The sequence below is a fragment of the Dama dama genome, chromosome 12 (assembly GCF_033118175.1).
Source record: "Dama dama isolate Ldn47 chromosome 12, ASM3311817v1, whole genome shotgun sequence".
Classification (NCBI taxonomy): Eukaryota; Metazoa; Chordata; class Mammalia; order Artiodactyla; family Cervidae; genus Dama; species Dama dama.
In genome coordinates, this window is record NC_083692.1 from 84,268,754 (window position 1) to 84,340,842 (window position 72,089).

At 45.7% G+C, this 72,089-nt stretch overlaps 1 protein-coding gene across 1 annotated transcript; it reads left to right on the top strand.

Moving 5' to 3' along the window:
• The first annotated feature begins 43,064 nt into the window (after window positions 1-43,064).
• Window positions 43,065-44,818, top strand: LOC133066660 (elongation factor 1-alpha 1-like). The gene has a single exon (XM_061157960.1). The coding sequence runs from the start codon at window positions 43,131-43,133 to the stop codon at window positions 44,517-44,519; it is 1,389 nt and encodes a 462-aa protein (XP_061013943.1). The 5' UTR covers window positions 43,065-43,130; the 3' UTR covers window positions 44,520-44,818.
• Window positions 44,819-72,089: the final 27,271 nt, after the last annotated feature.

Below are 72,089 nucleotides of genomic sequence, written 5' to 3' on the forward strand. Positions count from 1 at the left end.
TTGCTAACTTCTCTGCTGGTTCAAAAATAGAAGAGAATAAATGAGAGGGGTTCTAAACTGTCAGTGGGGAGACCTGTGGACCTGAGTCAGTTGCATTATGGTCCTGGCCTTGCCCCTTGAACCCTGCCTCAGTTTCCCATCTGTAAAAGGAAGGACACATCATTGGCTGGGGTGGGGAGAGGGGAAACTAGCATCTGATAGATGCAAGCAGCTAGATGCATTGGGTAGCTCTTAGTTTGGTCCTGATTAGAACAAATCAATTGTAAAAAAGCTCATTTGGGGGATTTCCCTGGCAGTCCAGTGGTTAAGACTTCACGTTCCAATGCAAGGGGTGCAGGTATAACCCCTGGTCGGGGAGCTAAGATCGGGACTAAAAATGCCAAAAATGTTAAAAAAAAAAAAAAAACAAAAAAAAACAGGAGCAATATTGTAATAAATTCAATAAAGACTTTCAAAAAGGTCCACATCCAAAACATATGTTTAAAAAAAAGGCATCTTTGAGCTAATTGGAGAAGGTTGCAATAGATGACCTCCAGAGGTCAATGTTGACTTTCATAGGTGAAACAATGGCATAATGGTTATGTGAAAGAAAAATAGTCTTGTCCGTTAGATAAGCATACTGAAGTGTTTAGTGCTGAAACACGATGTCCGTAATATGCTTTAAAATATTCCAGCCCCCTCCTGAATATAATAGGTCTATAGACTAAATAAGATTACAAAATGTGGATCCACACTAAAACTGGATGGTGGGTACACTTGGGATCAATATAATTGCTCTCTCTACTTTTGTACATGTTTGAAAATGTGCGTACTAGACAAGTTAAAACATAGGGAGGGGGTGGGGATGCTATTCAGACATGGGCTTTAGAATCCAACTACCTCTGTTCAAGTCCAGCTCGACCAGGTGCTAGGTGTGTGGCCTTGGACCAGAACCTATGCTTCCTGTGCCTCAGTTTCCTCATCTGTGATATGGGGATATACTTGTTGCTAGTATTTACCCAGACAATGCATGCCAGGTACCTGGGAAGCTTCTTTTTGTCATTCTTCTTATGATGCTGCAGCCCCACCTGAGTCACTCAGGACCAAGCCTAGCACCTCAGTCTCTCCAAGGCTGGAAATCACAATGCTGGGGCTTAGCCCTCTTTACCTCAGTTCTGCTTCTAGCCAGACTCCTGGGCGCCTCTGTCCTGGGGTGGTGGGATGCTGAACTTGCCCTGTGGCTAATTGTCTGAATTTCAGCTGGTGCTGATATTTTCATCCCCTCCCAGCCCCAGAAGCTGCACCTTACCTGTAGTACCTGCCCCTGCATCCCTGTCCTACATGTTGAGGCTCAAGTGCTTTAAGGCTCCAGCGTCCCAGAGTCATTCCCATTTTCCTGGTGGGGACCTGCCTACTGCTGATATGTCTTGGGCAGGCCATTGACCCCCTGTGTGCCTTGGGTCTGGCCTCAGTTTTCCCATTTGTAAAATGAGGTGTTGGAGACATTCTCTAAATACCCAGCAATGACTGCAGAACATATGGAGTCTCTGCCATCCCAGTGCCCTGAATAGTCCTTGACCCAGAGCAGGAGCTCAGTAAAGGTTTGGATATTGATTGGATGAATGAACAAATTGATGAGAGATGCCAGCCTCCCTCCCTGTCCCTGCACTGGACTACGGTGTACTCCGTAGCCCCCCACTCAACAGCCCAGATCCACACCCCAAACGCCTCTTAAATACCACCCGAGGGGCGACTGCCCAGAGTCTGAGCCTCAGCAAGTTTGGTCCAGCCTTGAAGGTGAATTTAATCACAGCATCACACTCACTGCCCTCTGCCCCTATCCAGTCCCCGTGCCCACCCAGATTTGAGTGCACCCTCTAACAAAGTATCTGCAGCTCTCTGAGGCTAAAGAAGCAAGATTTTGCATGATGTGGGGGAAGAAGCCAGGGAGACCCAGGGAGCCTCAACACTGTTACCCAGCACATGAGTTAAGTTCAGCCCCTCCTCCAGGAAGCCCCCAGTGGTTTCCCGGGGCTTACCCGGGCTCTGGTGTCTGTGTCCTGCACTTGGATGAGGAAATGTGAGCAGCTTGGCTTGTTTTGTTTTTTCATCACCTGAATGATGTGTAACTGGATTATAAATCAGTGTGAGCAGAAACCACCCTTTCTTTTTTCTGTACTGACCCAGCCCCATCTCAGAGTCGAGCAGAGAGGTCCGCACACCCAAACATTTCAGAGAAGCAAGGATTCCAGAGTCCAGACTCCTTAGAGTCTCATTGAGAAAGAAAGAAAGGCCCAGGAAGGTCCAATGAGTTGGGCAAGGCCTGCACAGGTTCTGGCTCTGACCACCCCTGGATCATCTTTCCTTACCCTCCGGCCTGCTGCCCATGTGACTGTGAACTGGGTGGAGTGAGGGTGGCGCTGATCACAGGAGCTGAGGCAGGGAGGCCTTGGCCCATGTGGCCTCCATCCCAAGGGGCCTCAGGGGCTTAAGTAGAGCCAAATTGAGCCAGACAATGAGGGGTTTCTGGACAAGAGACTTGCAATGCTAAAACTGAAAAAGTCTCATGAAAATCAGAATGAGCTAACCACTTTGCAATGCTGGCTTTCGAGGGTGCCTCGGGACCCTTGTCTGGGGTGTTCTCCTGCCTACCTAGCTATTGGCTGAGTAAGTCCCGGGCATGGGGCAACTGGCTATGTTGGGCCAAGCAGTTTCTTCCTCTCTAGAATTTGATGCTTGAGTGGAGAGAAAACAACACTGACAGTGAGTTCTTTTAAAGGCAGAGCCCAGAACAAGGAGTCCACCAGCCCTGACTGCTGTGGTCTTCGGGGCAGCCCTGGGTATGGTCTTCCTGAGGCCAGGAGCTCAGGTCTCCTTTGATTCTTTGATTCCAGAGTTTCCCAGCAAATCCGGTTTCTGCCTTTCTCACCTCCTTGCCTTGATCGGATTCCCCTCCCCTGATACACCCTGGTATTCTATCAGCACCTCTCATTTTGGGCACTTCCCAGAGTACCCCGTTTTCATTCATTCATCTGACTTTTTCGTGATTGCTAGCCTGTGGCTGCAGAGGACAGAGACCTGGTCTGTGTTTTGTTACCACCCATGGCTGGAACATAACACAGTGCTTGGCACATAGGAATCAAAACAGCTGTTTTGTGTTTTTTTCTCAAGCACTTACCATGTGCCAATAGAATAGGGGAAGGAGACTAAATGTATGCCTAAATTGGCCAGAGTTCTGTGCAGGCACCCAAGTGAACCTTGAGTAATTAATGCCTTTCTTCAAAGGAACAGCTCAGGGCCTCCCTCTATGTGTTCATTTATTTATTTTACTTCACATAGTGAATATTAAATGCCAACGATAAGGGAATGTGAAATACAGCCCTTGACCTACAGCAGTAGTCCTCAAACTTTAGAGCATCAGAGGTGCCTGGAGCCCTTGTTAGAGCACAGATTCCTGGCCCCTGACCTATTGTTTCTGATTCATCAGGATGGGGCGGACTCAGAACAAGTGATTCCTAGTGAGTTGCCAGGTGATGCTCATGCCTTGTAGGGATTGGGGATCACTCAGGACCACTGCCCTTTTGGAATTAAAAACCCCTCTGGAGATAGAGTTTTCAAGGAGTTGACATTTACATGCATGACAGAGAACAGAAGTATGTTAGGTTTTGGTCTTCTTGGTATCTATTCCCCATTTTGATAACAACAGCCGGATTTCCTTTTGAGCATCTTTACCTTCTGGATCCAACCATCCCTGAAGCCAGTCATCTTTAGGCCTGTCAAAAAGGCCCAAAAGTTACATGAGTCAATAAATTCCTGTTTGAGCATAGCCCATATTTTGGGGTGGGGGTTTTGACATATAACAGAAAATTTCCCATTCGATACCAAGTGTGCTAGGAATTTTGAAGTGTGTCATCCTTTTCTGGGTCAGGAAGCTTCACGGATAGTAAGAAAAGTGGGAGGAATCAGCCTTCTAGGTATATAGTTGGGACACTGAACGATATGGCAAAAATGTGTGATGGGGAAGAGTAAGGTACAGAGGTCATGGTAGAGACCAGTAGGCTGGCCCTCAGGACCCAGTGAGAAGCCTCTAGAAGAGTTGAGCCCGGGAGGAAGGGGGGCATGTCGCCACCCGGATGGGTAAGCGCCTTGCCTTCTGCAATCCCCTTTTCCAGAAGAGGTCACCCTTGATGCCAAAGGTTCCCAGAGCCTGCTGCTTCCTTGGATTCAGACTTCCTGCCCAGACGGGGCAGCTGGGATGAGGTCATGGCTGGGGAAAGTCTTTTATCCTCTTGCTAAGCTTTTTCTTTCAGTAGCAATTGCTGTCTTGCTTAATCTCAAAATTATCTGATTGTCACAGTCGAGTTTTTCACATTAGGCAGGGAGCCAACAAGTTACTTAACCTATAATTGCCCTTTAATGAAGCCCATCTTCAAAACTGAATTGTCAAAGAGAAACTTGTAAACACACAGCGAGGTCCAAGACCGAGCTGGCCCCAGACGTCGCAGCCAGGCCCTTGACTCCTCTCTGGCGTCAGCCACATTTGTCTGAGTTCTAGGGGCTTTATCGCCTGCTGCCACCCAGAGTAGAGAGGAATCTGGTGCTTGCAACAGTTGGCAGAGCAGGTCAAGGTTTTTAAAAGCAAGCTTAGGGGGTTTGGTTTGAGTGCACACATTCACCTTGGCCGAATGCCCCCTTCTCCCCAAAGTTAAGAGAGGTAGAAGTTATGGCTGACTTCTTGACTTGAACTTCACAAAACCTATGCAATGTCTGTCTTGGGTGGAACCACACAGTGGTAGAAGTGCAGCTGGTGGAAGGTCCTTGTGATGGAAAGAGTCGGTGAGGGAGGTTGACATCAGAGAGAAGTGCTTTTCATAGCAGCTGTCTGGGCTGGACCTGCACCATGTATGGTCAGGTGTCCGCCCTCTGGCAGCTTCCAGTGCATCTTAGAACATCAGAAGTGAAGTGCCATTGTCAAGCTTACTCAGTCACTTTATTTTACTTTCATTTTCATCCAGGGCAAACCTAGACAAGGAGAGAAATATTTACAGAACACCTACTGTGTGTCTGGTATCATGTTAGGCACTTTACGTCTCATTTAATTTTCAGAACAACACTAGAAGCTAGGTCATATCATCCTTATTTTGTAGATGAAGAATGTGAGACCCAGAGAGTTTAGGTAACTTGACTGATATCACACAGTGTGTGCATATGGGAGGTAGGTTTTGAACTCAGGTTTATTTAATGCCAAGACCAGTTAATAGTCTTTCAACACCTCAATGGCTCCCTACTCATGATGCTTATAATACTAACCTAAAGCCAATGAGGTGTGCAGATAAGAAGGGCTGTGGATTCATGAATAAAATACAGTGCTGCCTGGGATTTGCATAAGAACAGCACAAGATTTCGTTGAGGGAGATAGATAGGAATATAGGTGAAAAGATTGGCTGTGAGATGATAGGTGTTAGAACAGGGTCCATAGGGGTCCATTATACAATTTTGTCTGAATTTGAAATTTGCTATTACAAAAAAGTTTTAAAATCGCAGCACTTTCTCCAGAAGTCAGTGCCCCTTCCCGGTACCCAAAGCCCACACAGATGTCTGTTACTGCCCTGCACCTACCGTGTCACACCATGTCACACCCTTGAAATTTTCTGTGTTCTTCCAAGTCTGTGACTCCATGAGGATAAGAGCAGCATTTATCTTACTCACCTAAGAAATGTTTTTAGAATGAATATATGAAAATGAATTGAAAGATTTGGACTGACATGCATGTATACACTATTAGACGTAAAGTCGGTAACTAATGAGAACCTACTGTGTTCCACAGGGAACTCTACTTAATGCTCCGTGGTGACCCTAATGGGAAGGAAATCCAAAAAAGGGGATATGTGTATGTGTATGGTTGATTCACTTTGCTATACAGCAGAAATTAATACAACATCACAAAACAACTATACTCCAATAAAAATTTTATTAAAAAACGAATCTGGAACACAGTAGGCATACAGCAAACATCAGTCGGTTGAATGAAAAATCCAAGAAACTGGGCCCTGAAGGCTGGCTGAGTTGTGATGAGCCAAAAGTTCACAGAGAGGGCATGCTAGGTGGGGGACAGGCTTGAGCAAAGGCGCAGGCAGCCGGCAAGCCAAGTTCAGAGGTGAGGGAAGGAGGAAGTCCAGCCACAGCCAAAGTAATAGTCGTCCATGAGGATACATCGCCCATGCAAGCTGGCGTGTCCACTTCTTATTAACTTATATTCCACAGATGTAGCACTGACAGTGTATTTTTTATCTTAGCACCACAGCAGGGTCAGTCCCTGCTGCGGCTGTGAAAAGTGAGGCTCTCAATTCCAGTCTCAGCTCATTAATTGAAGAAAGTTGGCCAGCGTGTGCCGGGCGGAAGGCAGCTCCAAACGGATGTCGACACATTTTTGAGGACTCAAAGCAAACAAAGGAAATCAATTAAGGGGACAGCCTGGGGTTCCAGCTGGGAATCTGAATCCTACTGCCTTTCCTAAGAGTCCCCAGCTAAAGAAAGAAAGATGGTACTGATGAACCCATTTGCAGGGCTGCAGTGGAGACACGGACATAGAGAACAGATTTGTGGACACAGTTGGGGAAGGAGAGGGTGGGATGAATGGAGAGAGCAGCATTGAAACATCTACATTACCATATGTAAAATAGATAGCCAGTGGGGACTGGCTGGATGATGCAGAGAGCTCAAGTTCGGTGCTCTGTGACAACCTCGAGGGGTAGGATGTGGTGGGAGGTGACAGGGAGGTTCAAGCGGGAAGGGACATATATGTACCCATGGCTGATTCATGTTGGTGTATGGCAGAAACCAACACAATATTGTAAAGCAATTATCCTCCAATTAAAAATAAATTTTAAAAAAGCAAGAAGAAAGCATTCATCCACAGGCCACCCTAAAAGTAAGTGCCATGTGGAAACGGAGGCCTGAAAAGGCCAGGATAGGAGGCTGGATGGTTTGGTATAGGGTTGTCCGGCAGGGGCAGAGTTTGCATCCTAAGGCTTCACAGGCTATGTGGTGTTTGGTCTCCCGCCAGCCTTCCTGATGAAAACCACATTCCATAACTGGCTTAGGTTGAAGCCTGCCAGACTTAGGATACCTTCAAAGGCCTTGCTTGCACAGATGGACTTATTCCACCAAATGCCGGCTGCATGCATGACGATGACAGCAGCAGTGGAAATGTATGCAGTTCATGTGGTTTACCAGGAGGCTTTTGCATCCCTGAGCTCATCTCACCCTCCCTGCAACTCCAGCACAGAGGGTGGAGTGGAGAGCAGGGTCAGAAACTGAACTCAGAGGAGAGGTGTGAAGTTCCCAACGTGGCGCGGTGGGGAGGTAGTGGAGCCAAGACGCTTCCCTCTGATTTGCACCTAGGGTCCTTGCTGTGGGCTCTATACTGGGGCTAGGTGAGGGCCCAGGGTCAGCCCTCCCCCCAGTGCTCATGGTCTGCCTGGCACTTGCCATCATGGGTGGTCAAATGAGGCTAGGAGGATCCCTGTGTGGTCCTGTTGCCCGCTAGAAATAGTGATGACTCCCATTGTCTCCTGGGAATTTCAAAGATTTCCTCCTTCTGGGCCTGTCCCTACCTATAATTCTTCAAGTTATTCTGTGCCTCTGGAATATTAATTGGCCTGGGAGCACTGAAGCAAGGAAGGCAAAATGAACATAAATGTGTCTGGGATAGTAATTCCTTGTGTCATAGCACTCTGAATTTCTCAAAGGGCCTTCGCATTTGTTGTCTAATATGCAACAAGCAGCAACCCTGTGAGCTGTCTAGGATGATAATGATCATTTTCTTCCTTAAAGAGGAGCGATGGAGGGTGCAGAGAAGTTCTATTTTGGGCAACGTCTCATTGTCTGCCCTTTTTACTTTCTGAAGTTTGAAAATATTAAGCCCATCTTTACCTTTAGTTTTGCTTCCCTGATAGCTCAGTCGGTAAAGAATCTGCCTGCAATGCTGGAGACCCCAGTTTGATTCCTGGGTCGGGAAGATCCGCTGGAGAAGGGATAGGCTATCCACTTCAGTATTCTTGGGCTTCCCAGGTGGCTCAGCTGGTAAAGAATCCACCTGCAACGTGGGAGACCTGGGTTCAATCCCTAGGTTGGGAAGATCCCCTGGACAAGGGAAAGGCTACCCACTCCAGTATTCTGGCCTGGAGAATTCCAAGGACTGTATAGTCCATCGGGTCTCAAAGACTGAGCGACTTCCACATCTTTAGTTTTAAAATGGGAATCTTGGAGCCGGTGATTGGGAGGAATTCCTCCCCCAATTTTTGAGAAATTGATTGTATTTTAAAGTAGAAGTTATTGCAAAAGTTTAAACACCTTATTTAACATTTTTTTTTGTTTTGTTTTGCTCCTTTTGTTCTTCAGTCTCATTTCTGAAAACGCGAGCTTGGGGAACTTTTTTCCCCTCCTTTGAAGGTTGGTGCAAACATAATTGAGGTTTTGTGTTGTTAAACTTTGCTGTTTGATATTGGAATATATTCTCAAATAAATATGGCTATGTTATACATAATTTTAGTGTCCATTTCTCAATTTATATATTTTTTTCCTAATGACATTACTTGCTGTTTATTTTGTTTATTTTAGACTATAGGTGAAAAGCAAATTCAAGCAATTTTCTTGTTCAGATTCAAAATGGGTCATAAAGCCACAGAGACAACTCACAACATCAACAAAGCATCTGGCCCAGGAACTAATAATGAACGTACAGTAAAGCAGTGGTTCAAGAAGTTTTGCAATGGAGATGGGAGCCTTGAAGATGAGGAGCAGAGTGGCTAGCCGTTGCAAATTGATAACGACCGACTGAGAGCCATCCTCAGCCGTTGAAGCTGATCCTCTTACAACTACAGAAGAAACTGTCAAAGAACTCAACATCACCCATTCTATGGTCATGCAGCATTTGAAGCAAATTGGAAAAGTGAAAAAGCTTGATAAGTAGGTGCCTCATGAGCTGACCAAAAATCAAAAAAGTTGTTTTGAAGTGTCGTCTTACTCTATGCAACAAAAATGAACCATTTCTTTATCAGATTGTGACCTGTGATGAAAAGTGGATTTTATGATAACTGGTGATGACTAGTTCAGTGGCTGAACTGAGAAGCTCCAAAGCACTTCCTAAAGCCAAACTTGTACCAAAAAAGGTTCATGGTCACTGTCAGTCAGATCCACTACAGCTTTCTGAATTCCAGTGAAATCATTACGTCTGAGAAGTATACTCAGCAAATCAATGAGATGCATCAAAAACTGCAATGTCTGCGGCTGGCAATTGTCAACAAAAAGGGCCCAATTCTTCTCCATGACAAAGCCCAACTGCAAGTCACACAACCAATGCTTCAAAAGTTGAACGAATTGGGCTACAAAGTTTTGCCTCATCTGCCATATTCACTTGGCCTCTCACCAACCAACTACCACTTCTTCAAACATCTCGACAACTTCCTCAACCAGCAAAAGGCAGAAAATGCTTTCCAAGAGTTCGTCAAATCCTAAAGCGTGGATTCTTATGCTACAGGAATTAACAAACTTATTCACATTGGCAGCAATATGTTGATTGTAATGGTTCCTATTTTGATTAATAAAGATGTGTTTGAGCTTAGTCATAATGATTTGAAATTCACAGTCCAAAACCACAATTTGGAAAATGCAGTTACTTTTTTTTTACCAACCTTAATAAATATTAGATCTCCTGATTTTGCATAGGTGGGGTGTGGGGTGGGAGTGGAATGGAGCCCAGAGGGTTTTGAGAATGCTCCTCTGTCTTCCTTAGTGTCTCCTCAGAAGTCCTCTTCAGGCAGACGGGAAGGTGGCCCTTACAAGGGATGTGATACTCTCCAAGTTCACAATTACTATTCACATCTATCTTTTGTATTATAGCCAGTTGTTAATCTGCCTGTTTTCACCACCAGACTGAGTTCCCTAAGTAGATAAGAAGGGGAAGGATCTTATTTAGGGCTTAAGGGGGAAAAAAAAAAATTCTGGAAAAAGTGCAATCGAGGGGAGGGTGAGCGTAGTTCACCAGAGCTGGGGCCTGTTCAGATTTCACAGCAGCAAGCCAGGGAGAAGGGAAGAAACCTTGAACAAAAACAGGGACCAGAAGGAGGAGATAGACTCCTGGGTTTTACAGGATGTGGGATCTGTATGAGTCTCTCTCTATAAGGCATGAGGACAGAGTCCAGGACTAGCTCTTATATTCTGGGAAGATGAACACTCAGGAAGATGGGTGGTAGGGCCTTTAAAAAAAAAAAAAGTATTTATTTATTTGGCTGTGTGAGGTCTTGTGGCACATGGGATCTAGGTACCTGACCAGGGATCAAACCCAGGCCCTCTGTATTGGGAATGAGGAGTCCCAGTGGTAGGGCTGTGATCAGAGCTAGGGAACACAAGAGAAAATGGATCATGGATGGAGAGCACCGTAATGGTTCTAGACATATTGAGTCTAAGATTCCAGGGGGTCTGGACTACAGAGGTAGAACTGTGCAGGTGATACTTGAAGCTGCTGTGAAAGCTCTGGTCCTCTGAGCCTGCCTGTGGGCTGGGCCTCTGCTTCTAAGACACAATGCTTGGCTTTCTGGTGGCCTCATAATTTCTTGACCTCATAGTTTCTCATGTTCCTTTTTGCTCTCCACCTGAAGCCTGAAGTGAGGCTCCCTGAGGCTACATGAATCTCATTCAATAGCTCCTTCTGAAGCATCAAAAGTCACCTACCACCAAGATACAGTAAGAGGAGCCAGCAAACCTGACCTGAGACTTGGCTCAGAGTTCTTCTATTCTTCTCTGGGCATCGCTTTCCCCAACTTTAATAGTTAAGTGGTTAATTTCCTCTGCTGGTAATGTCAGAGCAGTTGTGTTGGACTAACTCTCTCACAGAATGTAGTTTTAATGTATGAATAGAATGTACAAACAAGTATTTGAAAGAATTGGAAGGCTGCCAAAACCAGGCAGAAACTGGAGCTAGATTGGTCCTTGGAAGAAGACAGCTCTACTGGGTGATTCATGTTTATATGACTCTTCCCCTGAGTGCACTGTACCCCTATCTGCATGGCCTGGGGTAGCCAGGACTCATGTGGAAAACCAAAGTATTTCTGATCTTTGGTGTCAGAGGTTGGAGTTCAAGTCTACCAGAGTAACTGGAACCTGGGAGAGAAATCCTGGAAAGGGGAGAAGAGGAGAGCCCCCAAATCTGCATGTCAACTGCCCTCAAATTTTTGACTGACCCTTGAATTGTACATGCCTGGGGGTGACATCAAGGAGCTCAGTGGAAGGCCTTCCCTGGTGGTCCAGTGGTTAGGAGTTTGCCTTTCAATGTCGGGGACAAGGGTTTGATCCCTGGCCAGGGAACTAAGGTCACACATGCCTTGGAGCAACTAAGTCCGTGTGCCTCAACTACTGAGCCCTCACACTGTAATTTAGACCCAATGCAGCCAAAAATTAAATAATTTTTTTTTTAAAAGAAGCCTGGTGGAAACACTAACCAGGAGGTTGGAAAAACTGAGTAGAGATTTCAGCTGTGGCCTAGCTACAGATTTGAGTTTCACCATGTTAGCAGAATAATATCTGTGTCTCAGAACCAAAGAATTTACCCTAAAACTAAGGTAAAGCAATTATTACATGCCTTAAGAAAGTACAAACTCAAACCTCTACAAGTTTAAAGTGATTATCCAGTAACTTAACCCTGACAGCCATAACAAATTTCAACATTTTTCAGAAGATAATAGAATCCAGAGTTTCTACAATATCTTACCCACAATGTCTGCTATAAATTAAAGAGTTAGTAAAAGGGTGTTATGAACAACATTATTACTATCAAATTTCACAACCTAGGTGAAATAGACAAATCATTTGAAAAACACAACTTACCAATTGACACACAAAAAATATAGAAAGTTAAATAGTTCTGTTAAAGAGAGTGACAATTGCAAGACATCCCCCAGTTCCAGTTTCTGATGGATGCACTCAAATGTCATTAAATATTTTAGGAAAAAATAGTTTGATCTTATACAAATTCTTTCAGAAAACTGAGGTAGACAGAACACTCCTAGCTCATTTTATGTGGCTAGCTAATCCTGATACCAAAATTGAGAGACATTAAAAAAAGAACATTACAGACTTTAAAGACTGAATGTTTGTGTCCTCTCAAAATTCAAACATTGAAATCCTAACCCCAAATGTGATGGGATTTGGAGGTGGGGCCTTTGGAAGGGCATGGAACTCTCATGAATGGAATTAGTCACCAGTAAAAAGACCCCCAAAGCTCTCTTCTATCATGTGGGGACACAGAGAAAGGACAGCTGCCACCTAGGAAGAAGGAAGTAGGCTCTCACCAGACACAAATCTGTCAGTGCTATAATCTTGGACTTTCCAGTCTCCAGGAGTATGAGAAATAAATGTTTGTTGTTTAAGCCACTCAGACTATGATATTTTTGTTATAGCACCCTCAGTGGACTATACAGGCCAATATCCTCTATAAACACAGATACTAAACTCCTTAATAAGATATTAACAAACTGAAGCTAGCAACATGTAAAAAAAGTAATGCATCATGGCCAATTGGGGTTCATCTCAGGAATGCAAAGTTGGTTTAATATTTGAAAAACCAAACAATGTAATTCACCATATTAATAGAATAAAGGAGAAAATTTATATAATCATAGATCCAAACAGCATTTGAAAAAATTGAACATCTACGCATAATAAAAAATTCTCAGCAAACTAGGAATAGAGTATGACTACTTCAATTTCTTGCAGGGTATCTATAAAAAACTAAGCCCTACCATAAATGTAACCAATCTAAAATGTTAGATGCTTCCCCCTAAGATGGGGATAAGGCTCTAGCCACTACTGTTCAGCGTTGTTCTGGAGATCCCAGATAATGAAATAAGATTGAACAACAACAACAACAAAATAGAGGCATCAAAATATGAATAAAAGGATTAAAATTTTCTTTACAGACAATATGATTTTTTATGTAGAAAATCCTAAGGAACCTACAAAGCAACTCCTAATAAGTTAATTTAGCAAGATCATAGGACACAAGCTCTAAATACAAAAATCTATTGTATTTCTATATACTAGCAGTAAAAAATTAAAAAATTCAAATTTAAGTGCTCTTTTACATTAATACCTCAATGTGAAAAATACTTAGGAATAAGTTTAACAAAATATGAATAATATTTGTCATGAAAATGACAAAATACACTGACAGGCATTTTTTAAACTGTACAAATGAAGAGATATTCCATGTTAATGAATTGAAAGAATCAATATTGTTAAGATGCCAATTCTCTCCAACTTTAAAGTAATCCCAGTTACAATCTCAACAGATGTTTTTGTAGCAAATGACAAGAAACAACTTATTAGAATTTATATGGAAAAGCAAAGATATAGAACAGTCAAAACAATATTGAAAAAGAAAGACAAATTTAGAGAACTTACACTGCCTGATTCAACACTTAAGTCAAGACAATGTGGCATTTGCACAAGCAAAGATATAAATTTAACAGACTAGAAAGGCCAGAAATATATATATACACACACACACAATGAATTGATTTTCAACCAAGGTGTTGAAGCAATTTCATGGGACAAAGAAAGTCTTTGCAACACTATTAAATAACTGGATGTATATGGTGAAAATGGACCTCTACCTCTCACCACAGACAAACGTAATTTGAGCTATATTATGAACATTAAGGTATATGATAAAACTATAAAGTTTTTAGAAGAAAATCTAGGAGAAATTCTTTGGGACCTTGGGGCATATGAATGGCCAATACATACAGTAAGCTGTGGCGAACATCATTAGTCATCAGGGAAATGCTAACGAAGACCACGATGAGCCACTATTATACAAACACAAGAGTGACTAAAAAAAAAAACAGCAACACAAAATGTTGGTGAGGATGACGAGCAATTGGAGCCCTCATACATTTCTGGTTGAGAGGGTCAGTGGTACAAATCACTTCAATTATAAATTTCTTCTAAATTTAAATATTTGACTCCTTATGATCCAGCAGTTCCACTCCTTGGTATTTATCTAAAAGAAATGAAAACATTTGTCCACACCATGTCTTGTACATGGATGCTTGTTGCAACTTTACCCACAATAGTGTCAAACTGGAAATGAGAGAAATATTCATAAACGAAGACATTGGGCAAATAAATAGTGGTGTGTTCGCATGCTGGGATAGGAGTCAGAGGAAATTGGACTCAAATACTGATGCCAAAAACAGTGGGGCTGAACATCACAGACATGAATTTCAGTGAAGAAACAATGCACAAGAGAACAAATATAGGGAGATTCCTTTGGCATAAAATTCTAAAATTGTCAGAATTCAGGTATGGTGGTAGAAATCAGAAGAGTGGTACCTTTGGGGTGGGTATGACTGTAAGGGACACAAAGTAACTTCCTGGGGGCAATGGAAATGTTCTATAATGTCACTGATATAGTTGTTGTTTAGCCATTCAGTCGTGTCAGACTCTTTGCAATCCCATGGACTGCAGCACGCCAGGCTTCCCTGTACTTCGCTATCTCCCAGAGTTTGCTCAAATTCTTGTCCATTAAGTTGGTGATGTCACCCAACCATCTCATCCTCTGTCACCACTTTCTTCTCTTGCCCTTAATCTTTCCCAGCATCAGGGTCTTTTCTAATGAGTCAGCTCTTCTCATCAAGTGGTCAAATTAATGGAGCTTCAGCTTCAGCATCAGTCTTTCCAGTGAATATTCAGGACTGATCTCCTTTAGGATGGACTGGTTGGATCTCCTTGCAGTCCAAGGAACTCTTGAGAGTCTTCTCCAGCACCACAGTTCGAAAGCATCAATTCTTCAGCACTCAACCTTCTTTACAGTCCAACTGTCACATCCATACATGACTACAGTAAAAACCATAGATTTGACTATATGGACTTTTGTCAGCAAAATAAAATCTCTGCTTTTTAACTTGCTGCCTAGTATTATTAAAACTGATATGGTATATATGTTCATCAAAAGTCATTGCATTTCACACTAAAGACAGGTACATTGCACTCTCTGTAAACTTTGCCTTGATTGAAAAAAACAAAACAACTGAAGAAATTAAAAAAAAAAAAAATTGTTATGACTCTAACATTCTGGGAGGCTTGAGTGCAGAGACCTGGAGCAGATCACACCGGGGCCTGTGGCCAGTGTCAGCGCTTTTCTTTCTCTGCATTAGCTGGCGCTGAGGACAGAAAGGTTCAGTAGATGGAGAGCCCAGGGAATGTGGCCTGGCCTGTCCCAGTTGCCTGAACAAGTCGCTTCAGCTTAAGAAGCATCTATAAATTAATCCTGAAGTCTGTGTGAGTCCATCAGTGTTACTCACTGGTCTCCTATGTGTGTATGTGTTTTATTTTAAGCCTCCTCCCCCTCCCTCTACTGCCCTACAGCCTTCAGAAAAAAGTAAACCATTCTCTTGGGATGATGTGTGACCCCCCTGATCAGAGGATAAGTTGTCTGGCCAACTTGGGCAGCCAGCAGAGGGAAATTTCCTGAGGGTTGCACCATCAGTTGGATCTAAAAGGACGAATGTTTTCTCACAGCTCTATGTCCAAGGGGCTGGATCTGGCCAGATGACCTGGAAAAGATGCTCAAATAGAATGTCTGGGTGATGACGCCTATATAAATTCAGGTTGGCCGTTTCGGGAAACCCCCCTTCTCCCTAGTACCAGTATCACTCTTTTTTTTTTTTTCAATTTTTATTTCATCATTTATTAGCTTTTTAAGCTTGTAAAACTTATACCTTATTCAATCTTAATTTCCTGATTTGTGAAATGGAATAATAGTACCTCTTTAACTGAATTGTTTGAGGATTAAATGGGAGAATATGTGCTGTGAAGTGAATAGCATAAAGTCAGTTGGTTAACAGGCATTCAATGTGTATATTCAAATCAATGTCTTAGTTTTCTACTCTTCCCTTCTCTCCTTAAAAAATCAATTCCATGTATATTACTGACTTTCAAGTAAAAGATATTATGGTAAAACTTGGAAGATACTATGAACTTTTGCCGAGCAACATTTCAGGATGTGTAATTTTCTGGCTTGGGAATATCTCTGGGTTTGAATATAGCAGACAAAGTAACAGTAAGCAGTAAGTAAGTCAAAAGCTCCATATGACTTCACAATTTAGCAACTATAGATATTCAAAGATGAGCATGATACCACATGCATTAATAATCATATATCACACAGGAATAGAAATCCTCCACATATACTCAGCACTAGTCCTAAACTTTACAAAATCACATGGAATCAATTTGGAATTCCACAATTTTAAGGATGAAGAGAGCTTTACCTACATTCACAAGAAAGCTATGAGTATAATAAATAAGGATACTGTAAAAGTGATTGTATGGGTTGAATGAGTTAAATGGACTACCAGAAATTGTCTACAATAGCCTCAGGAGCTTCTTTTCCCACTTGTGAGTGTAATAATAGGTAGATTTGTTTGAATATTAACTGGATATTTTGGATCCTACTGGGTTAAGCAGAAGGAAGTACTCTAAAATTTAATCTTTCCTATTTTCTCAAGACTTACACTGTTAATTTTTTTTCTTTTTACTATATGCTTGATGACCAAGTGATATCCATGCCCCTATCCCACTCATTCATAAAGTACTGTAGAGAGAGATGAGGGCAAACTTACCTTTCATCCTTCATGTAACTACAAAGGAGGGCTGAGTTCCTGGTGTATCCAGGTAGATTACCTGTTGAAATGCTGCTTAAACTACTTCATATGGAATGGTATCTAAGACCTTGAGGACAGTTAAGTGGGGTCTTTATTGTAAAGGGTCCTCCTTTTGCCTGTTATGTGTCCAGTAATTCATGAGCCATTGGCATATCACTGGTGCCTTATTTATTATCACTGAGAAATGATTTCATAATACTGACCAGAGGGATTACACAGCTCATAGAAACTTTCCATATAAGAACCACGATGTCAAAACACAGCAGAGGCCATCAACAGTATTAATAAGGATTTTGTCAGCTTCTAATGATGATTATTATTGTATCAGAATGCAATTCACACTAATTATTAGTAAAAGTTTACAAACATTAAAAAGTGTATAATAACATTTGGATCTGATAGGGCTGAAAAAAGACATGAAAAATACAACACAAGGGCTTTACTTTTGTGATTGGTGTCCACATGATTGCAAGGTGATTTTCTCCATCTTTTTCAGCTCCATGGAGATAAGCTGTCCTCCAAATGTTAGTAGTATCATACAGCACTGTGAGAAATTTGATTCCAGAGAAGAAAATATTTCCAGTGCTTAGTATTATTTTCTCTTCACTTTCCCACATCCCCAGTTCTCAAAAAGTCCCACAATTGGAAATAAAAATATTAGTTGGAAAAAGTTCTACATTTGGGAATAAGACAAAATTTGCAGACTGAACTCTGGTCTGTGCAGACACCAAACAGACTGAATTCAGGTAATATTCACATTAATGGATATTTTCAAATGTTTGTATAATAAGCAAAGGAGTCCTGATGAATCTGTTAGACTTAATTCATCAGCAGTGAATTAAGGGGACAGATTGTTTTAAAAAAAAGTGTGTCCTATCTTGTGTACACCACCACACTATGGAGCAGAATTTTTAGGCAGCCCTTTAAAAAATGAGTGGTATAAAAATTCACAGTAATGTGCATCATTTTTGTTTTTCATAAGCAATCGAAGAAGGGGGCAGTGCTGAGCATCTATATTGTACAATACAAAACAGTGTAAATAACAAAGCAGGAACGCACAGATACATAATGCTAAAAACAGTACTTTCTGGATGGTTCTTTTACTGGGTGAATACTCAGGCCAGAGATATTTAAACTCTGGGGTTCAACCAACCCTTTGCTATTAGACACAATTAAATCCTCTGACATTGTGAGGGGCCAGATGCTACAGGAAGAATCATCATCTAGATCACTGCTACTCTCTACAAGCATTTCATCATATGGTCAAGTGAAAGGATCCGTACAAAAATGACATCCAAACACAAGCCACATGATTTCAACCATTGCTAATGCCAGAGGTAGAGAAAAGTCTGTCTGCAGCCACAGCCTCTGCCCCCACTTTTAACATAACAAGCAGGTTCCTGCAAAGCAGTACAGCCATTTTCTTCTTCCCCTTTTCACTCTTGGAAATAAATGCATTCCAGCCAGGCCTGGAGATTGGAGACATCGTCAGGTGTTGATGAAGGTCAAAGTGGAGTGTTAACTTTCAGATTTTGCGGTTGAATTTCACTGTGCATCTTCTTCCCCTTCTGTCTTGTTGATATCAAGACCTGCTAATTTCAAGGCTAATTCATTGCTGTTGCCACTTGCAGAGGAAACCAGGATATCATGTATTGCATTTCTTCTACCCGTTCTTCCTGAAGCAATAAAATCTGCATATGTAGTTTCCACATCAGTCATTGCTAACAAATATCCACATAGCAGGGGCTGATTGGAAACCTTCTTGTCCTCAATTCATTGGCTATCCTGGATTATTTTTTCTTGAATCAGACCTCCACACTTCTACTATAAACTGTTCCTTTGGAGACACCAGGTCTTCCCAGAAACTCAGGAAACTTCTCAGGCGCGATCGAGTCAGCGCACGTCCCAGGCGTCTGCTGCCCCGGGCCGCAGTGCCGCCGCGCCGGCCGCTGCGTGGTCAGCTCAGCCGGCCCCCACCCCAGCTGCCAGCTGCTGCAGCCGCTCCCGCCGCTGACCCAGTATCACTCTTGAGCTTCCTGTTGCTTAGAAACCAGATGAATGATGTGCCCACAGGACAAGGGAGGAGTGGACCAAGAAAGAAGATCCAAGGAGAGGGGCAAAGACAGAGAAAAGGGGAGACATGCTTAAATAAAAAGAAGAGAAAGGAAAAAAAGGGGGAAGAGGAGTCAAGGCATTTTGACAGATTAGCAATGATTTCATCTTTTTGTAGAGGGTCTGGGGCTTTTGATAAAGCCCACTTCTGTCACACTGAGGTGTCTACCTGGTATCGGGGCCCTCTGTTTTATAGACGAGGAAATGAAGACCAGAGAGGTTAGGGTACTTGCTCAGGGTTGCACAGTTAAAAAAAGAACAGAGTGGAGATTTGGGGAACTCCAGGCCCCCTTACTGAGGTTTCAAGGCCTGGTCACTCTCCTACCCTTCTGCTCCAGCAACAGCACCCCACTCAGTATAGCCATGACCCACGAATCCAGGCAGGAATGCTGTCTGCAGGCCATTAACATGTGCAAGGTGAGGGAGCTTAGCCTCTAGCCCTAGGCCTTTTTAGGAAATGTAGTTCTGCATGAAACACTTGGCTTTGATGGGAAGGAAAGAAGTGGGTCTACTAATTAAAGGTCATTTAGAATTTTTTTTAGCTTTAAAAACAGAGTAGATATGTTTAATTTGGGCTGACCACAGTCACTGGGCATTTCCCTGAAGCTTAGGGGTGTATGTGCTGAGACTCCTTGGCTCTGAAAGATCACTGGATTTTTTTTTTTTTTTTTCCTTTCTGGTTTTGTTTTGATTTTGTTGTTGTTGTTGTTTTAAAAATACACAGCCTCTGGAGTTGACTACTTTGACTTCTTTGATGCAAGGGAAGCCAACCGTGGGTTTCTAAAGTTAGACAGAAAGGAGTTGACATTGGCAGGAACCAAACCACAAGCCTCAGAAGCCTCTGCCGCCAGGCCCCCGTCCATGGCCCGTGCGGTCAGCATCATGTCATTATGTTCTCTGGAGAAAACTAAAGACCCAGAGACCTCTGGTTACACTGCCACTGGCTCCCTGCCCCTGGACAGGGCAGCAGGAGGGGGACTAGGTGCCAACAAGGAGCTGTCATCATCCCTGCCCAGCAAGGGGGACAGGAAGCCTGCTGTGCATGAAATCCCAAGGGAAGGCCAGAAAGAATCCAAGGGAACATTTTAATCATTTTCTTAAAAGAGGATGTGTCCCTCCCCTCCCCCTGTCCAAAAGCCATTCTATATAGACCCCTGTGGTTTTATTCAATCCAGCTTCTCCTAAGAGAAGACCCTTTCCTTCCCAGAGGAAGCTTCTTCCATGAGGATAGGAGGCGGTGGGGGGGGGGGGGGGGTCCCATCCTGCCTTTTCCCTGGTCACATGACCCAAGCCTGACCAACCTACCTTACCTAACCACATGATTGGATCCATCATGGGCACATGACTTAAGCCAGGCCAATCAGAAGACTTCCTTCCACCTGTTCTGGGTTTGTTAAACTGACCTGGGCTTCCAATGTCCATCTTGCCTGTCACATGCAGAAAACCAGGCTGAGAGATGAAGAAAGTGATCAAGACCCAATGCTATCATTTTAGTTTCTGGATGCAGCCATGCCTGAAGGCAGTTGCTTTTATAAACCAGAAGATCTCCATCCTACTTTCTTCTTTCATAAGTACTTTGGATTTTATTCCAGTTAACTGTGACTAAAAGACAGCCAAGTAATAAACCTCACTCATCTTTGCATTACTAGCACCCAGCATGCAGAGACTGGCTTGTTAAATGAGTGTCTGAATGTCCTTGGACTGGAGGAGAATGGGGTTGGGGTTCGGGAGGAAGGTACATTGCCAGATACCACTTGGTCCTGTGTGCCAGGCACTTCTTGTAAATTATTTCAGTGGACTCTCTCATCACAATCTTGCAGTATTAGGTCTAGTATCTCCACTTGAAAGAGGGGTAAAGTGAGGAAGAAAGGAGTACTAGTGAAAGGTCAGAACTTCAGACACAGGACAGCACATAAGCCTCCAAGTTGGGTACTTTTCTGACATCTCAGAAGTCGGACCATATGCAGACCTCCCCTAGAAGTAGACTGGCAGACAAGATCCCCCAGCTGACCCTAGATTCTTGGCCCCTGGCCCTCCAGGGGAACCCATACCAGAGTTGTACGGTTTATTGCTCCAGGTCCCTGTTTCCCGTTGGGTGTTGGGAAGATGTCTGTTGCCAGAAGGAGACCAGTGCAAAACTGGAAATAGATTCCTCAGAGCCCTTGTGTTCCCCAGCCATCAGCTTTTCTCCATAACCTCATGCCTCTTCTCAGTTGTGTGACCTCCTAGGGCTACCAAGTTCACACGCCAAATTTCTCTTACTCAGTGGATCCAGGGTAGGGTCCAAGAGAACTTCTGTGGGGTGGAGATGTGGATCTTGGAGTCAGGAAGTTTCATGATGCCCTGAGCACAAAGGCTACACAGAGAGGCAGCCCAGAGCTGATGGGCCCTGACAGAGGCCCCAAAGATGAGTGTGAGCTCTGTGTTTGCAGGGCAGCAGTGCTTAACTACCTAGGATAACAGAATAGAAGGGGACCTCAGAAACCATCTCATCCATGGGACTTCCCTGGTGGCCCAGCAGTTAACAATCTGCCTTCCAATGCAAGGGACACAAGTTTGATCCCAGGTTGGGGACCTAAGATCCCATGTGCTGCAGGTCAACTAAGCCCAAACTAAGCCCAACTAAGCAGGTTGACTACTGAGCCTTGACTCTGGAGCCCACGAGCCACAACTAGAGAGCCCACATGCTGCTAGGAAAGGTGCTTTATGTTGCAACTAAGACCCGATGCAGTCAAAAATAAATAAATATTAAAAAAAAAAAAAAGAAAGCATCTCGTCCATGTGGGGCAAGTATCTGACACGCCCCCACCCATCTTCCTGAACTTGAGCCAGCGGTAACAGGTCATGGCCTTCTTTCCTACTGAGCTGAATGCCACGTCAGATCCTTCCCACACAGCGCTGCAGACAGGACCTCCAGTCCCTGGGAGAAGGCCACAAATAAAACTTGTCCCCAGATCTAGGCCAAGACTCATTTTTGTAGTTGTGAAAATGAGAAAAAAAAAAAAAAGAAGCAGTAGGACTTGCCCAAGGTCATACAGCCCAGCTGGAAGCTGAAACCAGATCTTTTGATTCGGGCAAGTCCACCCTTCTTTCTTCGGCAGGTGCTGACTCAGGACCATTAGTACATGGTACGATGCCAATTCAAGCTGTACATACACTTAACCAGAAAATAAATCAACCAAATTGATGGAGCTTAGTGTTGAAAAAAGAACATTTAGCTGGAATTTCACCCTGGCCTGGCTGTAAATTAAGTGCATGACCTTGAACAAGTCAGTCCACATCTCTGGGCCTCAGTTTCCTCACCTGTAAGCTGTGGGGGCAGGGTGATCTTTTTAATCTTTAATATACCTTCAAATACTAATTATCTATGATTTCTTGTGTCCAGCACTGTTTTGGGAATTTTATAGGCTAGAGAGAACAGAAGAGGAAAAGCAACCATATAATATAAGAAGCAATAAAAGTTCAATAACTCTTTAATTCTTATAAAGGCCAAAGATGTGGAGCCTACTGAAGGCATCTGGGATTTCAGAGCAGAGCGTTCTGAATAGGTAGGGTGGCTTCCTTGTTGGGGGGTGGGGGGTGGTGGTGGGCAGAATTAAACTTGGCTTTGAAGGATGGACAGGTAGATGAGGGGTGGGGGAGAATGGCACTGTCGGCAATAAGAGGAAAATGAGAGAAGGAAGGCAGGAGCAAAAAGCAGGGTATGTTTAGAAACAGAACTGGCTGGAGTGGAGGGTGGTGGGTCTCCTAGGAGAGTACTAAAGAATCAGAGATGAGAGGGGCACCCATGGGGGCCAATGCCAGTTTTGCAGGAAATTAGGAAAGGGGTCCTCTTCCTACAGAGAGGTAGGGGGTGATGTCTTGCTGCATTGACTATGCAGTGTCACAGAAACTCAGCTCAGCTTGGCTTGACCTTAACAGTGGATTTATTAAGTCACATAACCCCAAAGCCCAGGTGTAGACTTCAACCACAACTGGATCCAAGGGCTCAAAAAAATTTCATAGGAATTGCCCTTCTCCATTTTGGCTTTCTTCTGTGTTGGCCTGATTCCCAGGCTGCCTTTTCCCAGCTGGTGGCAAACAGTGCCCAGCAACTCCCAACTTACATTTTACCACTTAATGAGACCAGTGGAAAGAGAGCTCCTTATTCTGCCAGTTTCTATAAAGACACTGGGGCCGGCTGATGCTCGTGGGCCTGGATTTGATCATACTCCCACCTCTGAACCAATCACAAGGCCAGGGACTAATGGAATGCTTTGATTGGCCACGTCTTGAATGGAGTACAACATGTGCCCATATCGCTAGCATGAATTCTGCCCCCAAAGGAAGCCTGAAAACTGATGATAAGACAGAAATGATGGTTCCTAGAGAAAAATCACAGTGCAGCTATCAAGAGAAATAGTAGATGGATCCTGGACAGGCAAATCCAACAGATGTCCACAACCAAGAATGTTTCATAAGGTTCCATGTGCGTGGAAATAGTAGACAAGACAAAGTGAGGCCTCACAGTGGTTCCCCACTCTGTATGGGAAATTCAGATGCCCGGATCTGAATACAGTGGGCCTCAGCAAGAGGATGGCATGGGGCGCCTCTGGGCAGGTCCCATCTTTCTTAAATTAATACTTCTGGGAGACACTCAGCAGCAGGGCAGGAATTTGTTAAATTACATAAACATTATTGTGACCCGTAAAATTCAATGAATCTCGGCCTGTTTACCCGCGGCTGGCTTTAATGTTTGCACAGTGTAATTTAATGTGTCAATTTGCTCTCAAATAAAAAACATCTGGTCCTCTGACATGGCAAAGAAACTGGAGAGCTGACGATGTTCACAACCAGCAAAAAGCCCCAATCAGAGATGATGTTTAGAGAGAAGAAAAGGCCCGGGACTCAGAAAAGGAAGCCAACGCTGTTAGGACCCATGCCTGGCCCGGTGACAAGCCTCTGTTTGTGAGTCTGTAAGATCGGTAAATTTTATCCTAATTAGAATTAAGAAAAGCCAAGAAGAACACATACCATCTTTAACTGGCACCCATCGTGCAATTAAATTTCCTGTGGCTGCTCCTGCCAATATTGACATTCATACTATTGGATTTTTAACAATCTTATTATTTTGTAATTGAGAAGAGCAAGAGGAAAATTACACTTTCCTGCATAGATGATCTTCTGAGCTAACATACCCTTTCCTAAGCAGTCGGGCTGGCTAAGCCCGCTCCCTCCCGATTCCCCCAGGGCTTGGTGAGGCTTGGGGAAGGGGGGAGGAGAGACTCCCGGAATGTGTGCTTTTCCAGTGAGATCATGCATCTTGGTTTGGTCTCCATGAAATAACGAGACCGCTCATTCCTGCAGACAGAGGCGAGGCTTGGCAGGCAGGTTCTGACTAGGAGTCACTGACCTACATAGAACAGGATGGTAGAAGCTGAGTTCTCCTGCGAGGTAGGTGGGGACTCAAAGGTGTTTGAGGAGCCCTCACCTGCCACTGGGTTGGGGTGGGGGGTACCACTGCTCATCACTTTTGACTGCTGGGCCCCCAGCTAGAGCTGGGCCGGCAGGGGTGAGCCCTGGGAACCACAGTGCTGGGAGGACTGGGCCCTTTGCCTCGTCAGCACCCTCTCTCTTGCACAGCACCCAACGCTGGGCCGGGCTGAAGGGAGCTGGGGAGGGGTGGTTTCCCTCAATAAATGCTTGAGACGTCCTGATGTAACAGCACTCGGCCTGGCCCGGGCAGCCACCCCGCTGGAGGGAGCCAAGCCTGCTTTCCTGGCCGTGGAATGACAGGGTCAGAGCAAGTTCAGGCTCTGCTTTAATTGAGTAGAAGATAGTTCTTCCTTAAGGGAGCCTTGAAATAATACTTCAGCCGAGCAGAATGACTTCCCATATTGTCAGAAGGGATTAGCCAGGCTGGTTTGTAAACAAAGAGTGATCCTTCTTCCCCCTCTAGGACAAACAGATCATATTTTCTTCAAATCACCAGGGACTGGGCTTGTTCTAATCAAGTCCTTGACATTTCACTAAAGACTCCAGGAGTTACATGTTTTCCGTGATTGAGCCCTCAGTAATTACCCATTTTCCTAAACGATTGCTATTTTCTGAATCCAAAACGTTTTAGAGAAGTGGGGAAATGAGGTGTCTGTCCAACAGTGTGGGGAGGAGAGCGGGGTGTGGGGGGTGGCAGGGAAGCCAAGAGCAGGGTCTCCTGAGGTTAAGACAACGTCATCCTAATAGGAACCAACAGGCCAGCTCTCAGGACCACCATTTTTTCTGACTTACTCATCCTTCCATTCATTTGGGCAACAACAATTTTGGAGCGCTTACCACAGGGCAGACACTGTGTACTAGGCACAGAGTTGGTTATGACTGGCCAGGGAGTCCCCCGCCCTCATCTAGATCTAGGGGGAGAGACCAGCACGTGGACTGATCCCAAACAGTAATTGCCCCCAGAGACTTCAAATTAGCAGCAGAACCTCAAACCTGAAAATCAATGAAAAACAAATCTACCTCTGGGGAAGACAAGGAAGACTTCACAGAGCAAATGACCCAGGCTCTCCCAGGATGAGTAGAAGTTGGCCATCAAATAAAATAAAGACAGAAACAGTTACTCTGGAACACCAAGCACTATTCTGAGAGTCCTACACAGTGTAACTCATTAAATTACCACAATGATCTTATGAGACAGATGCTATTTTTTGCCCTGTCTCAGATGGAAATGAAAGCATGGAGAAGGGAAGCCAAGTCTAGGCCAGTGTGAGAAAGGACACACATGTGACCAAGTGGGACATGTACATGGACGGAGCCCTCGGAAAGACAGCCGCCTCCGATCTGTGTTTTCAGGGGGATGTCAATGCAGTAGAAGAGACAGAATGTGAAGAACAAGAGACCATGATAAAAATCATGCTGTGACCTGCAAAGAAGAATAAGACTCCCCTCTGACTCTCAACTAACCTGGGATCTTAGCATCTCCCTACCTCTGCGCCCCCGCCCCCAGCTCCTCGGGGAAGGAGCTGACATAGCCACCCCAGCTGTGAGTGTCAAAACCTGATGACCAGGGACTTCCTTGGTGGTCCATTGGCTAAGAATCTGCCTTCCCATGCAGGGGACACAGGCTGGACTCCTGTTCAGGGAACTAAGATCCCAGGAGCCGTGGGGCAACCCTGTGTGACACATCTAGAGAGCCCACAAGCTCTGGAGCCTGGGAACCATGCCTGCAGGCCACAACAAAGAACCCACATGCTTCAACTAAGACCCAGTGCAGCCAAAAATGAAATAAATACATGGGAAAAAAAAAAGACCTGATGACCCATCACCTCCTCACCCACCTATAAACAGGTGATGGACCAAACCCACTGCAGTGGGTGGGGTAACCCTTCCAGCTCCTCCCAGGAAGTGCCACACAATGGGAGAAGAGACCCCCAGGCTGATCCTGTACTGGAAGACGCAGGGTAGGGGGGCATGTCTCTACTGTGGCCACGTAATGTCCTTGCCATTCAGCTTTGCTTTTACATTCTTGAATGATCTCCATTTGCATCCTTTCCTCTTGAACAATCCTCTCTCAGCAAGGAAAAAAAGCAAAAAGCCCTGCCACTTGTGTCCACTCCAAACACAGATGACAAGAAGTCTTGGAAACACAGCCTAAAGAAACACTAAGCAGACTGTCCCCCCAACGAGCCTGTCATCCTGACCTTTGGGAGCCAAGAGCCCTGCTTTATCACTTGGGAATGCACAAATATTTACAGATGGAGGGAAGAGATCCCACATCTGCCAGAGGTCCCAGTGTTGGAAGGGAGCCGAGAGTTCTTCTGGTCTACCTCACATGTGCTAGAGGAGAACCTTTGGCAGGATCATCAGCAGAGGATCCCCCTGCCTCTCCTTAAACACCTCCAGCGATGAGAAGGAAGGTCACCACCCTCTGCGAAATCTCCTTCCAGTGACCTGATCTTTGGGAAGTTCTAACACGGAGCCACAATGGCTTCCCAATGACTCTGCGCCCTGTTTTTGGATGGACCTCCAGGACCTCACTGCTTGAGTATCTTCTTTCCTATGAGAGTTTTTCCGTGGTGGTCTCACATCAGCCTCCCTGTCTCTCTTTTTCCTTGGTTCCTTCATCCACTTCTTGGTGGACCTCATTTGTGGGCCTTTCACTACCAAGGTCACCTTCTCTCGCCCGGCTCACACATCCTAACTGGTCAGAAGCAAAACAAGTTTTCCAGGGGTCTGTCAGACGTCAGAGAGTTGGCCAGACTCTACTCACTCTGACTTCACAGTCCTTTCTACCAAGGTTTATTTGGTATCAGGGGAACTGATTTTGAATCCTTGCTCAGCCACTTTCTAGCTGTGTGACCTTAAGCAGGTTTCTTAACTTCTCTGAGCCTAGGGTGACCCTCCCCGCCTCCCATCCCCTCCCCCTCTCATTTATACCAGACTGTCATGGTTTCAATATGCCAATTTCCATGTCCTGGGAGACCCCTCAGGCCCAGGCAAGCTGGGAGGTTGGTCACCCTATAAAGCCAGTTTCCTCACTGGCAGATGAAGATAGCAATAACCTAGCTCATGGGTTGGGAGATAGTAACAATATCTCATTATTACTGAGATAATATATGTGAAAGATCCAGCTTTATGCCTGGCCCACAGTAGAAACTCAGTTTGATGTCTCTTAATGTGAAAGCCCCCTTGATTGTGGGAAATCAGAAAGAAGTAGAGAGGCCTGAGAGTGGGTTTTCCAGGTGACTCACTGGTAAAGAATCTGACAGCCAAGCAGGAGACATGGGTTCAATCCCTGAGTCAGGAAGATCCCCTGGAGAAGAAAATGGCAACCCACTCCAGTATTCTTGCCTGGAGAATCCCGTGGAGAGAGGAGACTGGTGGGCTACAGTCCATGGGCTCGGTAAGAGTCAGACATGACTTAGTGACTAAATGACAGAGGCCTCAGATGAAGCCATGAGCAGCTTAACTGGAAAACAACTGAAAAAATAAACATGGGAACATCAACAGGGACATAATACAAAATCTCAGGTTCTCTGCAATAAACATATATATCCTGCTGTGGTTGAATCAGGTGTGGTAATTGTTAACTTGGAGTGTGACTCCTGGTGACAAAGAAACAGCTAAATCTCATGCAATGCCCACCTGAGTAGGGCAGGGTGGGGCGGAGTCTGCCGTGGAATAAGTGCCACCCAAGCTATGACCCAGGCTTTCGTGCTTTAAAGGTAAGCATTCAGCCATCTCGAGGTGTTGGCAGTCACCCAGCGTGGCGGAGGGAAGGAGCAGTGAATAGAGGGTCCCAGGAGAGCCCAAGTCTTCAGTTCACTCCCTGGGTGACTGTGGACAGAGTGTGCTCTCGGTTCCGGCCCTGTTTCCTCATGTGTAAAATGCAGAAGAGAGAATAGACAGGCTGTTGTCTGCTGGAGAAGCGGCAGCGTGGAGCAGTCAAGAGCGTGGATCCAACACTCACTGGCTGTGTGAACTTGGGCAAGTGAGTGTCCTGAGTACCTGCTGAGCGCTAACTCTGTTACTACCCCTCCCAGGCCTGCCATTCAGCACCCCCGCCCCCATCACTGAGGGTTAATGCCGCCTTAGCCTGAGGATGTGACCGTCATGTTCCTTTTCCCGCCCCAAACCGCCTCTTGCTCAGCTGGCTCTTGTTGAACTTGAAACCGACTAAAACCTCCTGATCTTTTTTTATGTGAATTGCAGTCAAGCCAGGTCTCCCTCATCCCGTTCTTGTGCAATTGATTTTTGGAACCTGCATTCAAGACATTAGATTTATTGATGCTAAATTTCATCTGGTTGCTTTTGACCTAGCATTCTTGACTGTCGAGATCATCTTGAACCTTAATTCTCTCATCCCCTCCAGCTTTGAGTCATCTGCAAATTTGGTGCACATGCTTTCCATGTCTTCATCCAAATTGCTGGCTTAGAAAAGCTATTTATATGGATAAAAATAGAGATAGAGATATAGGCTGCTTTATAAGAGGGGACCTTGTGCGTAAGGCTGAGCGCTGGGGTCTCGCAGCCCTGAATCAGCATTTAAACTTTTTCTGTACGCACCCCCTCATACGCACTTGTATTTGCCCCTGGCTCCCGAATGTTCTCAGTGATGACAAGGGGAGTTCACTACTCAGCCACCCTGACTGTGGTGTCCTCTAAACTAGCAAGTCCCCTGGGCAGATCTGAATCCCTTCCCGTCTGCACCAGGTGAAGCTCCAGGGCCAAGTCCTGTCCTTCCCCCTTCTCACTGCTTCTCAAACTGAGACCACCCCCACCTTGGGGCCTTGCCAAATACCTGCTGTTAATCCAAGAAATCAATTCTTGTTCGCTCGGAGGAGGAGGTCATGGACCACAACGTCTTAATGTGCTCCCCGCTCAGATGTTTCCATTTTAACAGGGGCCTTCTGTGTCTGAACCGCAAGGCCGGAGCCGGGGTGGGTGTGCTATTAGCCACCTGTGGCCACGTGGGGCTCTGGCCTCAGTCCGGGTCCCCAAGGGCATCCCATGTCACAGCAGAGAGCGGCCGGCACTGCTCATAAGCGTGACTGCAAGTCGCCAGGGAAAGGCTTGGGGCGCTCTGTTCAAGACAGAGAAAGGAGAAAAAAAAAATTCTAGGAGTAATTTACATCTAAAGTGGCTTAAATTACCAAGAAAAAGAAAAAAAAAAAAAAACAGCCAATGATTATTTTTTTCTCCAGAAAATTTCTCCAGACAAGACTCTCTGATATTGTGTGAGCTAGGTGGTGGATGGTGGCAGGACTTTCTAAAGCCCCAAGCTCTCTCCATGTCCAGACACATCTGCAGGCACCTGGCTGAGGACCCCTAGCCCCAAGACAATTTGCTGGCTCACTGCACTCAATCCCTCTTTGATGTCCTCAGTACCAGAGCCTTCCCGTTTTACCCACAATATTCCTTTATAGGAAAAGTTTGATGAAGACCATAAAGAGCAGTTACTCTTTCCTGAGTGCCTGCTATGTGCCAGGCATTGTGCTAGATCTTGAAACCTCCCACCTTTAATCTCTTCAACAACCTTAGCAAGCAGATTGCTATTATTCCCATCTTATATAGGAGTACACTGAGGCCCACAGAGATTACCTATGGTCACAATAAATAGCAAGACTGGAATTTGAACCCTGGTCTCTCTTGATTACAAAGTTCATTGTTTCCATGGCTCTATTACGTAGCTTTCAAAGGACTCACACTGTTATTCTATTGACTGAGGAAGTCTTGTAAGGAAGGTAGAAGGCCAAGATTGCAGAACTCTGCTGTTTGATAAGGGGGAGTGATGTGAGCAGCATCACAGGCTACTGGGAGCCAGGTAAGGCATACGGCCCTGTTCTCTGGCTTGTAATTGGGAGAACTCGGTAATCCCAAGTATGGTATCCCTACAGTTTAGAGTCAGACCTGTATTGCCTGGGAGAGGGGAGCCTTCTTTGCTTTGGGGAAAGTGGGACTAGAGGGTGGTGTTGGGAGGAGAGCTTCGGTAATTGTACTGTATAAGCATATACGGTCCAGGATGGCTCCAGCCTTCATTACCTGTGTATACTTGGGTAGATTCTTTTCCCTTCCGGAGTCACCACTTCCCATTTGCAATTGAGGATAATGATAGTGTTTCAGTGAAATATGAGTGTTAAGTGAGATGATTTACATAAAGTCATTTGCACAGTCCAAGAACACTTCAAGTGCCTGCTGCTGCTAAGTCGTTTCAGTCGTGTCCGACTCTGTGCGACCCCACAGATGGCAGCCCACCAGGCATCCCCGTGTCCTTGGGATTATCCAGGCAAGAATACTGGAGTGGGTTGCCATTTCCTTCTCCAATGCATGCATACATGCATGCTAAGTCGCTTCAGTCATATCCAACTCTGTGAGACCCTAATGGACAGCAGCCCACCAGGCTCCTCTGTCCACGGGATTCTCCAGGCAAGAAAACTGGAGTGGGTTGCCATTTCCTTCTCCACCAAGTGCTTACTACGTGCTTGTTAATATCACTAGTATTTTTGGTTCCCCCAGCACTATCATGACCTACATTTGTAAGCGTTTCTGTGAGTTGCTCATTGTGGAGGTATCCTTGTCTCCACTGTGCAGGCTGGGAAACTGATGCCAAACTGACCTGTCCAAGGAGACCCAGGAGCTCCTGGGCAGAGCCAGGCCTTGAGCCCCTGACACCATTGTCCTCTGTCTCCATCACGCCACTGCTCTGTCATCCTTCGAGTCCAGGTTTATATGTTCAAATGTGACTGTGTGTATTCCGGTCCCTGGGGATCTTGTTAACCTGCAGGTTCTGACTCAGGAGCGCTGGGTGGCCTGAGGCCCTGCATTTCTATCCATCCTCCAGGTGATATAGATGCTGTTGGCCCGGGAACCTCACTTGGCACAGGAAGGGTTGTCCCATTCAGCAGGGAGGGGACCCTGGCACAGACTTGGAGAAATTAACAGCCAGTCCTGGGGTCCCTGGGCTGGGAGGTGCTTCTAGGTGTCAGCCCCCACAGGAAGGGCCTGCGAGCCCAACTGTGTTTCTGAAATGGTTCCTTCAAGGATGCTTCTAAAGGGGGATGGGGTGTGTGAGCTGCCTCCCAGCGGGTACCTGGGCCAGGACTGCCCTCCTGCCCATGCTTTCCTTTTGCTTCCTTCTGGCTGTTCCTGTCAGAGCCTGACAGTTACAGCAAAGCATTCTTACTCTCCTACTCCCAGCCTGCGCCACCCAACCGGGCGCCTGCAGAGAGGGAGCTGACATTTGTCTTAATTGGAGTTACCCATGTAAATCCCGCCTGTCCTCCCCCTGCGCCCTCGGCCTTTGATGGGCAAGGGGGCTCTGAACAGAGCGAGAGACTCATAATCTCCCCGGGGATACACGATGTTATTAATGCAGGCGCTGGAAGGAAATGTTCCATCTCGTCAGCAGGGAGAGTGAGCTGGAGGTGAGTGGGAAAAAAAATGGGAAAGAGAACATGGGCAGCACAGCCGAGCAGGGCGGCAACAGCTCTGGGCATCTCATCAGACCTCCAGGCCCGAAAGCGACTCACCCCCGCCTCCCCCCAGTCTTTCAAAAACAGCCTCTGACCCAGAGCTTTTTCCAACTCAGCTACACAAGAGCCACCTGAGAGCTATAACCATCACTGATATCTGGCTCCCATCCCCAGAGATCTTTATTTCATTGGCCCGTGGTCTGGCCCATGGATGTTGGGTTTTTACAGCCTAAAAGTAGTTCTGAAGAGCAACTGGGCTGGAGAACTTCTGGTCTAATCTTTGCTTCTCAGGGAAGCCTCCCCTGATTAGTGCAAGCCCACTCAAGGGCCCAGCAGAAACAGGGCATGTCATCTCAGTCGGTGGGACTGTTTGAACTCCAGCCAGCCAGCCCTGCTGTATCCACACAACTGGATGGGAGTTGGGTACAAATATCCCTCAAACCAGTGTCGTGTGGTTGGAGAACACACAAAAGGATGTAAGATGTGCCTTCTCATTTCTTTAAGCCTAACTCCCAAATGAGCCAGAATTTGCAGCTGCTAAATAGCCACTGAGTCAATTCCCTCAGTCATTTAACCAACATTTGTGGAACACCTAGGATGGGCACAGAGCTTCAGGAGTTTCAAAGACACATGATGCAGACTCTGCTCTTATCTAACCACTGCCACATACGGACGGGCATGCGTGCTTAGTCACTCAGTCATCTTACTCTTTGCCACCCCATGGACTGTATAGCCTGCCATGTTCCTCTGTCCATGGGATTCTCCAGTCAATAACACTGGAGTGGGTAGCCACTCCAGGGGATCTTCCCAACCCAGGGATCAAACCCAGGTTTCCTACATTGCAGGCAGATTCTTTACCATTTGAGGCACCAAGGAAGTCCAAGGATATTGGAGTAGGTAGCCATTCCCTTCTCCAGGGGATCTTTCTGACCCAGGGATAGAATCTGGCTGTCCTGCATTGCAGGTGGATTCTTTACCATCCGAGCCATCTGGGAAGCCCAAGGCCACATAAAGATAGGTTCAGTTCAGTTCAGTCGTTTAATCAAGACCATATATAACAACAACAAAAACGAAAAATGGAGGTGATGGGTGGTGGTATAGACAAATACAGAGGTAATGGAAATGGACACAACACTTAGATGTGTCAGGCAAGGTCCCAGCAGACTCATCTATGCTGTTTCAGTCAAGGGTGAAGACAGCTCTGTAAAGGAGAAGGTATTATCCCCATTTTACAGGTGCAAAAACTGAGACTCAAAGTCAGTGGTTTTCTCATGGTCTCACAACTAGTGCATGTTGAAATCTAACTCCAAAAGGGAAGAGAGCACATCTTCTATGAGAAGATGAAGTGTGATTATGGCTGGAGGGAGCTGAGAAAAGCTTAAGGAGGACCCAGGAGCTCACCGCAAAAACACACCACCACCGAGGTACCTCATGTAGGAGGAGCACATAGGAGGGCTACTGGGGAAGGTGAGGGAGGAGGGCTTCTCCAGGGGATAGACTTTCAGAGTCAGGGGGGGTGAAGGCATGGTAAAGAACAGATGACAGTGTGAGAGACTTCTACCCTGGGTACTTACTATCAAAACAGGCATGGATCACAGTAGTCTGGCCACTTTGAGAAGGTTGGCTCTGGCCCAGTATATTTGGCTGGGGTGATGGCAGAGGACAGCTTCTGCAGGCTCAGGGCTTGGCTGAGGGTGGATGTACCAGCCACTCATGTGATACCCTGGGCAGGCTGGATGCGGCAGGCACGGAGCCAGGGCTTCTCTTTTCCTGACACTGATGTCTGCTTGTCACTAGTTGGTTGTAATATTCATAGTTTCTGAATGTCTGCTATGGGCAGGCCTGGGCCCAGGTGATATATTTCTGTCTTGGAAGAAATCATTTCTGGGAAGTTAGGGCAACAGAACTAATCTTCAGAGAGCAGGGTGGTGGTGGATGTGGTGGTGGTGGAGGTACGGATGGTGGATTGGATGGTCATGGCGGTACAATCGGCAGTCGTGATGAAGGTGATGATATTGGTGATGGTGACGGTGACAGTGACGGTGATGGTGACGGTGATGGTGATGATATTGGTGATGGTGATGGTGATGATATTGGTGATGGTGACGGTGACGGTGATGGTGATGATATTGGTGATGGTGATGGTGATGATATTGGTGATGGTGATGGTGATGGTAGTGATGATAATGATGGTGATGGTGATGGTCATGGTCATGGTCATGGTGATGGTGATGGTAGTGATGATAATGGTCTTAGTTCTGCTTGGATGACTTGTGCCCAGATAGCTCCTTGCTCTAGTCTTTCTCCTGAGTCACACATTCAGCTCCCTCACTGTCATCCCCTCTTGTGTCTTGCAGGCCTGTCACACTCCCAATGCCCACATCAAATCCCTTTGTCTTCTCTTGCTTTCCTCTGCACAGCCTGTTCTCCCTCCTATAAACCCGTGGCTCGGTGGACAGCCCCACTAGCCAGCCAGCCATCAGAGATGAATGCCTAAGAGTCAGTCTAGACTCCTCAACCTCCCTTATTCCCTCCACCCAGTTAATTACCAAGTCCTGATGGCTTGGCCTCGTAGATCTTATGAGGCCTTCCAAGTTGGCTCAATGGTAAAGAATCTGCCTGCCAATGCAGGAGATGCAAGAGATGTGGGTTCAATCCCTGGGTAGGGAAGATCCCCTGGAGAAGGAAATGGCAACCCATTCCAGTATTCTTGCCTAGAAAATCCCATAGACAGAGGACCCTGGAGGGTATTAGTCTATGGGGTCACAAAAGAGTTGGACATGACTTAGTGACTAAGCAACAACAGCAACATATCTCTAGAAGCTGATAATCTCCTCTCCACCTCCCCTGCTCCTGCCCTACTTGAGTCCACATCACCCTTACCCCAGTATGTGGGACCAGCGTGCTGACAGACCTCTGAGCTCCAGCTGGTCTATCTTTCGGCCACCTTTCATCCTGCTGCCACAGGCAACCTGCCCTCAGACAGAAGCAACCATGCTTCTTCCCAGGGGAAAACCATCTCTGGATCACAGAGACGAGTATGGCATAGATGGCATGCCTGAGCCGGGCACCCCCAGCCACACAGCACCAACCCCAAGATACTACAGCTCTCTTCTCCTGCCCCGTGGATTTGTGTCTCTGTTCTTTGCTCATCCTAGTCCTTCTGTTTGAACACTTTCTTCTTATTCTCTGAATGGTGCAGTCTTTCCCAGCTCCTACGAAGTTCTTCTCGAATCCTCACCCCAGTGGACAGAGTTGGTTTCTCCCTCTGCTGTGAACTCATGTATACCCTGCAGTTTTGCTTAGCTCACCATCTCCTTTACTGTGCCATGAGCTTTTCCAGGGAAAAGGACCTGCTTTTCCCACCTCTGAATCTGGAGGATCTAGCACAGACTCAGTGCTTCCTAAATTAGAGAGCGGGAATGTTCATCTGTGTTGCCTGAAACTATGCAGAGAACTGTATCTCCCTGCATTTCTGCATCTCATTTGGTTCCCATTATCTTCATGCGGGCTTGCAGGTGACATTTGTAACGTTTTACTGATTGGAGCACTGAGATCCAGAAAGAAAAAAAGAAAAAAAAAAACAAAAAACAGTAAAATGACTCACTTGAGGTTGCCCAGGAAGGTAGCAACCAAGACAGTCTAGGTCTTGACTCCTATGTGGGAAATGTGTTGATTTCACACCAAGAAGCTCATTTCCTTTCTCTCTGAGAGATTCTTGTGGCCGAGAAGTAACTCACGCATACAGGACTTGCCCACAATCAACAAATAGACACCTGCATCTGTGGGGAGCGCAACAGCCTTGGATTCCCAGGTAAAGGTAGAGCTAGGAGGCAGAAGACATAAATGCATAAAGATGTGGAGAATAAGAGAACAGACAAAAGTCACAAAATTTTGGAAGCTGGAAAGCAAGTGGCAACCACCTTAGCAGGAAAATATCAAGATCCGTAAAGTGGGACTGGGAAACCCTGAAACCCAACCTGGTTTACACAGCAGAACACTCAAAAGTCTTAGGAACTGGAAGCATCAGGTTCTTCTGGAAGTGGGTGAACGGAGTGGGCAAAAATAAGAATCTCAGAGTGAAAGTAATTCACTCACAGGCAATAAGGACCCTAAATCTTTGAATCTGCTCCTTCTGGCTAGGCAAGCGTCCGTTTCTTCCTGTGACCATATCCTGGAGATGAGACAGAATCTCTGTACTGAGATGAGAGTGGAGATCTGAAAACAAGCAGCTACCCCTAGTAAACTGCATCTCAATTTACACCCTCCAGGCGAGATACAGGGAGCCTCGTCTCTGAGGAAAATGAATAGCCCAGGAGGAAAGACCCATAGGGCTCAACATTTAGTCCTACACACTTTGGTGAGGAAACTCCTGAAAGATGTAGGTACCAACAAAAGTGGGGGTTGGATTTGAATTAAGAAAGAGGAAGACATGAAGAAGCGTGAGGCAAAAGGAATTCCCCAAATGATTATGGGAGAGTTCAGGATCATGGTCATGACCCAGACCAAGATGATGACCAGTCTCAACTGGGGAAAACTCCATGAAACACACTTGTTCATGGAAATGAAACTGGTGGGAAAATGGTGTACATCTGTGTATCTGATTCTTGTTAGACAACTGGTGGCCATTCTGAGCACCCATCGAATTCATAAATTAATAGGTAACTATGGAAACAACCAGGAAAAACAAAGCAACGATCAACTCCAAAGAAAACAAAAGGTGTCAGGAAAAGGAAATGGATTCTAGTTTACTACTTGAATCAGCTCTGAGAAGTAGCTGTTACTTAGTCATAATAATGTCACGACTGACTATTGATCTAAGCAAATTAACTGCAAGACTGTATTGGGAAGATGGAGACTAGGATGTGTGAATATGTATACTGATTGGATGTGTGTGAGGGGAAGGACTAAAACCCACTCTTCCATAAAGGAAAGTCAATTAACAATGGCTGAAATAGAAACACCAAGACATAGCAACAGAAAATACGTTATATAGAGGTATATATATTAATTCATTCATTAAATGAATCTATTTTAAAAAGTTGCGAGTTCATGGTAGCTGGAGTAAGGATGGGGGGAGAGATCATTGAGGAGTTTGGATGGATATGTACACACTGCTATGCTTAATGTGGATAATCAACAACGACCTACTATACAGTGCAGGGAACTCTGCTCAATGCTATGTGGCAGGCTGGATGGGAGGGGAGTCTGGGGGAGAACGGATACATGCATATGTATGGCTGAGTCCCTTTGCTGCTCACCTGAAACTATCACAACATTGTTAATCTGTTATACTCCAATACAAAATAAAAAGTTATTTAAAAAAAAAAGTTGAAAGTACTTGTGTATGAGGGAGTGAGGCTGAGGAATGCTAGTCTCCTTAACACATCTTATGGAACTAGTTAACTTTTAAACTACATGATTGTATCACTTTATTTTTAAAGACAAATTTTGAACAAAGCTACAACAAAAAGAACACAGTTGTCAGAATCATATACCATCACCAAAACCAAATTAAGTCATCTTCCTGAGCCTCAGTTTCCTCATCTGTAAAATGGGGTAAAACCATGTACCGCACACAATAGCAGTGAAGGTAAAATGACATGTATCTGAAGGGCTAAGCGTTAGGGTGCCCTCAGTAAATGTTTTTTTGTGCATCAGTCAAAGTAGGACAACTGCCTGCTCTTTTCTGCATAACAAGCATCCCCTTTCTACTCTTCCTGTCAAAGGTAGTTTTCATTACTATCTTTTTTGTTCTTGGTTATCTTACCATTGTCATTAATGGTCCCTCCCTCCCGCCTTTCTCAGATTAAGGCAGGAAGTGGAAATTCACACATTCATAATCAGGAGTGGGGTGCAGCGTAACTCAATCTTTCTTCTGCAAACCTCATAAACACACAGAATGAGATGTCTCTTATTCTGGTGCCTAACCCTTTGCCTCCCAACCCTAAGGCCACAGAGCCTCTCTTACTGCCAGCCTCCCAGTTCCCTCTCAGTTGCTTATCTCCTTCCCTCTTGGTTAACCAAGAGGAGCCCTTCTTTCCTTCCTTTCTTCCTTCCTTCCTTCTCTGCCCTCATAGATCATTACACCCTCACCTACAATCCTCAAGGTGGGAGGCCTGAGCCTGCAAGGGCGACCTGGCTGAAGGGCTCTTGGGAAAGGGCCGTGATTTCCAGCTGGGCTTTAGGGCCACCCTGGCTCGGCCAGGATGTCAGCAAACCATGTGCCCTTCCTGATTCCTTGCCCACACCCCAGCCCCACACTGACAGCAGCTCCCTGGCATCCCTATCCCTGGTGCCTAAGTAGACATCAAACTCATCCCTCGCCTCTCCAACTGCCCCTTTGCCTGTGTTTTTTCATCCTGTTTGTGACAGCTAGAAGACTGTGATGTGGGTTCAATGAAAGATGGAACACTGCAGAGGAGGAGCTGGTCTGGGGAGGAGGGTGACCGTAGTTGTTCTCACGATGGGTTTGAGGTGTAGATAGATAGATTTTGACTAGACAGTTGGATGCAATGGTCTGGAGTTCATGGTAGAGACCCGAGAGGCTTCAGACTGAAGAAACTAACAGGAAGCTTGAATAGAGATCAGATAAACACCAGAAAGGGATGTGAAGGTGTTGATGACGGACAGAGAGCTTTGGGATGACCCTTGGAGATGCATCTTGTCAGAGGTGGGTACAAAGAGGAACTTGACGGGGACCTCAACAGAGGGTCCCCCGGGGACAGCAGGAAAAGTCATGCAAGGGCACAGCCTTGAGAGCCAGGCTGGAAGAAAGTGCAAGAGGGGAAGTGGTCAGCCTTCTCGAGTGCTGCAGGGAGCCCAGGTGAGGGAGTAAAGCCAGTCAGGGGCACAGAGGCCACGGTGACCTTGACAAGGGAAGTCCCTGGGGTGTGGGCGGCGGGGAGCCAGACGGCAGGGACTGAAACAGTGACAGGGAGGTGAGGAGGTGGAGACACTGAAAATAAACAACTCTTCCAAGAAAGGCTGCTGAGAAAGAGAGCATTGGGCTGACGGCCCAGGGAGGCTTCCGTGCTGCCGGGAGGAGCCGGGGGAAGTGTGTGTGAAGTGGTGGAGACTGTCCCGGGGTCCTGGTGCGGTCCTGGGTGCAGGGAGAAGCAGCTGACGTAGGGCAAGATTTGCACTTTCCCTCAGCAAGGTGAACCCCGGGAGGCATGAGCCCAAAGGAGAGACCCTCGGGAAGAGCCAGGACCTGGGAGGAATTCCCTCCCACTAACCAATCCAGCTGTTTTATCCAGTGGCTGCTCCAAGCACCTAGCCCTGCCTCCCTCCCTAGTACAGAGCTGAAAGCTTCACGTTCATTATTTGCTATCCTCCCATAGTCTTCGGGAAGTAGGCACTACCAACTCATTTTGCCTGTGAGAAAACTCAGCCTGAGAAAAGTGAACTGACCTTCTCCAGGGTCACAGGACAGCGGAGGGCCTTCAAAGATGCCAACCCAATTCCGAGGGACTCCACAAAGCCCTTGCCCCACAGTGCTCTCTGGCCTCCTAGCCCTGCTGCCATGAACTATTTGAACTTGATGTACTTGAACTACTCAAGGTCATCCGTGTCAGCTCTTATTTCTCCTCTGATCACCCATGGCTCCTTACCTGCCCACAGGAGCAGACTCATCCTCTGGCTCCCGCCCATCTCCCCTGACCAATCTTCCTCACCTCGGTGTTCCCACACACAACACCCACGTCTTTTCCGTGCCATTGACTGCACTGTGTTGAAATGATCTGTTTTGTTCTCTGCTCTTGGACGCTGGACTGAGCCCTTCATGGGCAAGGACCCTGCCTTATGTCTTATATATTCACAGCTCTTGACAAGTGCCAGCAAGCACATGGTAGGTCTAGAGGAAACAACTTTCAAACAACTTGAAAACTTTCTTTTAAAAGTCAACAAGGGCAAGTTGAACACTAAAATTAATAATAAGGGAGAAATATTTGCAAACACCTATCTGACAAAGGTTTCCTACTCAGATATAACAAATTGTTAAAACTCAACAGTAAGTAACGAAAAAATCCAAGTACCAAGTGGGCAAAAGACATAAAGAGACATTTCACCAAGGAGGCATGGATGGCAAATAAGCACGTGAAGAGTTGTTAGACATCACTGAAATGAAGCGAAATGTTCATCTCTCAGTTGTGTCTGACTCTTTGCAACACCAGGCTCCTCCGTCCATGGAATTCTCCAGGCAAGAATACTGGAGTGAGTTGCCATTCCCTTCTCCAAGTGATCTTGCCAACCCAGGATTGAACCCAGGTCTCCCACATTGCAGGCTGACTCTATCATTGAGCCGCCAGGGAAGTAGAATTAGCCATTAAGGAAATGCAAATTAATTAGCAGTTTGGGATTAAAATATGCACACTACTATATATAAAGTGGATAACCAAAAAGGACTTACTCTATGGCATAGCAAACCATACTCAATATCTTATAATAAGCTGTAATGGAAAGTAATCTGAAAAGAGAATATATATCCATATATATGTATTACTGAATCACTTTGCTATATACCTGAAACCAACACAATATTGTAAATAAGCTATATTTCAGTAAAAAAAATTTAAAAATAATAAGGAAATACAAATTAAGGTCACAGTGAGATTATCACTACACACTTAGCAGAATGGCTAAAAAATTTTTTAAAAGGTCACAATAATAATGTTGATGAGAAGGCAGAGAAACTGGAGCACTCATACGCTGCTGATAGAAACAAACATAGCATAGCCACTCTGGGAAAGTTTGGTGGTTTCTTCAAAGTCTAAACATACACTGACCATACAACCCAGCAATTACACTTCTGGGAACTTGGCCCAGAGAAAGGAAAACATGTCCGTACAAAAACCTGTACTGTGCATGACTTCACAGCAGCTGTATTTGTAATAGTCTCAAATGGGAACCAACCAAATATCTTCAAAAGGTGAATGGCTAAACAAACTTGGTAGCTCCATGCCCTGGAACACTACCCAGCAATAAAAGTGAATGAGATTTTGAGACACATAACAACTTGAATGAACCTCAAGGATGTTATGCTGAGCAAAAAATCCTGTCTCCAAAGGTCACACTCTGAATTATTTCATTTATGTAATGTTCTTGAAGTGACGTAAGTACAGAGATGGAGAACAAATGGATAATTGCCATGAGCAAGAGATGGTTGGAGAGACAGAGAGACCGGACTGTAGAAGAAGAGCCCAGGCAGATCTTCGAGATGGTCAAGCTGTATCTTGACTGTAGTGGTTCCATGAATGTAGACACATGAGAAAATGACACAGTTATGCACATATATTGCACCAATGCAGTTCTCTGGCTTTGACATTGCACTACAGTTATGTAAGATACAACCATTGAAAGAAACTGAATGAAGGGTATGCAAGACCTTATACACTGTCTTTGCAACTTCCTGGGAGTCTAGAATTATTTCAAGATAAAATGTTAATTTATTAATTAATTGTAGTAATATATTTTAACCCACAGTAAAGGAGGAACCCCTGAATCTATACTGATATAGATAAATGACTGAATAAATCAGGAGAAGAAAAACTCTTATTTAAAGAAGGAGTCCACCTAATAGAAGAAATGTCCTTCTATTCTATTCCTTCTTCCACCTGTAGAAGGAATGTTGGAATTAGACAATCACCTTTTGGCAACCACCAGGATAATAGCTGTTTCAGGCAAGAAACATCAATGGATTTTAAAATTGGTGGGCAAATGTATCACGAGAAGCAAAACACTTATCCAGTCTCATAATAGCTTCTCATATGACACCATTTTACTAAGGGAAAGAGAATAACTTTGCACTGGAGAAAACTGGCAGACACCACCTCTCAGGGACCAAGGATAACTTCACCAGTGAGGGGACGAATCATTGTGTCCTTCCTGAGATGATGCCCTGGGAAGGAGAGCATCATTTCTGTGGCAGCCTGCCAGTGTTGAGTAACCCAAATCTCATCAAGAGGAATCATCGGACAAGCCCATATCAAGGGGCATCTGCAAAATAACTGGCTGATTCTCTTAAAAAATGTTAAGGTCATGAAAATGTTTAAAAAGCTGAGAAACTGTTCCCAATTAAAGGAGATTAAAGCAACTCAGCAACCAAATACACATGGGACCCTGCATTGGAGCCTGGATAGGAAAAGGATATTAGTGGGTCAGCTGGTCTGAATAAGGTCTGTAGATGAAATACTACTGTAGAATGGCTAATTTCCTGATTTTTGATAACTATACCATGACTGTAAAAGAGAAAGACTAAGTAAACACAGGCTGAACTATTTAGAGGCAGAAGTCTCTAAATCTACTCTCAGATGCTTCAGAAAAGTTATATATGTACACATACATATGTGGCTCAGACCTGAGAGTCGAGAGGCTAGAAGTCTGATTTTCACTCTGCTTTAAACCTAGCTGGGTGTCCATGAATGAATCCTAAATGACTGTAGATCTCAATTTCTTTATCCATTAAGTGGGCCCAAAACTCTTGCTTTGCTTCTCTCAGAATTGGCTTAGGAGGACACGAGGAACAGAGTGCTTCTCTGGAAAAAAAAAAAAAGAAAAACCTTGTACTTTGGACCTTCAGTAGCTCTGCAATGGGAAAATAGAAATCCCACAGATATGAGATAAGAGGCCTTTGACTGTCCTATCAAATGGATGAACTATCCATCCATCCACTCATCCTTCTTTCTTCTACCCATCCATCTATCTATTCACTCATTCTTTCTTCCATCCATCCATTTATTCATCCAGTCATCATTCCTTCCTTCTATCCATTCATCTATAGAGCCAGCCAGCCAACCTGCTAGCTAGCCAACATCCACCCATCCATTTTTCTGACATCTATCCACCTATTTGTTTATTTAGCATCCATCCATTTATCCTTTTATTCTTTCATTCTTGTATCCAGCCAGCCACCAGCTGACATCCATTTATCCATACATATCTAATTCTTAAAGAGATGGGAATACCACACCACCTGACCTGCCTCTTGAGAAATCTGTATGCAGGTCAGAAAGCAGGAGTTAGAACTGGACATGAAACAACAGACTGGTTTCAAATAGGGAAAGGAGTATGTCAAGGCTATATATTGTCAACCTGCTTATTTAACTTATATGCAGAGTACATCACGTGAAATGCCAGGCTGAATGAAGCACAAGCTGGAATCAAGATTGCCAGGAGAGATATCAATAAACTCAGATATGCAGATGACACCACCCTTATGGCAGAAAGTGAAGAACTAAAGAGCCTCTTGATGAAAGTGAAAGAGGAGAGTGAAAAAGTTGGCTTAAAACTCAACATTCACTTTTTCGCAACGGGTTTGCCGCCAGGACACAGGTGTCGTGAAAACCACCGTTAAACCTAAGCCAAAATGGGAAAAGAGAAGACCCACATCAACATCGTTGTCATTGGGCACGTAGATTCAGGGAAGTCTACCACGACTGGCCATCTGATCTACAAATGTGGCGGGATCGACAAGAGAACAATTGAGAAGTTCGAGAAGGAGGCTGCCGAGATGGGAAAGGGCTCCTTCAAATATGCCTGGGTCTTGGACAAACTGAAAGCTGAACGTGAGCGTGGTATCACCATTGATATCTCCCTGTGGAAATTTGAGACCAGCAAGTACTATGTTACCATCATTGATGCCCCAGGACACAGAGACTTCATCAAAAACATGATTACAGGCACATCCCAGGCTGACTGTGCTGTCCTGATTGTTGCTGCTGGTGTTGGTGAATTTGAAGCCGGTATCTCCAAGAACGGGCAGACCCGTGAGCATGCCCTTCTGGCTTACACTCTGGGTGTGAAACAACTAATTGTTGGAGTTAACAAAATGGATTCCACTGAGCCACCCTACAGCCAGAAGAGATACGAGGAAATTGTTAAGGAAGTCAGCACCTACATTAAGAAAATTGGCTACAACCCCGACACAGTAGCATTTGTGCCAATTTCTGGCTGGAATGGTGACAACATGCTGGAGCCAAGTGCTAACATGCCATGGTTCAAGGGATGGAAAGTCACCCGTAAGGACGGCAACGCCAGTGGAACCACCCTGCTTGAAGCTCTGGATTGCATCCTGCCACCAACTCGCCCAACTGACAAACCCTTGCGTTTGCCTCTCCAGGATGTCTACAAAATTGGTGGTATTGGTACTGTCCCTGTGGGTCGTGTGGAGACTGGTGTTCTCAAACCTGGCATGGTGGTCACCTTTGCTCCAGTCAATGTAACAACTGAAGTGAAGTCTGTAGAAATGCACCATGAAGCATTGAGTGAAGCCCTTCCTGGGGACAATGTGGGCTTCAATGTCAAGAACGTGTCTGTCAAAGATGTCCGTCGTGGCAATGTGGCTGGTGACAGCAAAAATGATCCACCCATGGAAGCTGCTGGCTTCACAGCTCAGGTGATTATTTTGAACCATCCAGGCCAAATCAGTGCTGGATATGCACCTGTGCTGGATTGTCACACAGCTCACATCGCTTGCAAGTTTGCTGAGCTGAAGGAGAAGATTGATCGTCGTTCTGGGGAAAAGCTGGAAGATGGCCCTAAATTCTTGAAATCTGGTGACGCTGCCATTGTTGATATGGTTCCTGGCAAGCCCATGTGTGTCGAGAGCTTCTCTGATTATCCTCCCCTGGGCCGTTTTGCTGTGCGTGACATGAGACAGACAGTTGCTGTGGGTGTCATCAAGGCAGTGGACAAGAAGGCAGCTGGAGCTGGCAAGGTCACCAAGTCTGCCCAGAAAGCTCAGAAGGCTAAATGAATATTATCCCCAACACCTGCCACCCCAGTCTTAATCAGTGGTGGAAGAACGGTCTCAGAACTGTTTGTCTCAATTGGCCATTTAAGTTTGATAGTAAAAGACTGGTTAATGATAACAATGCATCGTAAAACCTTCAGAAGGAAAGGAGAATGTTTTTGTGGACCATATGTTTTGTGTGTGGCAGTTTAAGTTATTAGTTTTTAAAATCAGTACTTTTTAATGAAAACACCTTGACCAAAAATCTGTCACAGAATTTGAGACCCATTAAAAAAAGTTTAATGAGAAAAAAAAAAAAAAAACTCAACATTCAGAAAACTAAGATCATGGCATCTGGTCCCATCACTTCATGGCAAATAGATGGGGAAACAGAGGAAACCATGACAGATTTTATTTTGGGGGCTCCAAAATCACTGCAGATGGTGACTGCAGTCATGAAATTAAAAGACACTTGCGCCTTGGAAGAAAAGTTATGACCAACCTAGACATATGCATATGAAGAAGCAGAGACATTACCTTGCCAACACAGGTCCATCCAGTCAAAGCTATGGTTTATCCAGTAGTTATGTATGGATGTGAGAGTTGGACTATAAAGAAAGCTAAGCGCCAAAGAATTGATGCTTTGGAACTGTGGTGTTGGAGAAGACTCTTGAGAGTCCCTTGGACTGCAAAGAGATCTAACCAGTCCATCCTAAAGGAAATCAGTCCTGAATATTCATTGCAATGACTGATGCTGAAGCTGAAACTCCAATACTTTGGCCACCTGATGATGCAAAGTACTGACTCATTTGAAAAGAGCTTGATGCTGGGAAACATTGAAGGTGGGAGGAGAAGGGGACAATAGAGGATGAGATGGCTGGATGGCATCACTGACTTAATGGACATGAGTTTGAGTAAACTCTGGGAGTTGGTGATGGACAGGGAGGCTTGGTGTGCTGCAGTCCATGGGGTCGCAAAGAGTCAGATACGACTGAGTGACTGAACTGAACTGACATACATCATCCATTCAATATCCATTCATCCATCCCTCTGTCCATCTTTTTTCTCATTCACCAAACAGCATGTTTGCTCAGACAGTGAGCTAGATTCTGAAGTGCAAATAACTGGAACCAAATCAGTGACAGCTCACAGTCAAGAACAGAGTATGTAAAGTAAGACAAAGCACTAAATCTGTTATACAGGGTACACAAGGTGCTATTGGAACTTGAAGGTGAAGGTTGAGTGGGGATACAGCACTACTATGTTTGATGATGCAGAAAGGAAAGCTGGAGGGGACAGCAAAAGAATATGTATAGACCAAGGGAGCAGGGGCTCCATGGATAAAGCAACAGTGAGACCTGGAGGGTGGGGTAGGTCCAGGTGGAGAGGAGACTCTGACAGGGGAGGCTGAGCTGGTGAAGCAGCCAGAGTAGAGCAGACAAGGCCTTGGGGATGGCCAAAGGCAAGCTGTGTCTGACGTCCCAGGTCAGCTCTCTGCCCCTGGAGGAGCTCGGCTTGGCTGCAAACCCTCCTGGCAAGCCATAGTAGAACCTCTCAGTCCTTGTTGTGTCTGGAATGATTGGAGACTCAGACTACTCAGCTCCAAGTGGGAACATGGAGTTGGCAGGGAAGCAGCCCCAGCCACCAGGTCAGGGCTGAGGTGGGGCTGGCAGCTGCCAGGAATCTGGGTGGCCTGCATGGAATTCTTGGTGGTTCCCCAGCTGGGGAAAGCTGCCCATGCTCAGTTGGCTGGCTGTGGCCGGTCAGGGCCACGCCCCAGGAAATTGGATGTTGGCTCAGTGTCTCAGCAGCTTCCTAGATGTGTTAGAGAGAGAGAGAGTAAGTCATCTCACTTCCCTGAGGCTTGGTCCCCAGATCTTTTAAAATGAAAGGAGTGAGGTAGAACAGCCTGTGGGCTCTTCTCGGCTCTGGAATTCTTGCTCTGGGACCTGCTGTCATGGACAAGCACACTTTGTGCTGAGTGTTTTCCTGCAGAGATGGTCCAGCTGCTGGATGTCCCACTGTTAGAGGATCTGACACCTTTTGGGGTCCCCAGTTCTCCTTGGGGATGGTGACACCTTAAGCCACGAGCCTTGACCCATTGGTTCTATACCTGGCCCTTCCAAGGCACTGCTCCTCCAGCCCCATGCAACTTTGGTATGAGATGCTGAGAAGATCTGAAGCTGGCAGCTGGGGGCAGGGCACAGAAGGACTGGGATTTGCTTGGACAGAGTCTCCTGGGGGAATACAAGGAAATGCCCAAGATCTTAGAGGTGAGAGCTCTGAGCAGGGGAGGAGGGCACCTAAGGTAAGGCTTAGGTGAATGAACTCTGCTCATCACACAGTTGTGCCAGAAGTCAGCCCGGGGCCTGGGGACACCGCTTTGGAAATTTGAGCTTGATGTCCTGGAATTTATTTTTAAAAACCTAGCTACCAGCTGAGACAGGAAAGGAAAGTTACGCAAATCCTTAGTCGGTAGCTAATGAAACACGCACTGTGACCACCCACCCGCCTGCCTGCCTGCAGGGCCTGCTGTCTGTCACCTCGTCACCACTTCATCTTCCGGCCACGGGCCTCTCACCACTGAGCCAGCCACCCTGCAAGGGGGCCTCAGAGGTACTACCGATTATAGCTGGTTTCCATCTGAATGTGCCTGCTGGGTTTCCTGTTGGGGCCCAGAGATGTGGGCTTCCTTCTTACCCCCTCCATCTCCCCGCTTTCTCCAGGCGAGGGCTCAGCAGCTGTTTCCACCTCCAGCCATTGATGCCCTGGGGCTCCGAACAGATCTTCCTGTGCACGCCTTGGCCCTGCCTATGCCGCCACCACCTCTTTCCTGAGAAGCAGACCTCAGTTACAGTAAAAACGGTGGTCCCTGATGATTAGTGAGCACTCACTGTGGCCAGGCAGCACCTAAGTCTTTCCCATGAACTCTCCCTGGGGAGCTACCAGCACGCTCGGTCTGTGCCATGCTCAGAGAGGGTGGGATAGACAGAAGGAGGAGGGGAGAATGACCCTTGAGGAGCCACATGCCCATGTGGTGCTTGAGGAACCAAGACCAAGATGATGGGAGCTGAACGGGTCCAGGATTGTGCCAGCCCACGGGCCAGGGTTGTGCCTACAGGGGTGTCCCCTGTAGAAACTCCTCCAGGGGCATGTGAAAAGATCAGAGAGACGAGTCAGACCTGAGAGTTAAGACGTTAGACAGCCTCTTCTGAGTCCAGATTCTAGCCACTTCCTTGCTGTAAGGTCTTTCTTATAAAATGGAGATAAAGCAAGACCAACCCAATTGGCAGGAGGACTAAGTGAATAATCCCTGTTACAAGGTTAGCATGAATTGTTGCTGTTGTTCAGTCACTAAGTCGGGCCCAACTTTGCAACCCCATGAACTGCAGCACACCAGGCCTCCCTGGCCTTCACCATCTTCCAGAGTTTGCTCAAACTTAGTCCACTGAGTCGATGATGCCATCCAACCATTTCATCCTCTGTCATCTGCTTCTCTTCCTGCCTTCAATCTTTCCCAGCATCAGGATCTCTTCCAATGAGTTGACTCTTCACATCAGGTAGCCAGAGTATTGGAGCTTCAGCTTTAGCATCAGACCTTCCAATGAATATTCAGGGTTGATTTCCTTTAGGATTGACTGGTTTGATCTCCTTGCTGTTCAAGGGACTCTCAAGAGTCTTCTCCAGCGCCACAGCTCAAAAGCATCAGTTCTTCGGTGCTCAGCCTTCTTCATGGTCCAACTCTCACATCTGTACATGACTACTGGAAAAAACCATGGTTTTGACTATACAGACCTTTGCAGCATAGCAATGTCTCTGCTTTTTAAGATGCTGTCAAGGCTTGTAATAGCTTTTCTTCCAAGGATCAAGTGTCTTAATTTTGTGGCTGCAGTCACTGTCTGCAGTGATCTGGGAGACCAAGAAAATAAAATCTGTCACTGTTTCCACCTTTTTCCCCATCTATTTCTAGTCAAGGCTATGGTTTTTCCAGTAGTCATGTATAGATGTGAGAGTTGGACAGTGAAGAAAGCTGAGCGCCAAAGAATTGATGCTTTTGAAATGTGGTGTTGGAGAAGACTCTTGAGAGTCCCTTGGACTGCAAGGAGATCCAACCAGTCCATCCTGAAGGAGATCAGTCCTGGGTGTTCATTGGAAGGACTGATGTTGAAGCTGAAACGCCAATACTTTGGCCACCTCATGTGAAGAGTTGACTCATTGGAAAAGACCCTAATGCTGGGAAGGATTGGGGGCAGGAGGAGAAGGGGATGACAGGGGATGAGATGGATGGATGGCATCGCTGACTCGATGGACATGGGTTTGAATAAACTCCGGGAGTTGGTGATGGACAGGGAGGCCTGGCGTGCTGTAATTCATGGGGTCGCAAAGAGTCAGAAACGACTGAGCGACTGAACTGAACTGAACTGATTTGCCATAAAGTGATGGAACCAGATGCCATGATCTTGGTTTTTTGAATGTTGAGTTTTAAGCCAACTTTTCACTCTCCTCTTTCACCATCATCAAGAGGCTCTTTAGTTCCTCTTCATTTTCTGCCATTTGAGTGGTATCATCTGCATATCTGAAGTTGTTGATATTTATCCAGGCAATCTTGATTCCAGTTTGTGATTAATCCATCCCAGTATTTTGCATGATGTACACTGCATGTAAGTTAAATAAACAGTATGACAATATACAACCTTGTTGAATTCCTTTCCCAATTTTGAACCAGTCTGTTGTTCCATGTCTGGCTCTAAGTGTTATTTCTTGACCTGCATACAGGTGTCTCAGGAGATAGGTAACGTGGTCTGGTATCCCCATCTCTTTAAGAATTTTCCATAGTTTATGGTCATCCACATAGTCAAACACTTTAGCTTAGTCAATGAAGCAGAAGTAGTAGTCAAAGAAGTAATTTTAAAAAAATCAAAGTTCAGAAAAAATTCTGAACATTTCTACAGAGACCAGAACACTGACTTACAAAGAACCAGAACATGTATTTCTTTGACTGACAATGAAGCAGGATCAGACTGATACTGTAATTCTCATCAGTTTCAAGAGAAGACAGAAGAATAGTAGCTTACTATTGATGCTTGGGTTCCCTGGTGGCTCAGTGGTAAAGAATCCACCTGCCAAAGTAGGAGATGCAGGTTTGATCCCTAGGTCAGAAAGGTCCCCTAGAGAAGGAAATGGCTTCTTGCCTGGGAAATTCCATGGACAGAGGAGCCTGGCAGGTATAGTCCATGGGGTTGTAAAAGAGTTGGACATGACTTAAGGACTAGACAACAACAAAAATTTATGCTTGCTATGTGCAGGCACTATTTTAAGCACTTTTCATACATAAATTAATCTTCATCACAACTCCATAAACTAGCACAAAAATTTTTTATCTCTGTTTATAGATGAGAAAACTGAGGCACAGAGAGGTTCAATGATTTGTTGGGTCCAGTAGATTGTAAAGTTTTTATTTGACACTGGCTGCCTCATGCCAGAGACTGTTTTTAATCTTTCTGCTAATATTCTCTCTCTAAGTGCTAAGTATAAATGGCTTTGAACCTGGAATTCTATACCCAGCCAAACTATCAGTCAAGAGTGAGGGCAAAAACCCCCTCATTTTCAGATATTTACGGACTCAGAAATTACCCCCCATGCTGCTTTTCTGAGAAGTTATTTGAGCATGTATTTCAGCAAAACAACTTGAAAACTGTGAAGGATAAAAACTAGTAGCATTAATCCAGCAATCTAATATAAAAGAATTCCAGGATGACTGGTAGGCAGCTAGCCCATGAAACCCTCAGAATGGTAAGAGGAGAGAATCAGGGACCCAGGTAGAATAAAACTAGAAAGAAGAAAGAAACAGATTTCAAGTGCTATATCAAAGGAGGCCAGATGATTTTAGGAATATGGTGAAGTGGCAAGTATTTCCTTTACTGGAGAAAGGAAGAGAAACACCAAGGAGGGAGAGGAAATGCCAGGAGGGAGAGTGGAAGGAAAAAAAATCCAACCAGGAAAAAAAAAAATTCCAACCAGAAATCAATGGTTCACATATGAAGGAAAACTAAATTTTGAGAAGTAAACTCAATTTAGGAAACTAAATTTTGAGTAGGAAAGGAGAATTCATTTAGTGCTGATGCTGGAAGCATCTTCCTGGGAGAGACTCAGGGATAACCACAGTGTAAACATGGAGAAGCTATGATCACTCACAATATACACTGTAGGCTCACAGGATAAAGGTTGCATCATGAACATAATGTAAACACTGGGCCTTGGGTCTTTCATAGACAAAATAGGAAAGGCTTGATAATGACTGCAAAATAGAAGTAAATGCTATCAACCTTGATAGAATAAACACAAAGATAAAAGAGAAAAGAAATTAGCGGGTAGAAGGGAACAGAAATGGGAGTGGGGGGCAGGAAACAGAGCTATCCTTATCAAATGGGCCCAGCAATATGGGGTTACAAATATTAGTTAAAATTTCAAAGTTAAGCAACAGAGAAACTGAAATAGGGACAGAATTAGCAACACTTGGGGAGAGGAAGTGAGCTAGAGATGGAGTATCTAAGTTGAATCCTCATCCATCAATGCTAGGCATCAATAGATAATGTTTGCTCAACCAGATACCCCCAATTGACCCAGGACAGACCTGTTTACACCTGTTGTTCTGTGGGATTATTGGTTCTGTTCCTCTTTGCTTTCAGCAGTATGCTGGTTGAGGATTAATGATATGACCCCAAATCTAAAATAAATAAATCAAAAAGTATCAACAAAAGATCATGACATGGGGAAACCACCAGAGAGAGTAAAATGAAAACTCTTTAAAGTGTTGTCTCATGGGAGTTGGTGGGAAGTGGGAGGTAAGGAGTGGGTGGGGGGTAGGGAAATACATTTGACAAAACTCATCCAACCATACAGTTTAAATGTGTGCATTTTATGGTATGTAAATTATACCTCAGTAAAGTTGATTACACCAAAGACCGTGACCTTTGGGGATGACAGGGGTAGGTGAATTATCCAGTCTGAATTATCTGATTTTGTTTAAACAATGTTCATTTTTCTCAGAAAAGATTCTTAAAAATTTATATCAAAATTATTTTTAAAAAACAGAGTTGGGGTGGGGTGCTGGATAATGTCTAAGGCTCTTATTGGCTGGGTTGCTCTCTGAATCCCCTTTTTAAACCCTTCTGGAAATAAGGGAGATTCAAGGAATTAGATCACTGGTTCTCATTGGATTTGCCTGGGGAGCTGAAAAATTACCAATGCCTGGGACTCACCCTCAAAAGATTCTGATTTAATTGATATTTATTTATTTTTAAATTTTTTGGCCATGCCATGCAGCATGCAGAATCTTACCCTGACCAGGGATCAAATCCATGCTTCCTTCATTGGATGTGCAGAGTCCCAACCCCTGGACTGCCAGCAAAGTCCCTAATTGGTGTATATATATATATTTTAAATTTATTTTTGGCTGCACTAGGTCTTCATTGCTGCACATGGGCTTTCTCCAGTTGCGGTGAGCAGAGGCTACTCTCCAGTTGCAGTGAACATGCTCCTCCTTTTGGTGGCTTCTCCTGTTGTAGGCATGTGGGTTCTATAGCACACGCCAGTAGTTGCGGCCCATGGGCTTACTTGACCCACACAGTATGTGGGATCTTCCCAGGCCAGGGATTGAACACATATTCCCTGCATTGGCAGGCAGATTCTTAACCACTGGACCACCAGGGAAGTCCCCTAATAGGTATTTTTAAAGCCTTCTTGATGGTTCTAATGAGCAGCCACGTCAAGGATCACTGAATTTGGTGTGGGAGCCCTGGGCCTCACCAGGTGGGCAATTCAAGATGGTAGATGGTAGTTGAGCTAAGTGTCACCTGATCATACTCCTTCCTTTTACAGATGGGGAAACTGTGGTCTACTGGCTCAGAAAGAGAGGGGTTTGCCCAAGGTGAGATGGTAAATCAGTGACCCATTTGAGGCTGGAGTATGGATCATGTGACTCCTAGTCTTGTCCTCACTCCTCCAGAGCATCAGGACAGTAACAGATGGGCAAAGACCTGTTGAATACCTGCCGCATGCCAGGCTTTGTGTTCGGCACTGGATACCACTCTTCTAATCCTCTTGCCATCTCACAACCCCGGTGTTAGATTTGAACTGAGAGCTGCGTAGAGAAGTTAAATGAGCTGGTTATTTTCTGCCACACTCATGAGGCTCTATAACAATATCTTCCAAAGTGTGGCCCAAAGCAATATTACTCTCTGACACTTCCAGACATGGTTGTTAAAACTGCAGATCCGTAGGTCCCCACCCCAAACCCTTGAAATCAGAATTTCTGGAAGTGAGATTCAAAAAGGCACGTTTTTAGCGGTGTACCAGGTAGTTTGCCAGCCTGCAAACAGCTGAGGGACACTGATCACATGGGCCTTCTGTGCATCCCTGTGTGTGCATGCGTGCTCAGTCACTTCCGTCATGTCCAGTTCTTTGGGACCCTATGAACTATAGCCCACCAGGCTTCTATGCCCATGGGGATTCTGCAGGCAAGAATACTGGAGTAGGTTGCCGTGCCCTCCTCCAGGGGATCTCCCCAACCCAGGGATCGAATCCACACCTCTTATGTCTCCTGCATAGGCAGGCGGGTTCTTTACCACTAGCGCCACCTGGGAAGCCCCTTTGCATCTCTAGAGTGGACCAAACCCCTCCCACCTTAAGGCCTTTGTCTCTGCTGTTTCTTCTGCTTGATTAATATCCTCTAACTCTGACTCACTCTTAAGTCTCTGCTTCTTCTGGGAAGTCTTTTTGATTCTTCAGACAAAGCAAAGTCTTCCCCTGTACAGTCCTTTGCACAATAAACCTTCCTTCCATGGTGCTATCATAATGGTAACTTACAAAACAGTATTTGTGATGTTTCATTTCATGCTCTTCCCTGACTCTATGAACCCCCAACATTCATATCCACTGGGTTTTTCACAGCCCCAGCCCCATTCCTGGTGCCCAGCAGGGTGTAAACAGGCAGCTCAGTTAAGGGCCGTGGAGGAACGGAGCCGGGATTCAACTCCAGACCTGCCCACTGCCGTTCTGTGTCTCAGCCTCTGCGATGATCTGCCCCAGAAGAGCAGTGACGCAACCAGATGCAAATCCTAACCATTGGCTCCATTCTCCAGACCCCTAAGCCACTCTACTTATACAGAACGAGTAGTTCTTTTCGGTAAATACTGATAGCCAACAGCTAAGGGGCAGGTGAGAACTCAGATTGTCTCCCTCAGCCTCAACACCAGGCTCCATGCAGATAAGTCACAGGCAGAATGGAGTCCCACCTGTGGGCAGTTGCTTCAAGTAGCCAGACAGCCAGGCAAGTCCCATGAGCCCAGTGAGGACCCGGGTCTCTGTCTTTTCAGATGTTCTGACGGCATCGTCAATGAAAGTTCTACCTGAGTCAACAGTGACAGTAGTAACGCTCTGGTATGCTTTCAGTTAGAGCAGACAGAAAAGAATCTGCCCTGTCAGGGGCTACACACAGACCACTCAGGAAGCAAGTCTGGGGAGCCTTTGCTTGGCTCACTGCATTCTCATAGCTCCTTCAGGCTGGAAACGTTGCCACCAGATTCTAGCTAACTCACGTATCTTCACTACCCATGTGCCAATGAAAGCCCCGTTTTAACATCCACTCTACTAATTAACACACCCTTAATACTGAGGAGAAGTTGGAGTATGGAGTCACTGCCTCTGCAGATGAATTTCCAATTGGTGCAATTGGTCCTACCTCGTGAAGAAATTTTTTTTTTTTTTTCCTGTTAGTCAGGTGCGGATGTGAGAATTGGACCATATAAAAGGCAGAGCACTGAAAAACTGATGCTTTTGAATTGTTGTGTTGGAGAAGACTCTTGAGGGTCTCTTGGACTGCAAGGAGATCAGACTAGTCAATTCTAAAGGAAATCAACCCTGAATATTCATTGGAAGGACTGATACTAAAGCTGAGGCTCCAATCCTTTGGCCACCTGATGCGAAGAGCCAACTCATTGGAAAAGACCCTGACTCTGGGAAAAATTGAAGGCAAAAGAAGAAGAGGGGGGCAGAGGATGAGATGATTAGATAGCATCACCAACTCAATGGACATGAACTTGAGCAAACTCCAGGAGATAGTGGAGGACAGGGAAGCTTGGTGTGCTGCAGTCCATAGAATCGCAAAGAGTCAGACATGACTTAGCAACTGAACAACAACAGAATAGAAATGAAAGCTAACAAATACACACATTTTTATCTCTGAACCCTAAATGAAGTGTTTTAGAGAATAAAAAGTAACTCCGCCCACAGTAGGTGGCAACTCAGATCCTATAGGCCTCTGAATTTCTGCTCTGCTATTTGAGCCAGTGCTGCCCTGAAGCCTGGTCTGGCCCACCTGCTAATTCCCCAGCAGAGCCCTGAAAGCACTGGGATTTGCTCAAAAGTTCCCTCTAGTCATGATCTGTAGAGGTTATCTGGGTCCGGACATGCCAGAAGACAGAAGTGTAGGACAGGGCTTATCAAACTTTATTATGTGTCAAGAAAAATTGGGAAAGACTAAGATAGGCTGGGAGGGAGGGAGGGAGAGAAAGAAAGGGGGTAAAAAAACCAGAGATTACGGGGTATCCTGTCCAGAGACGCTTCTGACTTTTGTTTTTTAAAAATCTTTCATTACTATTTTACAACTTTGAAGGTGTAGAAAACTGATGGCTATGTAAATTATGCTTGTCCATAGACATGCAAATTGTATCTAATGCAAAGCAATTGATTATTGCTCTGTGCATTTTTTTTCCAGTAATGCATCTATTTGTAAATTAATTCAGATTCCTGATGACCTATATTTGTGTCTACTCTTTGCATTCTCCTCTAAGTGATTAGAACATCTTAGTGGTTTCCTCGTTAATTAATGAGTTAAATAAAATCTTTGACCCAGATTCATTTTATGTTTTACGAGAGGTATGATTATACCTTCTTTTAAAAATTCCACATGTGCATACAAATCACCTGGGAATCTTGCTAAAGTGCAGATTCTCTTCCATGTCTGGAGAAGGGCTTGAGGGTCTGCAATTCTAATGTGCTCCTGGGTGGCGCCCATGCTGCTGGTCCATGGACGTACTTAGGGGTCAAACTACTCTTGTGATGATTCACTTTGAAATACTCTCAGGGGCTTCCTTGGTGGCTCAGTGGTAAAGAGTCTGCCTGTCTGTGCAGGGGACACAGGTTCGATTCCTGGTATGGGAAGATCCCACATGCCCAGGGGCAACTAAGACTTTGTGCTACAGCTATTGAGCCTGAGCTCTAGAGCCCACGCTCCACAGCAAGAAGAGCCCCCGCAATGAGAAGCCCACACACCATAACTGCAGAGCGACCCCTGCTTGCCATAACTAAAGCAAAGACCTAGTGGTAACGAAGACCCAGCACAGCCAAAAATAAATAAACATAAATAAAAATTAAAAGTTCCCCATTAAAAAATAAAATAAAATACCCCCATAATAGAATGTGTGTATAAGTTAATTATTACCTATACCTTGGGATTAACTCATTATCACAAGGAATGTTAGAGATCTTTTTAAGTAAAATGGCTGTGTCATAGCACTCATTGTCCTCATATGAAGGCAAGAATAAGGTTTCAGAAAGTGGCCAGCCCCTGACCTTGGATCCCAGCACCTCACTCACCATGTGAACCCCACAGGTTTGCAGAGGCCTCTGTATATTCCCCTGCCTGTGAGCTCACAGGCTCCCAACCCTGGACTAACCTGATGAAAGGAGCTGTGGAGGAGTGGCAGGAGAGACGGCTGTTAGCTCCGACAGAGTTCCTGTTCAGCCTGTCTCCCCCAGCAACAAGGACGGCAGCTCACAAGTCCCACGGCATCCCTGCCCCTCTCAGACCACAGACGCTGAGCACAGACGGGTCTCCTGGGAGCCCTTCAGTAGACGGGAGGACACACCGGGAAGTTTCCCGGCTTCTGCTGCTCAAGCAGATGGGCTTTCCCTGGGGCTCCCAGTCATACAGGCTCGCAGGGGATGTCCCAGGAAAACACCTTTTAGGGTGATTCTGAACTGTAAGACATGAGCCACCTCGGCTCCTGGCTCTCTGTCCCTGTGGGCTTACGGGCCATCCCTGTAGGGGATCTGGAGAAAGGCGTGCTCACATTTTCACCTCGCTGAGTCTGGGAAGAGTGGGAAAGGCTGGGTCCCTCAGCCTGTGTCCAGGGCAGGAGGACCAGGTTGCAAGGAGGAGCGTGGACTTTGAAGGGCTGGCTCGAATCCTCCCACTGCCCTCATCTTGGGTGAGCCACTTTCCCTCCCTAAGCCTCAGGTTTGTCACCTGTACTAGGGACAATGTTCCGAGCACAGACTCGTGGTGAGGCTGAGCAGGCAGGATGTAGGGGATCGTTCAGGCTGAGTTGCTGCCACCTGAAATGCTCATCTCCCTTTGACAGGTCATTTCTCCTCGTTTAGAGGACTTTCTGAGTATGCCCTCAGAAAGTCCTTTCTGTTCTGCTTTCCTTTATCATGGCATCCATCCATGAGATGATTTATGCTTTTGTTTTCATTTCCTCTTACCTGCTACCCACCCCTTCCCTGGGGCAGGGACCCTGTCTGTCTTTCCACGGCTGTGTCCCTTTTCCTATTGGGTTGGCCAAAAAGTTCATTCAGGTTTTTCTATACACTCTTATGGGGAACCGAACAAATTTTTGGCCAACCCAATACATCAGTGCTTGCACGCAGGAGGCGTGATGAACTATCACTGCATGGAGGAAGGTGTCCAGCACCATGCCTGGCCCTTAGTAGGTCCACAGAAAGCCTGCATTCTCTCCCCAAGACACTTTGCAGGCACAGCAGGTCCCTACCTCTCCTCCCTGTAAATCCAGACTCAAGGCGGGTTTTCTGCTCTTTGCCAAAGAAAACAGAGAAAACCAGTTTCCTCATGGCTCATAATTGTCTCAGACTCTTCCAATAAGCCTAAGCCTGGCCTCGAGGTTTCCCGGCATGGGTCATTCTCCCCTTTCCTGCTCTCAGAGTCACAGAGGGGAGAGGCTGTGAGCAGTTAGAGCTGGAAGATGCCCGTGGCGGCTGAGTAAACACCCAGCACACAGGAGGTCCTGCCTCAGATCAGAGGAGGGGCCAACTGGGCCCAGCACCCATGTGTGCCAGCTCATTTCACCCTCGTAACTCTGGGAAGTCCTTGTCATGCCCCCTCATTTCAGATGAGGAAACAGATTTGTGAGTTCAGGGTCTTCGTTACCTAGCTAGTAGAGCTGGACCTGTGTCTGAGACCAAGTCCACCTCACCTCAAGGTCAAGTCCTCACCCAAATTAGAAACAGAAAGGGTCAAAGGGCGGAAGGAAAGAGGTTGGGATCAGCTGTAACGAGCTGGCCTAAAGGAGGAGGCTGCTTCTGAGCGTGGTTTGGCCAGATGGGCCTAACCCAGCAACCCCTGCAGCCTGGGACAAATCCCTTCTGTGGCCACTGAGGGCCTCTCTTGCATGCCTGATACCTCAGTAGCTCCCACTGCTTCTAGCACAAAGCCTGGGGTTTGCATGGGCTGCGGAGGCCTTCCACCATCGAGCCGTAGCCTGCCTTTCCAGAATGGGTTTCCCCAACACCAGCTCCCCTCCAGCGTCCTGGTGCGCGTGCATGCTAAGTTGCTCCAGTTGTGTCCGAATCTTTGCAATCCTATGGATTGTAACCCTCCGGGCTTCTATGTCCACAGGGATTCTTCAGGCAAGAATACTGGAGTGGGTTGCCATTTCCTCCTCCAGAGAATCTTCCCAATCCAGGGATTGAATCCACATCTCTTATGTCTCCTGCATTGGCAGGTGGGTTCTTTATCACTAGCACCAATGGAAAGCCCACCAGCTTCTTTACCGGTGCCCAGATATGCCTTGTACTCTCCACCCCACCCCTTGGCCTTTGCTCTCTGCCTGGAACACCTGTCAAAGTCTAATACACTTTATAAGGTTCAGCTCAAAACCCATCCCTAACATCCTTTCATTGAATCTTCACAGCAGCCCTGTGAAGCAGGTCCCATCACTGTCCCCATTTTACAGATGAGGAAACTGAGGATGGAGATTAAGCTTCTCACATGAAGTCACACGGTGAGTTTGGGGGATCTGGAGGCCTTCAAGTCTCTCTACCTCACCCCTCCCAAACCCTCCTAGAACTGGCCCTAAAGGAGGTGTCTTTCTGGGTGTGAGAGCTGGTGATAAGACCAGAGGTCCTGTGCCCCTGTCCTTTGCCTTTGATGAGACGGATCAGGTTATATTTTCTGATCGGGAGACCTGATTCATCCTTGTTCCTCTCCCAATGGGGGCAGAATCCTCCAGCCCAGGAAAGGTTGACATTCCTTTGTGTCTATAGGTGTTGGGGTGAAAGGCGACAGGGAGAAGGGGTGAGTAGTTAGCGGGGCTGTTTCATCCACCTCTGTCCTGCAGGTTTGTGCCGAGAGGATGCTGCCCCCTCCCACTCTGGAGCTGGCTGTCCACACCCTCTTTCCAGGGCCACTGCTGGCCTGAGTGTCTGCCCTGCTTCCAGGCTCTGTTCCCCTTCTCCTTCCCTTCTGCAGCCACTCCTGCTTCTAAAAGGAAACTTCATTTTCAAGCACCTCTCTGCCCCTCTCTCCCTCTCCTTCCTGACACCCCTCAACCCTTCCCTCGCCTGCTTACAGAATCTGCCTTCTCACCAAGGTTATCCTTAAAGATCTGCTCCAGCCTAGTTTGGATTCATTCTGCTATGCCTCCCAGTAGATATTTCAACTTTACAGCTTAACAGGGAGGAATGTGTTGATAATGGTGGAATTTCAGGCATCCAGGAGTCAGAGTTGTAAGCAGCATCTGGCCTTCCAGGCTCCAGCAGACCAGGAATTTGGCATGTTTAGGAGGCTGTAGATTTATTCTCTGTACCTAAAGGCTAAAGAGAGGCATGTCCAAGGATTCATGCAGGTCTGGCTTCTTCTCAGCTCATGGAAAAGTACTAGGACTGATTGATAGGGCTCTGGCCTGGACCTTGGTGGAATCTGATGACTTGGGCCGAGAAGCATGATCCCAGTTATTTAAAGAGCTGCACCATCTCTCTCCCCAGCTAGCTGGCTATCCATGCTGGCAGCTGGCAGAAGAGCAGTCACCTTGGTAACAAATGTTGTGGAGAAGGGGTGGCAAACTCACATGCTTTCAGGGATGAGATAAGTGCAGTGAGAGTGTGAGGCAAACTGGAGTAACAATAGGGAATAGTGGGGACTAGGGCAATTGGAGGATCCTTCTATGCCTCATGTGAGTCTAAGGAAATTGTGGCTGGGCCTCAGGCTGACTGTTTGCCAACATCTGCTAATGCATGACAATTTCCGAAACTCTTTTCCACATAATTTCACGGAATTATCCTCTCCGTTCTTCCTTACAATAGCTATACCCACTTGGCAGATGAGAAAACTGGAACTTAACAAGGTTACGATGTCCTCTAGACTTGTTTCAGGCAGTCATTTATGGGAGGTGGCTTGAAGAGATGAAAAGAGAGGTCCTTACCTCCAATTTTTCACCCATCATCAGGTTTGAAGGTTGAAATATGACTGCCTAAGCCAGTCATTAGGTTAGCCAGCCAACCCTTTTCTGACTAGGGTTTTCATTCAGAATGTGCCTCCTGTCTCTCCTTCATAAACTAATTCCCTCCCACTCCTGTGAGCACATCCCATTGTGAAGGATACGGAGGAGCCTGCAGTGGGGCTGGGCGTGGAGGGCTAGATGCTGTGACAACCCCTACATCCCTCAGCTCCACACCTGCCCAACACTCCCTCACATAGAAGAATGGTTAGTCATGGAAACTTGGAAGTCTGGATATAGACCTGCTGTCATATGACCTTCTGAACTTACTAAAATATAGTTTTTTCATCACAATATAGTGATATGGAAGCAATAATAACTAGTGATATCAAATACACTTCTATGTGCTTTACATATATTAACTCATTTAATCCTCACAGTGTAATCTAGAAGACAGGTATCATTATTAATCCCATTTTGCAGATGAGAAAACAGGCACAGTTCAGGCTTCCACAGAATTTGGAAACTAAACAGCATTGTGTAGAAGACAAAAGCTGCTCATCAGTTCCAAACCTGGTAAAAATTATCCATCTATTATTCTACGAACCCTGTTTCCAGGCACCAGGCTGTGTGCCAACATTACAGTAGGGCATGGAAGCCTAGAAACTAATTATTAGAAGCCATGTGACAAATGGGACATGAAAAATGATACACAAGAAATGTGGACTGCAGGAGCCCAAAAGTATGGGGAAGTCTGGGAAGGCTTCATAGAGGAGGTGACACCAAGCAGAGAATGAACATTTTCCAAAATGAGACTGGCCGGTGCAGGGGTCCAGGGCAAGGGTGAGAATCATGACACCTTTGAGAGGCACCAGAAAGTAGTGTGGCAGGTGTGACAGAGGAAGGGCAAGACAGTTAGGTTTGGGATTATATTCCAGGCCAGGGTCAATGTTCAAGTTCTATTCTGTAGCAACAGGCCTTGAAGGAGGTGAATGGGGGACTGGCTGTTTTAATTTTTTAATTTGAAATTTGTAATAGGTTCAGAATTCCAAAAGCATGAAAGATTTACAGTAAAAAATTTCCTTCAACCCAGCCCAGCCACCCAGGTTCCCTCCCCAAGGTCAACCAATCTCTTTTGTTTCACATATGCCCTTCTAGAGATATTTTATTTTATTTTTATATAAACTAATCTCTCCCCTACCTTCTCTCTCTCCCTTTGTGTCTCCTTTTACATTTTCTAACCCCAAAGACAGCACACTATTTATGCATCTCCACACTTTGACTCTTTTCACTTTCATAATATATCTTGGTAATCTTTTCCATTTTTGCATGGCTGCATCATGTTGCATGGTTAAGAGGAATTGTACTTTACTTAACCAGCCCCTATTGATGGATGTTGGAGAAGGAAATGACAACCCACTCCAGTATCCTTGCCTGGAGAATCCCATGGATGGAGAAGCCTGGTAGGCTGCAGTCCATGGAATTGCAAAGAGTTGGTCACAACTGAGTGACTATCACACACACACACATTGATGGATGTTTTGTTTTTTCTAATCTTTAGTCCTTACAATAAATGTTACAATAAATAATTTTATGCATGTGTAATGTCTTCTATGTTCAAATACATCTATAGAAAAAAATTGCCAGAAGTGGAATCAATGAGGCAAAGGATATATAAATTTTATTTGCATTAAAAATGTTTTAGTTGAAGTTTAGCTTACAAAAGGTAAAGTGTAGAGTTCAATAAATTTTGCACATGTATTCAGCCATATAACCACCACCCAGATTAACAGATAGGTTACCATAGAACATTTCTAGCACCCCCCACATGCCTTGCCCTAGTGGATCCCACCCTCCAGTTTATATATTCATAAGCCACATCTTCTTTATCCATTCATCTGTCAATGGACACTGGCATTACTTCCATGTCTTGGCATTTGTGAATAGGGATGTTCTGCTATTGTAAACACTGGGGTGTTCATAGCATGAATGTTTGAATGTCCTAATTCAATTATTTTCTAATTAGAATTTCCTTTGTAAGGAATGTATTCTTGAGTTTGGTTTCTTTGGTTCAACAGTATGTCTGAGGTTCATCCCTGTGTTAGCTGAAGCTCTTTCTTTTTCATTGCTGTTTGTATTCCCTTGTATGAATATACCACAATTCATTTATCCATTCAAATCCTGATGGGCATTTGGGTTGTTTCTAGTATTAGACTCTTAATAATAATGCTGCTATATACATTCTTTGGGGGAACATTTTAAGACTCCCGTCCATTGGTTCTGTGTCTAGGAGTGGAATGGCTATGTTCATTTCAGTTTTGATGGATATTGCCAAATTGCCCTGCACAGAGGCTGGTGCGGTAGCAGGGCATGCGTCTTCCCTTGGTCTGCCTCTAAACACTCAGCTTAGCACAGTGCCTGGCACAGGGCTGACTCACTAAAGCCACACAAGCCCTAGCTCCAGAAGTCATAAGAAAATGTTTAGGATCCCACTAAGAACCCCACTCTGAGCAAGACAGTATGATGTTGCCTACTAGCAGGATCAGGTAGGAGTGGGGAGGAGTCAGGGAACCCATTTCAACCCCCAGAGAAACATTTTCATAATAACCCCTTCCACTTCTGTAGTGCTGGCCTTTCTAAAGTACTTTGATGCACACCAGTGGTTTTCAGCCCTGCTCACATTAGAGCCCTCTGGGGACCTTTCCAGAAATACCAATGTCAGAGCTCCACCCCCATGATTCCTATTTAATTATTCTGGGGTAGAGTCTAGACATGGTATTTTATAAGCTCCCCAGATGATTCTAGTGTGAAATCAGGGCCAGGAATTACTGACTATCCTGATTAGCATCTTCTGAAATGAGAGAAACTAATCAGGTGCTGGGGTAGGGGAGGTGTAAGGGGTTATGGAAGTAGTGTTTATCGTCTTGGATCAGCCAAAAATTTCATAAAGCTTTCCCAGTACCAGGGACAGTACTTGAGCTGCAGAGCCCTCATCTCACTGAATGCCAAATGAGAAAACCATGATGGCTGTCACTCCCTAGGTACCAAGGAGGAAATGGGTTGAGAGATGGGGAGTGCCCTCAAGGCCACCCAGCTGGGCACAGGCTATGCTGAGTCCAGAGGTGGAGTGTCTCACTAGAGACTCAATGCACATGCTCATGCCTGCCTCCAAGTCCTGCGTCCCATGATGCCTAGGAAAAGAAACAGAAAGGAAATGCACCATAATGTTAATGATGGATCTGTTTAGCTGGTGTGATTGTGGGTCATGTTTTCTTCCAGATACTTTTCTGCATTTTCCAGGGTTTGACTGATCAGTGAGCGTGTATGTGCTGGTCATCATGAGCAAATAAAAGTCCTTTCAAGTTGTTGAAGTAAAGAGCTTTTCCATTTTCTGGAGGAGCAAATTGAGTCCAAGAGCATCCAAAGGGAGTGAGTGACAAAATTGGGGCCATACCAGTCTCCTGAGCCCCACACTGGGCTTTAGATCTCTCAAGGGGCTTCCTGGTGGTCCAGTGTTTAAGACTCCACACTTCCAATGCAGGGGACCCAGGTTTGATCCCTGATCTGGGAACTAAGGTCCCGCATGCTGCATGCTAAGGGAAAATTAATTGATTAAATAAAAGAAATGAGACAAGTGTGATCTTCACCTCTAGGATGAGACTCTGGAAAGGTGTTAAAAAATGTCCCCAAATAAAAATGATTGCATTGTTTTAAGTTGATTATATAGGCTTTTGTAGAAAAGTCAGGTAATGCAGAAAAAGGAAAATAGAGCAAAGTAACCTGAAACCTTCAGTTCAGTTCAGTCACTCAGTCGTGTCTGACTCTTCGCCTCCCCCTGGACTGCAGCACGCCTGGCTTCCCTGTCCATCACCAACTCCCAGAGCTTGCTCAAACTTCATGTCTATCGAGTCGGTGATGCCATCCACCAATCTCACCCTCTGTCTTCCCTTCTCCTCCTGCCTTCAATCTTTCCCAGCATCAGGGTCTTTTCTAATGAGTCAGTTCTTCGCATCAGGTGGCCAAAGTATTGAAGCTTCAGCTTCAGCATCAGTCCTTCCAATGAATATTCAGGACTGATTTCCTTTAGGATTGACTGGTTGGATCTCCTTGCAGTCCAAAGGTCTCTCAAGAGTCTTCTCCAATACCACAGTTCAAAAGCATCAATTCTTCAGCACTCAGCTTTCTTTATAATCCAAATCTCACACTGATACATGACTACTGGAAAAACCATAGCTTTGACTAGATGGACCTTTGTCAGCAAAGTAATGTCTCTGCTTTTTACTATGCTGTCTAGGTTTGTCAAAGCTTTTCTTCCAAGGAGTATCTTTTAATCTCATGGCTGCAGTCACCATCTGGAGTGGTTTTGGAGCCCAAGAAAATAAAGTCTGCCACTGTTTCCGTTGTTTCCCAATCTATTTGCCATGAAGTGATGGGACCAGATTCCTTGATCTTCATTTTTTGAATGTTGAGTTTTAAGCCAGCTTTTTCACTCTCTCAGTTTCATCAAGAGGCTCTTTAGTTCCTCTTCACTTTCTGCCATAAGGGTGGTATCATCTGCATATCTGAGGTTATTGATATTTCTCCTGCAATCTTGATTCCAGCTTGTTCTTCATCCAGCCTGGCATTTTGCAAGATGTACTCTTCATGTCAGTTAAATAAGCAAGGTGACAATATACAGCCTTGATGTACTCCTTTCCCAATTTGAAACCAGTTCATTGTTCCATGTCCGGTTTTAACCGTTGCTTCTTGACCTGCGTACAGATTTCTCAGGAGGCAGGCAAGGTGGTCTGGTATTCCCATCTCTTTGAGAGTTTTCCACAGTTTGTCGTGATCCACATAATCAAAGTCTTTAGCATAGTCAATGGAGCAGAAGTAGATATTTTTTCTGGAATTCTCTTGCTTTTTCTATGATCCAACGGATGTTGGCAATTTGATCTCTGGTTCCTCTGCCTTTTCTAAATCCAGCTTGAACATCTGCAAGTTCTTGGTTCATGTACTGTTGAAGCCTAGCTTGGAGAATTTTGAGCATTACTTTGCTAGCCTGTGAGATGAGTGCAATTGTGTGGTAGTTTGAGCATTCTTTGGCATTGCCTTTCTTTGGGATTGGAATGAAAACTGACCTTTTCCAGTCCTGTGGCCACTGCTGAGTTTTCCAAATTTGCTGACATGAGTGCAGCACTTTCACAACAGCATCTTTTAGGATTTGAAATAGCTCAGCTGGAATTCTATCACCTCCACTAGCTTTGTTTGTAGTGATGCTTCCTGAGGCCCACTTGACTTTGCACTCCAGGATGTCTGGCTCTAGGTGAGTGATCACACCATCATGGTTATCTGGGTCTTTACATTCTTTTTTGTATAGTTCTATGTATTCTTGCCCCCTCTTCTTAATATCTTCTCTCCTGTTAGTGAAAGTGAAGTCGCTCAGTTGTGTCTGACTCTTTGTGACCCCATGGACTGTAGCCTACCAGGCTCCTCTATCCATGGGATTTTCCAGGCAAGAATACTGGAGTGGGTTGCCATTTCCTTCTCCAGGGGATCTTCCTGACCCAGGGATTGAACCCAGATCTTCCGCCTTACAGGCAGACGTTTTACCATCTGAGCCACCGAGAAGTTCTGTTAGGTCCATACAATTTCTGTCCTTTACTGTACCCATCTTTGCATGAAATGTTCCCTTGATATCTCTGATTTTCTTAAAGAGATCTCTAGTCTTTCCATTCTCTTGTTTTCTCCTATTTCTTAAGGTTTCCTAAAACCTTACCATCTGATATAAACAGTAGGCAAATTTGAGGATCTATTCTTCCAGACAGTTCTCTCTCCAGAAATATTCACAGAGGTTCAAATGAGCACAATTTTCCATCGATAGATCATGCCGTAAGCATGTAGTTTTGCAATCTTATCTTTTCAGTTCAATAATATGTCAGGTATATGTCAGTGAGTAGAGATGAATAGAGATGCACATCAGGCTTGGAATGGCCACAGAGTATTGTGTCCATGTGTCAGAAAATACGTAGCCATTCTCCTGCGGATGGACATGTGGTTTGTTTCTAGCTACATTTTTTGGTGTGTTGGGAAATGAACATTCTGATGTAGTTCTATGAAAAACTCTGGAACAAAGTTTATTGGTTCGCCTTTGTTTTTGTAGAGTGAACAATGGCTGAACTTAGATGTGGGAATATGTGAGTGTGTGTATGTGTGCGTGTAAATGTGGGTCTTTGTGGATTGTAAGTGAAAGTGACAGTGTTAGTTGCTCAGTCGTGTCCAACTCTTTGCAGCCCCATGGACTGTAGCCCGCCAGGCTCCTCTGTCTGTGGAATTTTCCAGGCAAGAGTACTGGAGTGGGCTGCCATTCCCTTCTTGAGTTGTGGGTTGAATTTGATTTAAATAATTTAATTTGAAGAATTTTAACCCAATAGAGATCTTATCAAGCCTCCTCTTCTCTCTCTCTCTCTCTCTCACACACACACACACACACACACACACACATACACACACACACACCCCATTTGAGGTGAGAGGTGGTGACAAAATCCTCTTGAGCAGAGCTGGGCAGGGTACTTGATGAAGCCGTGCAGCCAACAGCCAAGGTCAGATGTTGCCTGCCAGCTTGGGCTCTGAGCCCACAGTTTGCTCTTAACAAATGCCTGTGGGCAATGACCACACACACACTCACACACACACACACACACACACACCACAGGCCAATTTCATTCTCCCTGCACGGAAGGCTCCAAGGCGGTAATGGAATCGCATGTCCAAAGGCAGGCATAATTGAATGGCTGAGGGCATTAAGTCCTTGATTAAACTGGTTGTTCATTTGAAGGGACAATTAACCCAGCTAATATCCCAGGCCAGCCCAGCAGGTCCGTCCCCATCAAAGGACATATTGAGCAGATAATAAAGTGGCTGTATCACCTTTATGAGGAGTAGGGCTCTGGGGTCCTTACCCAAGGCCCACTGCCCAGTCAGGCTGGGGCCATGGACCCTGCAAATCAAGGAGACTCCAAGTCCAGCCAGCCTAGGTTGTGTGAGCTTAAGTCTGTGAATAGACAAAGATGTTTCTTCTGGGGAAGTTTCCGCTCAGAGTTGAAATAACCTCCCACTCTGTGTCAGTTGCATCTACATATGATGCACGGAGCCTCAGTAGCCATCTTGTGACCATGTGGAGATCTCACTGGCTTTGCTCTATCTCAGGACCTTTTGCTGAGTCACAGCTTTCTTATTGTTTAAGCCACTTGAGCTGGGGCTCCCTGTTGCAAGCAGCAGGAAGAAGCCTGGCTGATAAAGTAGGTTCTACTCATCACCCACCAGCTTCCTGGAGGAGTAGAAGTGAAGACGAGCAGAGACAGGAAAGAATCTTCCTTCCCTTTCTCTTCCAATGCCTGATGCTAATCAGAGTTAGGTTTCCCCTAAAGCACAGATATTCCCAGTTGCCTGGATCCTAAAAGACAATCCAGTCACTCTTCTTGGTCTGGCTGTCCTATGGGCATAGGGAAAGGGAAGCAGCGCCTGGCCCATGAGCTACTTAGGTCAGACAGGGCCAGAGAGTAGTGACTGGCCAGTTGTCAGTCTTGGCCAGGGATCCCGCAGACTAACAGAGACCAAGAGTGGACAGGACTTGAAGTAGGTGGGGAGCTTGGTGGGCAACCCCAGCCCCAGCAGAAACAAGTAGAAATAAGCCCCGTGACGGAAGGGTGTCACCATGCTGGGTACCATATAATGGGCTTTGCGTGGATAGCTAAAATCATCTTTATCACACCTATGAGGTGGATGCCATTACCTGGTTTCCAGATGAAGGAATGGAAACCCAGAGGTATTGTGTTTTGTCCAGAGGCATGTCTGAAGATGGAGGCTGATTAAAATTTAAGATTGTAAAACTCCAAAGCACTTAACCACCCTGTGTCAACTTGCGTGTCCAGCCAATCAGTCAGTCACGTACATTCCTCCATTCATTCTGCAAAGATGAGCTGACCCCCTGTCCGGGGATCCCTGTGCTGGGTACTGTGCAGATGCCAAGATCTAAGTGATGACAGGCCCTGCCTTCCCCATGCCCTGGGTGGGGCAGTGGTACCTTTGGCAAAGGACAGATGACTTTATTCAGGCTCACAGTCAGTCTTTTCACACCATCCGGGCAGGACTTGGGAGGACACCACCTCCATTCTGACCCACTTTGGAATGTTCTGAGCCAAGAGATCACAGACCCTGCATCGGATCTGTGTCTTGGCCCCATCCACTTCTTGTCAGCGTATCCTGGAGCAAGGTGCGCTTTCTCTGGGGCCTCAGTTTCCTCATCTGCAGAGGTGGGATAAAAATTACTTGTGTGCTCTTCACAGGGGTTTTGGAAGCCTAAAGGGAGAGCCTTGTCTTAAAGAGCTTTGTAAACTCAAGCAGTAAATCCATTCACTCCCTGTTTGAAGAGGTGGTATTTTCCTTTTGAGTTGATTGTCAAGTCTCAGATAATAAATAACCTTTAAAAGCTGAAGGGTCATGCATTTTAGACTGGTCCTGGCATAGGCCACCTGGGAACCCCTGGAGCCTCCCCTGTATCATAGCCTACTACCCGACCTCTGTCAGAAGGGACCCCAGGGATGTGTCTGAGCTCTGACTGATAAGTGCAGGCTTGTTTGCACAGTGATTTCGTGACCGAGCTCTGGCCTAGGACCCTGCCCAGCCCTGCTGGCTCCTAGTTGTTCCCAAGAAGGACTGGCGTTGGATCCGGTGCTCTTTGGGGCTCTGCTTCCTAGAAGGTGTTAGAGAAGAGTATGTTTCTTTCTAGATGCAAAGGAGAATGAGCCTGACTCCCTCGTGGCTCTGGTGGGGAGCACCTTACCAGGCAAGGAGCAAATGGGAGTTTACACTGCTTTACTCACAGCAAAAGGGCACCCTGTGCCTGGGGTGGGGGTCTATAGGAAGGCAAAGTGATCTGAAATTCCTGTTTTTAGAGAATCTATAGACTCCTGGGCTGACAAACCCTGTATTTAAAGGTTAAAAATACCAATTTTATAATAAGGTAGAGGTTGGCTTTCATTTATCTCTATTAAAGGCATTTATAAATGATTTATTGATTAAAAGGACGTGAAAAGAAAATCACCCTCTCCCCCACCCAAAACCTCATGTCACTATGATTTATCTGATATTAAGGTTTAGGATATCCTGAGCAAGAACTGTGGCTTAAAAAACGCAGAAATAAATTTTTCAATACCAAAGAATCAATGAACTCTCAGGCTGAGACACGAAGCAGTATGTGGAAAGAGCTTTGGAGGTCATATGACTAAGGAGCTGTGTGTCTGTGTGTGTATGTTTTACGTGCGTGGGTATGTATGTTGTGTGCATCTCTGTATGTATGCATGGATATAGGTTGTATGTGTGTCTTTGTGTATACGCATATATGTGTCTGTTGTGTGAGCATCTGTATGTGTGTGTGCTGTGTGTGTGTCTCTGTGTGTGAGTGAATGTGTCTGTGTTTGAGTATGTCCGTGTGTATGTATATATGTATGTTACATACGTGTCTCTGTGTGTCTATGAGTCTGTGGAGTACGTTCCTGTGTCCATGTGTTCATGTGTCTGTGTGTATGTGAGGGAGTGCATGTGTTTATGTGAGTGAGTGTGTGGGTGTGTGACCTTGGACATGCGCCCTGCTCCTGGACTGCATTCTCACAATTATAAATTGAGGGGTGAGGCCCAGATGAATCCTGGTTCCTGGTGAGCACTGGCATGCTCAACTGCCCTGTGGGGCCTCTGATAGCATTAGTCTTCCTCTCCTGCTCTGGAAGGTCACCCACTGACCTTTCATCCTTCCTGCTTCCTAATGCCTGGGAAGTCCTTCTTGCTGCTCCCACGCAGCTCCAGCCTCCCCCAGGAGGCCTAGTCCTTCCTCTGTGGTGGGCTCAGCCATCTCTCATCCTTACACCAGGTGACCTTGGGACAGCCCCTGCTCCTCCCCTGACCCCCAGCTTTGATATTCTCAACATGCAAGCTTTGTCACTTCGCCGGTGAGTGGGTGGGAGCCAGGACATGGTTGGGGAACTGTCACACCACCATGCTCCCTTCTGGACGGGACACTCTTCCAGGACAGGGACGAGCATGTCAGGGTCCCCGCAGTGGCCCGGGGCGTGGCTTGGAGCAGAGCCGTGGAAGCACGTGCATGAAGAAGCTCCCCAGATTTAGGACTCTGAGCCCCCCTTCTGTCTGTCTGCCTCTCTCACCTTGGCAGCACCACAAAATCCCCTGGGGATTGTTTATAAGTAAAGCTGCCCAGACTCCCCAGACCAAGGGAACCAGAATCTCAAGCATGAGGTCTGTTCATCTGCATTTTCACAGTTCCTCCATCACTCTAATGCACAGTGTGGATTGAGAACTGGTGCCCTAGTGGCCAGAAAACTTCTGCACTACAGATTAAGTCTCACGGAGGCTGAATTAAAGGTCTTTGGCTATCACTCTGCTTCCAAGTTTCCTGTTGCACTCCTAATAGACTTCAGGACCACCCTAGAGTTTCTGATTACAGTGGTCTGGCCCAGACCTGGAAATTGGCACTTAAATCAGCTCCCAGTTCCCTGGTGCTGACACAGGTGGTCCTTGGTCCTGGGATCCAGTGATGGAGGCTTAAGTGGCAGGACGATATCCAGCTCACATGCACACCACAGGCTGGGTTAGAATAAATGTCTGCTTAGGACACCCTAGCATCCCCACCCCCTCTCCTCCTCAACTCTCAGGCACTGTGGGTTTTTTTTTTTTTTTTCTTTTTTAATTTAAATTAGTTTTTATCAAAGTATAGTTGCTTTACGATGTTGTATTAATTCCTGCTGCTACTGCTGCTAAGTCACTTTGCAGCAAATTGTATCAGCTACGTGGGGACATTTACTCCCTCCCTTTCTGATATCCTTCACACTCAGGTCACCACAAAGCCCGGAGTAGAGTTCCTCGCAAAAACTCAGACACGACCAAGCGGCTAACACACACTCACCCTAACACACACTCACCCTAACACACGCTCACCCTAACACACACTCACCCTAACACACGCTCACCCTAACACACACTCACCCTAACACACGCTCACCCTAACACACACTCACCCTAACACACGCTCACCGCGTGCTATACAGTAGGTTCTCATTAGTTATCTATTTTACACATAGTATCAAAAACGTATATATGTCAGTCCCAACCTCCCAATTCCTCCCGCCCCCACCTTTTCCCCTTGGTATCCATGCATTTGTTCTGTATGTCTGTGTATCTATTTCTGCTCTGCAAAGATCATCTATATCATTTTTCTAGATTCCACATATGTGCATTAATCTACAATATCTGTTTTTCTCTTTCTGACTTACTTCACTCTGCATGACGGCCACATGTCTACAAATGACCCAACTTCACCCCCTTTTAAGGCTGAGGAATATTCCATTGTGTATATGTGCCACATCTTCTCTACCCATTCCTCTGTTGATGGACATTTAGGTGGCTTAAATCTCAGATATTCTTTGAAAGCCAACCTGATTTTTTGTTCTTTCTTTCATTCAGTGGCCCAGATGCTGAGACCCTAATCCCTAAAGCAGCATATACAGACCTGTGGGGTTGGGTCCCCTAAGGGGCTCACCTGGAAGCCTCCCACGCTGCAGGACCCTGCAGGGGCAGTTCTCTCTGCTCTGCTCACTTTTGCCCATCTCCCCACCTGGCTGAGCTTGAATCCCTGCTACCCTCTCAGTCAACTACCCCTCTCAATTCTCAGTGCCCCAGGCATAGACCCAAAGTTCTCCACCAAAGCACAGGCTTCAGGAGGGCAGGGGTGGGTCAGCTCTGCTCACTCCCCTATCTGGCACCCACACGTCTGCCCAGGGCCTGCCATGTAATAGGTGTTTAATAAGTCTTCGCAGAAGGAAGAGATGACACAGCATAAACACACACTGCCGGCAATTGTTACCCTGAAGAGGTTTTCCAGCTTCACCAGGTGAGCAGGCAGGGAACGTGTAATTGAAGATGTTGAGAAAGTACAGAATGGCAGCCATATCTTCTGTGCCTGCACATAGGGTATGGTAATCAGGGGCCGCATCCCATTGAACCACGGGTTTTTCCCAACAAT

Excerpts from the sequence above, each read along its gene's own strand:
- LOC133066660 (XM_061157960.1), top strand. The coding sequence starts at position 43,131 with ATGGGAAAAGAGAAGACCCACATCAACATCGTTGTCATTGGGCACGTA.